This window comes from Rhipicephalus microplus, chromosome 3, assembly GCF_043290135.1.
Source record: "Rhipicephalus microplus isolate Deutch F79 chromosome 3, USDA_Rmic, whole genome shotgun sequence".
NCBI classification, from domain to species: Eukaryota; Metazoa; Arthropoda; class Arachnida; order Ixodida; family Ixodidae; genus Rhipicephalus; species Rhipicephalus microplus.
In genome coordinates, this window is record NC_134702.1 from 127,793,238 (window position 1) to 127,865,326 (window position 72,089).

The 72,089-nt window shown below is 45.2% G+C and overlaps 1 protein-coding gene across 1 annotated transcript; it reads left to right on the forward strand.

Annotated features, from left to right (window-relative positions):
- The first annotated feature begins 10,561 nt into the window (after positions 1 to 10,561).
- On the forward strand, positions 10,562 to 54,719 carry LOC142803916 (uncharacterized). The gene is made up of 4 exons (XM_075890209.1): positions 10,562 to 11,797; positions 30,958 to 31,053; positions 45,446 to 45,730; positions 54,444 to 54,719. Exons 1-4 carry the CDS (start codon positions 11,719 to 11,721, stop codon positions 54,659 to 54,661), a joined length of 678 nt encoding a protein of 225 aa, XP_075746324.1. The 5' UTR covers positions 10,562 to 11,718; the 3' UTR covers positions 54,662 to 54,719.
- Positions 54,720 to 72,089: the final 17,370 nt, after the last annotated feature.

Genomic DNA, 72,089 nt, shown 5'->3' on the forward strand with positions numbered 1-72,089 from the left:
CCGTCGCGCCGTCGCCCACCATCTGTGCCGCGCGCGCTTCTCCTTCGAGAACATTCGGCAGCTGACAGCGCATGCGCCGTCGCCATCTGTGCCGCGCGCGCGCTTCTCCTTCGAGAACATTCAACAGCTGACAGTGCATGCGCCGTCGCGCTGTATATATACTCAAGGTCAGCGCTCGCTCGCTCAGTTGCCGCTCGTCGGTTGGTTTGTACGGCGCGTCGACGTCCAAGGTCGCGGTGAAATGAATTCCAACGAATCCACAAACACAATGATCGACGTCCCTTCGACCAGCGCCGTCCTTTCGCATACGTGTGTACGTGTTCACTCATTTAACACCCCCTCCTACAACCACGTTAACCAATTTAGCCATCGACCCAAGTAAGTCGCACTTTAACACCCCGTTAACCAATTATATACTCCGCATCCTCCTCAGTGTTCCCCCGGGTGGAAGCTGCGGGCAATTTTTTTACTATACAGCAGGTTTATTTTTAAAATACGCGACCATTGATGTGAACGCAGTTGGTGGCGTGCTTGATTAATCCTTCACTATCACCACTCTAACTACACCTGCTACAGTGCATAGTGTGACAAAAGTAATGGTACTTAACATTACTGGCAGCATACACTTTTATGTCTCAAAATAGGTTAAAAAGCCTGGTAAAAATGTGTGTACGTTTTTTTTTTCGCTCCAATTAAATATTCTGGTCTACTCAAAGTAGCTTCCACTCTTTTAAGTTCCTCAAACTTTTAGGTGTTCAAAAGAAGTATCAATGCCATATACTTTCTTTGTCAGCCTACTCACCACTCTAATAATGAGAATTACCCGACAACATTACCCAGTAAAATAAAGGGATGTTATAAAAAGTAATGTCAATTCAATTGTCAAAAAACGTTGCCAAGTTACGTTTTTGTTCACTTTTCTTTTCACAATTTTGTTAAAGTTACTTTTGATAACATCCCCTATAGTTTGTTTGGCATCATTTTCCGCTAGTTCTCATTATAATGTGTTCAACAAAGACAACAAACCCTTAAATTTATAGTTCTTTCCTTTACTCATGAATCTGAAACAGTGAATCTCAGTAACCTTAGCGGTGTGTGACTTTTTTTTTTGATCAGTTGTGCATATGTTCAAGTACATGCATTTAGGTGGGAGGGCGAACTATTGCCTCCTCCTGTGACTAGCAGATTTTCTGAGAACGGACAGATGCATAATGCTGCCAAAGAAGTATAGGGATATTGAAAGTAATCCTTACGTAATTGCAATCGTAATGTAATTGCCAGTAGGCAAAAAAAAGGTGTCCCACACTCGCCATAATGGTAACAGGCAGCGCTGACTGACTCTTCCATGTATAATTGCACATATATACCGTACAAAATGGAAGAGGGATAGCCCCCATGGTAGCTCAGTTGATAGATCATCGGACATGTTATTCGAAGTTTGCAGGCTCGGTCCCTGTACAGGGCAGGTTGTCTTTTTTTTTCTGCCCCGCCACGGTGGTCTAGTGGCTAAGGCTGCTGACCCGCAGATCGCGGGTTCGAATCCCGGCTGTGGCGGCTGCATTTCCGATGGAGGCGGAAATGTTGTAGGCCCGTGTACTCAGATTTGGGTGCACGTTAAAGAACCCCAGGTGTCAAAATTTCCGGAGCCCTCCACTACGGCGTCTCTCATAATCATATGGTGGTTTTGGCACGTTAAACCCCACAAATCAATCAATATCTTTTTTTCCTTCTACTTTTCTTTCTTCACAATTACAACACTTCTATTCTTCTTGAAGATTTTCTGGTGTAAAAAAGGTACCTTATAATCTGAAGAGGCAAACAGAATGTGCCAGAGTGTGAGTTAGCTCTTGTAGTGGTTACAAGTAAGATATGTTTTGAAGAATAAATCATTCTGCCACTTGCCTAAAGAATGGCTACAGGACATGGCACTGGATGCACTTATTTATTTTTGAATCAAGCTATCTTGTATTCTATTTTTATAAATTACATGGGATACACATGACGGTATCACACACTTTAACGCCACAAAGATTATGCAGCGAACAATGTTATAAATGCGAAATTGCATAAGGATAATGTGAAAACTGCACCCTCAACGAGAACGTACAGAAAGCACAGGGTGCAGGCGTTATTCTTTCTGCCCGTGCTTTTCAAGTGCAAGCTGTTTTCACCTCGTTCTGACCAACTAACTAGATTGAGATGTGTTGTTATAGTGCAAGAGGATGCTCCATGGGAAACTAGGTTTGTCTCAAAGTCTGTGTGTGTCTTTCAACCTATATGGTGCCCGGTTCAAGAGTTCATGCAGACCAGATCGTGTAAAACAGGACCGTGTAAAATGGACCGTGTAAATAAAATGGACCATGTAAATAAACAGGATCGTGTAAAATGTCGTTTTCGTGTGCAACTGTAGTTGTGGTTGTGCTGAATGACCTTTCTTTATATACACTACATAACAAACTTGCTTCTTTAGAGTCGAGTGCATCTTCGGATCGATTGTAAATGTTTGCATATACGAGGCCTTAAGTTTTATAAGAAATTCCTCAGTGTGCCACGAGACAATGTGTGTTCAGCGAAAATTTGTATATCATTATATACAACTCTTAAAGCCTCGTCTACAACTTTATGCAGGTTGACCTTGAGCAGAAAACGAGGAGCGGCAGCAGCCCCCAGAAAAGAGCAAGCACCCTCCAAGCTCCCGAAGCTCTCTTCGACAGGAACAGCAAGGTCACTGTGTGGCATTGAAAACCATTGCAAGGAGTGCCTTATCAGTACACTGTGCTGCTCTTTCATCGCAGAAGACGAAGTTGACCACTCCAGAGGAACTTCACGCTGTGTATTTTGAGTGCTTCAGTGGTTTTGTTTTTGTCCAGCCAGCAGTTAAGAAATCATGTGTCAGATTCAGCCAGGATGGCTAGAGGGAGTCGGGCAGGCATGTTTGGACATTTGTCTAGCCAAGTAGTGCCAATTTTCGCACTGGTCCTGTTGGAGTTACTGCCACAATGACAGAAGCTACGTCACCTCTCTAAATGTACAGATGTGTCGGGGAAGATTAGCTGCATTAGGTTTTTCTATAATTGATAGCTGCCAACATTCTTCATTATACAGGAGTTTTGTTCCTCACTTATGGGTGTAAAGCCTTCTACAGAAAAAATGCAACACGTCTACTTCCAGAAGACTCCAAGGCCCTACTTGTAGGTTTTTTCGGCTTGTATCATAAGCACCTCGTTTGGGGTACATGAACGTTTTATAAACATGTACAGCGAAAATTTTGGGTGGCTGGTCGTTTTGTCGTTATCTTGTTCCTCGCAGTATTCTTAAGCATGTTGTGCATTACGTTGTCAATCTGGTTCATGTGCATAGAAGACATTATGAAGTTTAAGGCTACAGTATAAAAAGCCTGGAAGCAAGCTATCAATAATTTTTTAACAGAGTTGCTTAATCTCATACATGATACATCACTAAACTTTCGTGCGTATTCATCAATGTAAGCTCGTCTTAGTGTTATCCAAAATGAAGATGTGAGTCGACAGATGGAAACATCTAGTGGGGTAATCAGGGTGAACAGTAGAAGTGCTTCAGACAGGCTGGTTGATGTTGCGATAGGAGGACCTATTTTTTAGAAGTCACCTTGTCATCCTTGGCGTGTTAGTTTAAATGGGGTCAGTAATGACATCATCTTTTGGTATAGGCGTGTGTGCCTGTTGGAAATGTTTGTCTGAAAAAAAAAAACCTATAACGCAGAAGAGTGCAGCCCTTGCTTATTTTCAAGTTAGGTTGCGCTGATACAAAGTGTTCTCCTGTCGGAGGTTGGGGGTAAAAGAAGCAAAAAAAAAAGATAAATGATAGAAAAGAAGAAAAAAGAAGAAAGAAAAGGGGAATGCAAAGTAAAAGTAGTGCTACACTGCTCCTACTTTGCATCCCCCCTTTTCTTCTTTTTTTCCCTTGTTTTCTTTTTTCACCTTTTTTGTTACATTTTCATTGTCCCATCTAGTGCATGAATCAATGACACATGGCTTTGCTATAGCAAAGATGCCTATGTGGTGTTGGATTGAACAGTGCATTGTACTTCATTTAGTTAATTACAGACTGATCAGTCTTGCAATAAGTGCTTCCTGTCTATCACCACACACGTTCAATTGAAAAGTTTGTGCTTGGCTCTTAGTATGCTGGTATATAGCTTGTGTCTTGGACTACTCAAAATGAATGTTATTTTGCTGCTGTTTATGGTAATGAATTTATCCAACATGAAAATATCTTGCCTTGTGAACTTTGTCGGACCTGCCTTTCTTTTTCTTTCCTATGCAGGCATTGTATGTGAGGGAGGCAGTAACAGAGAGGTGATAGCTTGAGCTTCGGAAAAATAAATGCTGGCAGTGAGGCAATTACGCATCAAACATCCCAGCCATTTTGCCAACCGTCCTAATTGTGTTTTGAAAAAAAAATATTGTGCTCGTTTACTGTATTTTTCTGAAAAGAGCAAAATGCTAAAGTATATCGCAGAGAACAAAATATTAGGCCACGTTGGTGCCTTCTGGACTTCCCGGGATGTCGTCTGGGTGTTGTTTGTAAAAAGTAAAGTGTTTCAAAAATACTGCCTCTTCTACACCAAATTCGGTCTTGGTATTAAGTAAAGGTGATTGTGTGTAATGCATGAAGCTCAGTAATATTAGTGCAATTTTTTCGCCACATCAAAAGCAAGGAAGCAGTTCTCTTTATATGGCAAGTTATATGATTATACTTTGTCTTAAAGTAGAAATGAATTTTTGAAGGTTTCTTATGATGGCTGTTTTCTGCATTTGATGTACGACAGCTTCCGTTCCGAAGTTCCCCATGGCCCTCAATAGGAGACTTCAAAAATCATTTTCCTAATTTAAACAAAAATTGTAATGATAACACTTGCCATGTAACAAGAACTGTTTATTTGCTTTCAACTTACATATAAAAGTAATTTTCAATTAGACAAACACACAGCTCAAATTGCATCTCAATGTGGACAAAAACTATTATATAGTGATATTTGTAATCTGGACCTAACATTATTTTTTTTTCGTAAAATATAACTTCTGTGCAGTGAGTATTTGTGGCTCAAATATTCATACAAAATGCAGTATTGCCATACAAGAAATGCAAACGATAAACAGTTTGGCTGAATTCTTCAAAGCCTATGTAGCAGAAAAATTGCACTAATGTTACTTGACTTCAAATACTTTAAGAAGCATCTTTACTTAATATGTAGATCAAATTTGATATGGCAAGAAAAAGCGGTACTTTGAAATTTTTCTCACAAATAACACCCGCACGACATTCTGCGAAATTCTGGAGGTACCCACGTGACCACTACTCTTTTCTCTTCAAAACATTTCTGCAAATAACTATTTTCAGAAGAGTAAATTACCATCATTTTTTAAACTATACATCTGTGATGGTCGCCAGGCAGTATGGTTTGTATGTTTGGTGTAGAATAGCCCAGTGCAAAACACAACAAATGGCTGAGCATCCTTTGACGCTCGGGCAATTTCGAAAGCATTTGTTTGTTAGCAGCAATTCAGTTAAGCCCTTGTCTTTATTCTTAGGCCCAGAAACAAAACACAAGTAACTAAAGTAGTCCTAAGAGTCATGTTGTCTCACTGTTCCAAGGCTTGTGGAGCCTAATTTAGTGCAAGCTTCACCATTTTTTAAAAATTCAGATTCAACCTACAGATTTTGGAGGCACAGTGCATTTTCAGCTAACTTGTTTCACACCAGTTACTTAGATAAAAAGCGGAAAGTAGAGGTAAAAATACCAATTTAAAGGCATTGTAGGTAATAACAAAAAGGACTGCTTTCTTTTTTTGTGTGGTGCTTTGCCTGAACGCTGTGCTTTTTGTGGTATAGTTCATTGTCTAGTGAACATAGGCATTAAAAACTAACATTAGCCATGTTGAGGTCGATTTCTTGGTTATAGTCATAGTAGCCATATAAATAATTATGACTTCAAACTTGATTGTTCTTTTGAAGATTTTTTCCTTGCATAATGATATTTGAGAGTCTTAGTCAATTTTGTTATAAGAAAACGTGATGTCATAATAGGGTCACTTTTTGTAGAGTCGTTCAGTTCTACCTTACCTTTTACATTCCTAATAGAGCAGTTATTTTCAATATCGGTATTTAAAATGGAATGAGCATGCTGTATGTAGTAAGGTGTACAGATAGCACATGCACCCAACTTTTCTGTTGGCAGTTTATTTCTGTTATTCTTCATTTAGATGTGGGGTCTCACGTCCGAAAACCACTATTTGATTGTGAGAGACGCCGTAGTGGAGGGCACTGAAAACTTCGACCACTTGGGGTTCTTTAACGTACACCCAAATCTGAGCACACGTGCCTACAGCATTTCTGCCTCCATCGGAAATGGAGCCGGGATTTGATAACGCGACCTGCGGGTCAGCAGCCGAATTTCTGTTACTCTTGCTCCCCTATATGCGTGCAGTTCTGTTATAGTTATTTGGCTTGCACAGATTGTTAATGGCACCTGCCTGGTCCTGCTTGCTTTCATGGTGATTTTAACCTTCATAAGTTGCATAGGTTTAACTCTCAATATTGTTCAAGATGCCAATTTTGTGCACAAACTGTATAGTATAATGGCTGCAGATGTACATGCACACACTATTAAATGAACATTGAGAGCTTTCACTTGCAGTTCCTGAAGTTTCACTGTGCAAGAAGCGTTAAAATCAGAATTTCATAAGGACATAATAATCGATTATCTCTACCATTGAAAATCATGACAACCTAGTTATTTTCACTGTGATAAGCATGCTGTTTTTTTTGTGGCAGAACTAATTTATACACTCATTCCTTCTATTATTCACATATGCATAATATGAAGGATTGTGTGCCTTAAATTTTCAGTTTCATTCTGTGTGTTATATTTCTTGTGCATGTAAACTATTGTGCTAACATGTGTCTCTGACATTATTTGTGCCAATTATTTTCATTTCCAGGTGCCTATGAAGGACACATAAGTTCTATCGCAGTGACCTTCGAAATTTACAGTGGTGCCGGAGCCTCAAGCAGCATTTCGCCGATCTCCACATGGCATTCATGAGATAAACACAGCGCCACACTTTCACAGTGCTATGATTATTATTTATGTTTAAACATTTCGTTTTAAAATTGCTGTTACATTGTGCCACCATCCTGTGGCTTAGGTGGAGCTCGTGAAATTGCGGTGCAGTCACCTCATTTGTGTACGATCAACACTGCAATGTCACTATTCACAGCTGGAGCATACAGACAAATAAAAAACATATTGATTGTAACAGGGCTGATGTGTATATTAATGCTTCTCCATTGATAATAATAACTTTATAAGTTCTTTAAGTCTTGCATAGAACACTGCATTAATGTGTTGCAATGTAACCACCATTTATGATCGCTAGCATGTTAATTTAGTAGTTTTGAAATGTATTTTATTTAAAAGGTAATTTTGCTTCCGCATCACGACAATTAGTAAGATGCCGATGATTCAATCCCTCATCATGCACGTTTAAGAAATATTGTGATTTGTACACAGTATTGCATGTACTCAAGATGTGGACGTCTATTCAATTTACACATTATATTGCTTTGCACTAGATTCAGACGTAGCATGCACACATTTCAGTAATTTCCGCATGATACGTCTTTCCATAAGATGCGGAGTCCGCATCATACGTCTTATGCGGAGTCCGCATCATACGTCTTCCATATTCCAATAATTCCGTATGTGAGGTCTCCGCATCTTACGGAACGTTTCAGTAGGGATATGAAGTAAAAATTACAACCGAAGTTTATTGGCACATTCTATTCTGGTTGAAAGCTATGCATGCTTATAATTTTTACTACATGATAAACCTAAGCAATCTGGTTGCCCAGTGAGGTACGTGTCATCAAAATCAGTCACGTATATGCATGTTACACTGCAAACGTCGCCGAAAGACGATAGTCTTGCGTCTAGAGAGAGTGGAAAAATGTTTATTTGATGTTCTGCGTAAGAAAATTAGTGAATGATATTCTGTAAGCGCTGCGTCAGAGTGTCTCGAGCGTGCAGCGGAGGCAAACGAGCGCATCGAGTAGCGTCACACATGAGACATAAGCGCAATCTGGCAGCTATCTTGGAAAACGAAAATCGCGGCGTGCGCTCCCGTCTTGAAGGCCATAATGTGCAGAACGCAAGTCGACGGGAAGGTGACGCCATAGTGTCATCTCAGCAAAGCGTTGTAACTACTTGCCTTTTCCTGGAAGCTCTGCCTTATTGGCGCATCGTGATAAACGCTACTGTCTTTAGAAATACTTATATATTACTTTTCTAGTATAAAGGAACACATACAAAATATTGGCATGTTGCTATCGTGCCTCAGTTATGCGCACCAATCGCTTTTCAATGGACAATTGCACAAAAATTAACGCTAAAGTTGGAGCAATATTGGTGGGCCCGGCGGTTGGGGTCCGTGGTTCGAGGTATTGTCTGCTGTCGTTTGGGGTACCGTTAAAGGTGGACAAACAGACAACAGTACAGACAGACAGACCAAAAGTTTAGCGTCGAAGGTCTTCATGAAAGACCATTGTTCTTAACAAATAGGCTGATATTGTGTTTCACATTAGCCTTGTGAAGTGGTCTCTCATGGTTCTCGCCCTTAGCGTTAGCAAAAAAAAAACAGTTCGCCGTATAGTTAGGACGATGAACGACAGAACAATAAATTGGTATGTCGTACGAAGAGTGGCAAGCAGCTCGAAACTTCCAGCGCTCTGCTTCAGCACAAAAACTACACAAGAATCGCACACCTTCATACTTACAGTGGCTCTCTGAAACACTACTACAGATGTGCGAAAAGAATGCAGAAGAATCCACAGGAATAGCACGAACTAAGAACTATCGCAGCGTCTTTGCGTTTGAACAAGGCGCTGGAAGTCAGGATGATGCACAACTATAATGGTTTTTATTAGATAAAGATAATGTTTTTTCTAAGCTATTCAGAGGTAAAAGCCTCGTTTTGTTTTCCTTTTTCATTCCATTCAATTCTTTTGGTTGCAAGGGACCCTGTCATGGGCCGTATTGTAGCATTATATATAAAATTTTAATACCATCTTGTTTTTTATAGTAGCTTGAATAATTTCATTCAAAGACGATAGAGCTGGTGAGATGGATGATCGACATGAACCTGGACTTCCAGAACACGTCAAAACTTCAGACTGTAGATCCGGCTGAGATGATAGTGCGCGGTTCTCTTGAGTTGGGCGTGGAAGCCATCATCTCTATTCGTTTCCACGAGCGAATATTCGCCGGCTTTTGGAGATTAGTGACGGTGACGCAACGAGTTTTCGCTGGAAATATGCTGACATATGGACGATGCATACGTGTGGGCGTTACATTGCATGCAAGCTGGCAGTGAACTGATGAAGTCTCCCGACGGTTCCTAACTCTTATTATTCACAGCTCTAAATTTGAAGCATGCCCCCAATTTCATTACAGCGCAGTGATAGCAACGTGTCGCAATGAGCATAGTTGTACCTAATCTCTTTGATGCTGTGATGAAAGAGTTCATGTGCGCTTCTGCGATGCTTCATCGCAAACGGTTGAGTGGCCTAAGCGGAGTTTCATAGTCACTTAAAATTTAATCAATTAAATGTTTTGTCCATCTTCACTGCTTCTAACAACCATTATTTTACCTTGAGCTGCCAAACAAATAAACAAAAAGCAAACATTAGTGTGTCATTGTAGAAGCAGTAATCAGAACCACGCATTTCGTCACAGCATCAGAAAACGCGTTGGCATAACTCCAAACTCTGGCTTGAGATAGCTTTACCGGCATATATAACTCACAAATCCAAAGTATGTGTAGCCTCAATTGCTAGGCTTGACTTTTCCTTTTCAATGCCAATGTAACTAATGTAAGGGCCACAACGTCACGGACATTGCGATAAAAAAGTGGAAAGGCTAGCTTGGTGTGTCCGACTGCTGCATCGTTCTAGAGCATTATTGCACCAAAACGAAGTTTCCTGTCATTGATTTGATGGATATGTGAAGTTTAGCATCATAAAAGCACCGTATGAATATGAGAGACGCCGTAGTGAAGGGCTTCAGAAATTTCCACCACTTGGGGTTCTATAACGTGCACCAAAATATGAGCATACGGGAATTCAGCATTCCATTCCATGACCTGTGGGTTCGGAGCAGAGTACGTTAGCCACTAAACAACCACGACGGGTCGTTACGCCAGCTGTTTGTTTACTTGCTATCAAGGTGAAACAGGTTTCACAAAAAAACAGTCCCAATAACGAGGGAGAAAAAAAGAAGCAGACAGACAGTGGCACTGACTTACAACAAGATTTATTTGCTGGAACTGCGCATTATATACTTGAACAGTATCTGACAAAAAAAGAGAAAATACAAATCACAGAAAACAGAATTCAACTAACACCCGAGTAATACGCGATTACTTGGGTGTTAGGTGAATTCAGTTTTCTTTAATTTCTATTTTTTCGTTTTTGTCAGATACTGCTCAAGTATATATTGCGTGATTCGACCAAATAAATCTTGTTGTAAGTCAATGCCACTGCCTGTCTGCTTTTTTTCTTGTGCCTCGTTATTGGCCCTGTTTTTTACGTCAATCATGTCGTACCAACTCGCCCAAGCAACCATGTTAGAAACAGGTTTGTTGCCTATCTACCTATTGGTAAACCTAGGGGAGATAACTGTTTTGAATTATCGCGTACCCTGCTTTGCTGATGGTTCACATGCCCGTTTTGACTTAACTCGCGTGACTATCATAGAGAATACACTGATGTCACTCTGTATCTCGGCTGTGGCGGCTGCATTTGCGATGGAGGCGGAAATGTTGTAGGCCCGTGTGCTCAGATTTGGGTGCACGTTAAAGAACCCCAGGTGGTCGAAATTTCCGGAGCCCTCCACTACGGCGTCTCTCATAATCATATAGTGGTTTTGAAACGTTAAACCCCACATATCAAATCATGATGTCACTCTGTTATCGGCGTTTGCGACTGCTCAAGTGTAGGTTGCAGCGAGCAGCTCATAAGCGCGAAGTCATGACTGACTCAACAGCAGCCGTGTTGTCAAGTGTGTATTGACATTGAACGTGTTTTGCAAAGATGAAGGCGGTTGCAACTAGATAGCGCTTGCAGACAGCGTGTTATAAACGAGAAGGAAACTACTTTCTCGCCTTTGAACTTGGCGTCGTTTAGAGGTCGCTTAAGACGAACGCTGAAGATCACTGGAAGTATCATAGGTGGCGGTGTTTCTCAACTTCCCACCGAAGGGTGGCAAAAAGATCTAGTTTATTTCACACCATACAATTTCATTCTATTCTTTGCTCGATTCCGTTTTTTCATGGCACTGTGAAAATCGATTTTGTTGCATTCTTACCATGACATATATCTTCAGACGTATCATAAATATTTGTTTAAAACGACAGTGTTCCATTCCGGCGTCCACAAAAATATCGAAGTCGTATTTTCATCAGAGATAGGACGTTTACGAAATCTATCATGCATTTACGTCCTTATTTCATGGAATCTCGAAAACTAACAGTGGTGATTTTTTTCTTTTCACCATGAAAACAAACTATCGGTGCATGAAAACAATTGTTTTAATTACAGATAAACTACAGCAAAGAGCAAGAAACCTGGCTTCTACATAGGAGACACAAAAGCACATATGCCAATGAGGATCACTACGGAATGTTTTTTCTCATGGCTGGAGTGCGTCGAGGTGAAGATCTCGTATTCGCTAGAAAGACATTACGCTACGAAAGACGATGTGAGTTTATTTTGTATTTGTTTCTTTACCTACTTGAATACGCAGATGCGAAAGTGCGCCTGCTAGTCGCGAGAAAAATTTTACATCATTAACAGATATCCTCACAGAGGGCGCTTTAACACAGAGAGCGCTTTGGCAACGGGCCAGTTGATGATATTATCATTGAGCCTAATAATTCGATAGCTTAAAAGAGCTCGTTTTGCGGAAAATGCGGCGACAGTGTCGGCATCGTTGGTTGTGAGCAAAAAAAAGAAGCATCTTTGCGTGACGGAAAAATCAAGAAAGATGGATATAAAATAAATGATAAAAGTTTCGAGTCTGAGTGTGGATCGAAATTCGGTCGATTTGCGTGGCAAGTGGGTGTTCTCCCACACAGCCACGCGAGGTATATAGTGGAAATAGTGTCCTCTGCTTGGAAGTAATGTGAGAGTAACTCATGCATTAAAACACCCGCATACATTATACATGCTTCAAAGTAGGACAGGTAATGTTACCATACGAATGCCTGGTAAAACCGTGCATTGCCATCGGATTATCACATTGACATTATCAAAGGGGCTTCACAATTTAAAGCCAGTCCCCCACTACAAGGCGCACAAACGCTACTGCACCGTTAATGCCATGTAGCGGGTGCATAGCAAGCTTGAAAAAATTTTATACCCTATGTATATGAAACACGCACTAGGATCAAGATATTAATACTGCGATCAACTTTTAAGGCGAAGCTCAATTCTTCCCGAATTATTTTTTCAGTTCATTTCGAAATCATAGTCGACGGTGCTGCAGACCCTATTTAAAAACGTCCACCATAGGAATGGCGGCTTTCACCATCCACCATTTTGGTGGATTATGGCGGTGGAAATGTTGGTGGCACATGGTGTATGGTGGCGTATATGGTGTAGCAGAGGGTGGATGGCGCGCTCGAGCCGGCAGTGCTGGAACGCGAAGCAACGTCAGAACCAGCGTGACGAGCTGCCACTAAAGAAATAATAGAAATAATTGTATGAAAAACCATGCAGAAAGCACCCCCCCCCCCAAAAAAAATGAAAGATGCGCCGCGCGGAATCAAATCTGCCACCTTGCAATTTCTGACTCAGCACATTAACCACGGCGTTACGCTGACAGATGGCAGCTGTGGTGTTACGAAAGTAGTCAATTCACAAACTCACTTTCACACTTCATCATCATCATCATCATTTATTATTCTTTAAGGGCCCTGGTTTGGGCATTACATAAGGGGGGGGGGACATCAAAATATGCATACAAGGTCACATTTACAAAGGAAAAAGGCATGTTAGCTCTGTGCACTGCTACGAAACTGAAAATAAAAACAAAAATGACACATGCTACGCGTTTCCGCATGCGCTTGCAAAGTATTTGCATTGCGGTTTGACATGCACAAAACAAAGGGAGAAAAAAAAGAAAACTAATAAGAAACAAATAAACAAACAAACATCATAGTACGTGTTTACAAAATGATAGATGGACTGATTTTGTAAGCAGAATCTACAATAAGGAGTGGTTTCGTTATACATTGTTACGGAGTCGAGGACAGTGGTATTATATAACTTTAGCGCTGTAATATTTACGAAAGAATAAAGAATAAAAAAGGTACAGTACGAAATATTTATATACACTTGGAAGAAGCAGCAGCTTAAAAGTAAGCTTCCACTTTCTTGTGTGAGTCGGTGCAGTACAGGAGTCTGTTGTCGGTCAAATTCATTTTGCTAAATGGGCTGATACTAACTGCCTGAATTTCGAATTGTCACCTTGATGCACTATTGATTCGGGAAGCGAGTTCCATTCCTTTATGGCCAAAGGCAAGAAAGACTTGTTGAATGCGATTGTTTGACTTGTCGTTGCGACTTGTTGAATGCGATTGTGAGTGTTGAATGCGACTTCAGCTTTGTTTGTCGCTTATTCGAGATTCATGGGATCTGCCCCTGCTACTAACATTCGCACATTTGATAAACACGAACAACTGCAACCGGTAACGATTGCCACTGCGATAATGGCAACAGCGCTATGTTTTTGTTACAATATACAACCGCAAGAAAATAAACAACTCAGTTGACTGAGGAGCACCTACAGTTTATCGGCGGTTACTGTCAAGTTTATTGTCAGTTTCTCGCTCCTTGCAAGGGGCGATATCTGTCAGGCTTTATGACGCTTCTATGTTCATTCGACAGATACGCCCACACAAGTGATTGTGATGTTTTTCGCGCAACGCACAGCGCAGTCGTGCCAGCGCACCACTGTTGCTCTGTCGTTTGGAAGAACTACATAACGGCTTGGCCAAAATGAATGCAGTGCGCCAGAAACATTGTTATATTATTCGTTCTGTACGCATAAGAATCGGCTAGTCTGTGTTCTCGCATAAGACCCAGTGAAGTGGCCGTGAGTGCAACCAGCGGCTGTTGGTGAGGGGAGGCGTACATTTGATGGAAGTGCTGCAAACGCGTCGCCTCGTTATTTTTTTTTTCTTTTACGCGGACAGCGTACACCATAAGAAAAACTTAATTTAGGTTAAATGATGCTACAGCTTTGCTGTATTATCATTTTCACTCATCAAAAGTGGGCATTCTGAAACTCAGCAGCACCAATAACACTTCTACGGGCTTGGTAGGTAGGATTACCCTTTGGTGGAAATCATGGTGGTAGAACAGAAGGGTGAAAGTCGAATTCGCTGGGGCTTGTCTCGATGGTCGAAAGTGAACGTTTATGCATATTCGCACGCACTTTGTTAACTTAAAAGTATGGCTAAAGCAATAGAGTGTGGAAGAATCGCCAGGGTTGCGTTTCTAGCGTGGTGATATCAAGTTACCGCTGTGTTCTGCTCTAACGTTCTAACGGGCTATTGCGAACTGGAGCTCATTTATTTCTCGACAACTGTGCGCTGATGTAAAACACTTATTGTCACTGCTCACAGTGACACTTCTAGTCTTCTAAACATCACAACAAAAAAACACATCACGAATGTCAAACTGATGTAAGTACGTGGTGAAATGTAAACATATATTTACGGCCGCATATTCTATGTTCCACAAAAATTGAAGCGTTGTTGACACCACTAGAATGAAAAAATAAACGTGCTAGAAAGCGTGATGGGCAGCGTTGGTTTCTTTTGATTATAAACTTATATTTCTGCGCATACAAGAATGGAACGCTGGAAATAGGCGATTTCACATACTGTCGTAAGCTTTTTCATCGTGCTATCATCACCTCCAAGCTTCCATCATGCCACCGTCATCCACTTTGCTCACCAAGCCATCCACCAAAGACGTTTTGCCTCGCCACCATCAGGTGGCATTTTCCACCATCACCATCATTGGTTCGTAACCACCACCACCATCTGCTACCACTTTTCCCCTCTAGCCGTCATAAGCCGGCGATTATCACCGTCACCACCATTGGCTTGCCGCCATCACCACCATCTGCCATCATTTTTTCCACTCTCGCCGTCATGAGCCATTATGCCCGCTACAGTTTCCACCATATCCACTAATATTTCCGACATTTCCACAATTATTTCCATCATATCCAGCAATGATTCCACCATCCACCAACCGAGGATTTTCAATAGGGGAACTAAATTCTTAAGTTCACATACGAGTTTATTCTACTGGTTACTGTTCTTACCCTGTAATATTACACTCTGTGAGGTACTTGCCCTTATTAAACATGGGGAGAAGAAAGTAGCGTGCGTCTTTTTCGTCTAGTTTCTGTGATTATCTCATGTTTGCACTCTGTTTTCTGCTTAGCTATTAGTTATTAGCTATTAATCATAGAAGTAGAGTTAACACTACTTTTCTGAATTTCTCTCTCTCTCTCTCTCTCTCTCTCTCTATATATATATATATATATATATATATATGTAATCATGCAATCACGCCCGAGCGCCGGCTTTAAGCACCATGCATGTACTGATGTCAAACAGCTCATGCTGATACTAAAAGTTCGACAGTGCACGTTGATTCCCTATAGCAGACAATTTTCTTCAGTACATAGTGTGACCACGTTTGCATTGACCATGAAACAGAGGAGCTGTGGCTAATTGTAGGATGTTTCGCGGGCTTTCGTCAATGATCGCATGCCTCTTTTACTACTACAATGTTCACGTTCACCTTACTCTCTTAACATGCCGTTCATTCCTTATTAGTCATATTTTCATTTCTTCTTCTCTTTTTTTCTCTTTGTTTTTCTTAGTTTTTTTCTTTTCTTCTTGTTCATCTCTCCCACCTGTCCCCTTTCCTCCTGGCTCCACAAGCCAACAAAGATAAGGAAAATCCGTAATTATATTATGCGTTGAAAAAGACTGGGCTCCCGTCAAAATGTGGGGTAACTTGACTGTTATGGGAAAGCGCATTTATCTTCATTCACACTTGTACTTTGCGGCAACCAAAATTATTCTTCAGCGTGTATATATATATATATATATATATATATATATATATATATATATATAGCGTAGTTTTCCCTTCATTGAGAACTGTACCTTGCACAAGTGTCACAGTTGTACACGACGTATTATTTACTCGCGGACATCTCAGTCAGCGGAGCATTGGGCAAATGGCACCAGAAAACGTAATATTCAGTGAAAGGGCACCGTGAATACGCACGTGTATTCACCAGTATGAGTGAGGCCTGCTTTAAACTTCAACCGGCGTTAATGGTCAAACCCGTTGTGGTACACCAATGCTTCGGCAAAACTAATTATGTTGTCATACTAGGCTGCATTGAGGCAGCTGCTTCCACCCTGAGGTTCTGTCTCCTAATGTAGGACTGCCACCGCCATGGCGTGTCCGCACCAGTGTGGGCAGACGACTCCTCATAGAGGTGGGTTTTCCGCCCACCAATGTTCACACCTAACAGGGCCTTCTGAAAGAGCGAAAAAACAGTATTATCAAATCTCCGCCACGCGCAATATGCATCCCTCGTGAACAATGATGACAACAAAGTAGTTTCATACCGGCACAGGTACTCCATCATTCCAAAAATACCGAAACAGTATTCTGACAATCGATTTGTGTCGGTCACATATATCCGCGTAAGCATGAGTTACGGTAGCAATAATAACAAAACATGTATCGTAAGAAAGAAGAGAAGCCCAGCTGGTAACACCAGCTAGACAGAAATGTGGCGAACGGTCATGTAATCCTGCGTCCACAGCTTGCGTGTAGCAATGTGATGCTAGAGCAACAAATTGTTGCTACTTCCTCTCAACACGTTGTAAATGCTCACATGAATGGATTTTTTCACAGCGGCTTGTTGCCGGTGCTCATGACAAGCTCAACGAACCAAATTTATCACACCTCCAAATTCAGGTCTAAAATGAAACTCCGTTCAATAAATGTGCTCAAACTCTCGTTTCATTGCGTCTTATGATCGAGCTCAATCCGGCATGCGGCACGATCTCCCTTACTGCGCATGAGCGCCCCTATCCTCTCTCTAACTTTTCTCTCTCTCATCTCGCAACGCCGATGCACGCAGCGTCTCTTGGCCTACGCTCTTTCCCCTCTTTCTCCTCACGGCACCCCTCTAAGAGACATATACAACCACACTGCGCATGCGCATTCCCTGTTCCTCATTTCGCACGCTTCCCACACTCTTGCCTCACAATGCTGACGGCTGCAGCGTCTGCTAACCTACGCTCACTCCACCCTCTCTAGAAATCCATCCTAGTGACTATTGCGCCCCCACTTCGAATGCGTGTCCCCTCGTCATCTCTCTCTGCTACGCTTAAGCCCGCAACATATGCAGCGTTTTCCCGGTGCTTTCCCGGTGTTTCGTTCGGTGGCGTCATTCGGCGTCAAAGCTGCCGGTCACAGTGGTCGAAATGTCAAATTCTGGACATTTCAGATATCTGCTGCGCCGGCACCGATGCAGTGAGCAATCAATGAATGGAGAACCAATCAGCGCATGGCTGCTAGCAACTTCCGCTACGTAGCAGCATCGTTTGCTGCTGTCTACATAGCTGCCGCCCGACTCAGATCTGTTAAGACGTCACCGTGCGCTGTGTGGCCCGAAAATTCTGAACTGATGCTTGTATTTCACTTAGCTTGTTCAACAGGAAGTGCTCGGGATTTCTTCGAACTGTTCTCGAGCGACAAACTCAAGTACACTTCTAGTACACTCAAATTCAAGTCTATCGGTAGGGTAAGCAGGCCTGAGTGTATTGGCTAAATACGTGGCCTCTAAGATGTATAATAACTCTCAAGCTTGGGGGCCGTGTGTTGCGAGTTTCTGGTTCTTTCTATTCCACACAGCTGGCGCTAGAAGTAAAAACAAAATCTTTTCAGTAGCCCTGCGATCTGTTTTTCTTACCTCAGAACTGTAAATAAGACATGAAACCGGTTTTCAGGAATATTTCTTGTTGCAGAATTGATGGACACTACACACTGCTTTGCGAGGTCTCGCGTTCATTTTCTTCCACCCACTTTGCGACTTTCTCTGCGATGTGGAGGTGACACTGGCCTTGGCACTCCTCATTAAGTTTGCCACCCTCTTTCGGCGTTCACGCGATGACGCCGAGGTAAGCGGCGCCGGAAAAACGCTGGAAGAAACGCTGCATATGTTTCGGGCTTTACCCTGTCTTTAATCACTGCGCCGTGGCGCCTTATGGCAGACAAAAATCAGGTGTTCGTCTTCCTCTCTAAGAAGCACTATCTGCCCATATCGCGCCTCAAAACTTGGGCGCAAGCAACGTCTGCTAGCGAGTTTCTTACTGAAGAAACAGACTTTCTCGCGCTGCACAACCATTCACTGGTGTTAGGAAAAAGAGGTGTCGGGACATGCCACCACATCCGTGACTGTGGCGACCTTGGGTAGCGTGGTCCTGGCTGCAGCCATCCGAGTCTCAGCGGAAGATGAGTTGAGAAGCCGGAGTAGAAAAAAATGGCAGATGCCGTGTACAGTGGGAATCAGTGATATGCGAAGCATGAAAGAGAAATGTTGATATGTCACTTTTAAACTAACACAATGTTACGAGGTGGAACTAAGTGATGCCCAACATGACTTCCGTGTCATAATTATCATGTTTGAATGTGTCGTTTACCTTCGTCATCTGTTCACGTCACGTGATACCAAATTTAGTATATGTGGAGTTAGCGAAACAGCCGCGAGCATGCTATGAGCGTTGTATGTTGTCATGCTCTTACATGACACGCGTGCAGGGTTATCATGTTTGCACCAGTCATATATTTTGTCACTCATTGACGTTAGGTAACACCAAATTTGCTATATGTAGAGCTAGCAAAACAGCCGCGAGCGCATCATAAGGGGCCCAATTAATTTCCTCCTCCTCGAGTAGCTTCTACACTTGCTAAGGAGGGAAGATGCTTAAGGTTCGAAATGGGTCCCCTCGATGACACAAGTGCAAGGTGGCCGCGTGAAGGAAGAGCCGTAGTCTGGTGAAGAGACGCTTTTCTGCAGCCTCAGGCGTCTTCCGAGTCCAAGCCCGAACCTATGCTCATATTTAGCATTCAAACATCCTCTTTTCAACCCTCGGTTGAACAAAGGGTCTCCACACAAGCCAATCACACGTGTGGGCTCGCATCGCCACAACCAATCATGAAAATACTTTTATAACAGGCACTCCTTTGGTGGCCCCGCCGCGGTGGTCTAGTGGCTAAGGTACTCGGCTGCGGACCCGCAGGTCGCGGGTTCGATTCCCGGCTGTGGCGGCTGCATTTCCGATGGAGGCGGAAATGTTGTAGGCCCGTGTACTCAGATTTGGGTGCACGTTAAAGAACCCCAGGTGGTCTAAATTTCCGGAGCCCTCCACTACGGCGTCTCTCATAATCAAATGGTGGTTTTGGGACGTTCAACCCCACAAATCAATCACTGCTTTGGTGAATATCACGTTATGGAGTACAAAAAGAGAGGGAATATGTTTTCCGCCTGTCACACTCTCTCACATACCAAGCCGACCTCTGTCGGCAGTCATTCTCACGCTCGAGCCCCGTCAGCTCTCTCTTCACACGTCACTTCACAGAAGCCTCTTTAAGCACGGAGAGTACACGTGAGGCCCTGTGCGCTGACCAGATGTGGACGCGACTGCAAGGCACCCCGACATCTTAACAACACTTCGTAATGACGTACAGCGGGGAAGATATGCTCGTCTCCTTGCCGCCACTATATCTCGGTCAGCTCAGTGGTCACGTTCCGGCTTCATTCTCAATAGCACGCGTGCGTGCCAACAATGGCTTAAACTCGGACGGTGGCGCATGGCTTGCTTCTTGCCAGACGCTCTTCCGAGTAAGCCTTTTTCTAGTTCCGAACGGGGGCGACCTTGATAGCACCACTCGTGAACTGTGTGAACGAAGGAGCCTCCTTTATTTCCCATGCGCAGATCCCCTACGTTCGCCTTCGTTGAACTGATCCGCTTCATTAGTTGACGGGTCGGGAACTGGCTCCGCGCTCTGCATCTGCCGCATTGATTGCACTACACATCAAGCGCTGATAATGGTTACCTCATACTAACACCTCCCCCCTCAAAAGTGTTACTGGATACTTGATGTCCAGTAACGCGACAAAACAAACAAAAAATCACTAAATATAAATTCTCTTTTGGTTCGCGCACATGCGTGAACTTATTTTAACTTCACTCTAAAGAGGAGAACTTTCACGTCCTTCAGCGAAATAGACACATTGACACATATACATAATGCTCTCAAATGGTCGTTCGAAAAAAAAAAAACACTCTCGCAATGCACAAGAATTAAGAATGCACTCGGAATGAAGTCAACAGTGCCAGTCCGCATTAGCTTGACACAGAGCACAACCACAGCGCATAGTCCAGCGGCTCTTGTTTTTTAAATTTACACACCATGAGGTCATCGTTCCAACACGTGAGCCCCACTCCATGCGCCCTCAATGCCCCGCATAACACACTCGAAGAGAGTGACGGACCCAGCACTACAGGTATACTTTAGTCTCAACGGATCGCACCAAGAAAAAAAATATAAACTTACTTCACAAACGCTACCATATTTACCTACGAAGTTATTCCTACACAACACCTGTACTACACCAAAAAGCAGTTCTACCACTTAGAGGCAAGCTTGCCTCTCAACAACAACACAACAAAAAAATTGGCAGCATATCCACGGAGTGAATGATGGAGAGGGGAGCGAAGCATTCGTCCGTCCATTCGTTCTTGCTTCCGTCCGTCCATGCGTCCGTCTGTGTGACCATCCATGCGTCCATCCGCCCGTCCGTGCGTGCAACTGTTCGTGCGTCCGTCCCTGCGTTCGTTCATGCGTCCTTCCGTGCATCTGTCTGTGTGTCCATTCGTCCATCTAATAAACACTCCAAGTACCACCATCTCTCATCGTTTCATCATATATCCCCATATAGAAGCACCGCCATCCAGCGGATATTCCAAGGACTAAACGAGAGGTGGCACACGCACACTTACGGCTTGCGCTTCGGGTCTACTTCCCACCTTTAGGCACCTCGAGTTCATGGTACATACTAGTTCACTGTATTCATGGCACTGCGGTCCAACGCTCACTAAACATTTCTAAAACCAATGAGGTTACGCCAGAGAGAATAACGCAGCAACCTTTTCCTGTAAGATAGTGCTCAATGTACATGCCAATGGCTGCTAGGGGGAAATGAGAGACAGGAGAATTTGGCTTTTACTTTCTTACGGCTTGCGCTTCGTATCTACTTACAACCTTAATCTCCTCGAGTTCATGGTATATACCAGTTCATTGTATTCATGGCACTGCGGTTCAACGCTCACTAAACCTTTCTAAAACTTAGGAGGTTACACCCAGAGAGTATAACGTAGCAATCCTTTCTTGTCAGATAGTGCTCATTGTACATGCCATTGGCTTCTAATGGGGATTGCAGCGTGCGCGTTAACTAAAAGCCAAATGCTCCTGTCTCTCATTCCCCATTAGAAGCCATTGGCATGTACATTGTGCACTTTTTTATTGTTCAACAACGCACAGAAGAAATCTCTCACCGGCACCACCTTGGAGGTCAAATCGTTATACGTGTTACGTACTACAACGGCTACAAGGGATGAATGGGTGCCATTGTAAGAAGCTTCGCCCCTAAAAATGCCTAGTACAACAAACAATCATTTGGCATCACGCCGGAAATATTAGTCTGTTCGGCCCACTTTCACATAACGCATAACAATAAACGTGCGATGCAAACTACTGTACCGTCATTCAATTCACAGTAACTGCTTCAGTGGCTACATATTAACAACAACAACAATGAGGAAAAAAGCTCAGTTATATGAAACATACAAAACATCACCTTGCCACTTAACAGTTACGATCAGTGAATCCAATGATCGTCCGAGACGCGAAAGAGGATCGCAGCCGTGCGCAATGCGCCTTTGTTTTGAACGATTTTTTTTCACATTCACCTCTCATTCAAATGTGGACGCCTCTCGTTGCAACTGGTTCAGCCTCTCACTGAAGAATGCCACTGATGGTGCACATTCAATATCGTTTGGAAAGGCATCCTCTAATTGCCGTTTCCGATGCGCTCATAGCCAAATAAAAATCTTCGCTGCGGGTGGTTGCCGACCACGCAGAAATCAATGCGAAGGCCTCTACCTCAATTAAACGCTAGCTGTCCCTTTACGTGTCTTGGCAGTGTGTTCGACACCCTCGTACAGCCTTAACCAATAAATAAGTGACTTTTCACTAAAAGCCTTTCACAATGTCGCCACTCTTCGATAACACGCCATACCTCAACACTCAAAAAAGAAAACGCAAAACTAGTTACTACAATGACTTCTGTCCATGGTAATTACATAAAAAACTGCTCCGGAACTAACCAAAAGACAACCCAAAAGAAAAATTCCTTCAAGAAACTGGTACTTAAATTCTCTTAAGACCTTATGACTCAACTTCATCTTTGAGTCGCACACGCGATTGTCCTGGTCTGACGACTTTTCCTTTAGAACGGGGAATACGCAAGACGTGTAACCCCCTCGTTATACCACTGAACCCCAATGCTAGCCGCTTTTTAATCCGCTTTGTTGTTTTCTTTTCTGGGAAGTTACCAACGCAAGAGTTGTCATGCGCTGACACTTCGTCTCACGTCGATTCTCACGCCACTGAGTTGTGGGACTGCTTCCTGTCTAATTGCTCTCTACGATAGAGCACGTCAGTTACATTGACGTGCGACCCTTCTTTCACCTGATGCCACACATCGGCTAGTGACTCATCGTGTTCCTGTTCCCCGTCGCAATAATCTCCACAAAATAGACCAAGCCGCTCGCTGTACACATTACATTCAGAAGCAGAATTGGAACTTTTCAACTGCGTCTGCTCTACAAGTGACGCGTACTTAATTGTTTGCGACTCCCTTGCTTGGCCGTCCAGTTTCTCCTCTGTGCGCTGCACGGCGTTAGCGCTAGAGCTAGAACATCGAGGTAAATGCTCTGGCTCCCTCATCGATGAATACCGCTTCGGTATAATATCCTCTCTTACACAGTTCACCCTTGCGTCACACTCCATTAGATAACTCATCAGATTTTGCCGACGACGATGGAGAAACTCGTAATTTGCTGGAGTATAAGCAATACCGACACACTTTTATTCAACTGATCGGTCAATGCGCATCGCAATTTTACAGGCTGAGCAGCGATTCCCAGCGAGGATGGAAGAGCTAAAGGTGCATACAGTAACACCATACAGTAACACCATGACCAAAAGCGTCTGTTAGTCCTATTGTGCCCCTACTCTGGTACAAAATTTCAGTGGACACTTCATTAGCTCGTACCACCGTGACATCAGCACCTGAGTCATTGCGTGAAAAAGAAGGTTTGTTTTTCACAACAATATCAATATGAGGATCCTTCATCAGTGTTTTTTTTTCTAATGGTAGACTGCCGAGAAGGTGTAGCTCGGCTCTCAAATGACCTCTTATTCTGGGGAGCTACACATTAAACTTCTGCTGTATTAGCAGCAGTGTCACGTGAAAGCTCGCAATCTCTCTGAAAGTGACACATTGTTTCGCATCTAAAACACGCTCCTAATTTGGGGCTCAATTTCGTTCTAGTAAATGGTTTGTTTGGATTGCTGCCCATGATTCGAATTTTCTGGCCCTGCATTGCGGTAGCTGCCCTGGCTGCCGCAGCCGAGGCTTTCTTCAGAATTGGCGGCTACTTCGGCAATATCCCTGGGCCTCAACCAACCCTTTATTTCCTGCTGAGTTACCAAGGAGTGGAGATTATCTGGCATTAACTGTTTCAGCCTGTCAGCTATCAGCGATTCCTGAAGACTTTTAAACGACTCCACTTCTCTACTTCTAAGGTAGTAAGCGAACATGGTCGCCAGGCGTGCCGTCACTTGGCTCCACGATTCATCTGCCTCTCGTTTGATTTCCTGAAACATTCGCTGGTACTCTGTCGGAGTCATCTTCAGCTCCTTTAGCACACTTGACTTTATATCTAAATACGGCATTACCCCTGCTTCTGCCTGATTGGCAACAAACATATGCATCTTATCGGTTAAGAATGCCAACAAAATCGAGCCCTGTATTTCCTCAGGAATTTTCAATGCCGCAAAAAGAACATCCACATTGATAAACCAAGCTGCAAGAATCGGCTCATTAGTGGGCATGGGTGCTAGGACTGCCTTTAGCCCTTTCTTTTGCCGTGCAATACTAGAATGCTTGTTCCAGTTATTTGGCTCCTGTGACAAGGCACACGACGACTCATTTTCTCTAGCTCAAGCTTGAACTTTACCACTTCTATCTCGAGCGCCATTTCGCGGGGCGATCAAATTCATTCATACCCTCACCTTCCGTCACATGTCTCTCTGAATCCACCATCTCCGAAAGTGTGCCTGAACGCAAGCGCATTCACTAAGAAAAAAAATTAAGGCCTCAAAAGTGCACAAATCAGGCCTCACCTTGCAGCGATGCGTCTCCCGATGACCACGTTGGTTGGAACTCTGCCCATCCCGTCGCCAACCTTGGTTGCAACGAAGCCTTTGATGCCGCGGTTGCTCGATCAGACCACCCCTCTCGTTGTCTGAAGTCAGCCGCGCCGATTGTCCCTGCTGCTCGGCTTTCATTTACCGACGCGCAGCGCTCTTGCGCTGCACAACTTCTGGCTCCAACATTGACCAGCAGGCTCGTGCTGAATTACAATGCTACTTCTCGTAGCACCCCACATGTCCCAAAGCAGCGAGTGTCTTGACGCTACTTCTTGCAGAGCACCAGCAGGTCCGAAAAGTGGTGAGCGTCTTGTCAGCTTCCCGGTCATCAGCGCCTTCCTCGCAGCGGACTCTCTACTACACGTCGGCTGCGCCAGTTAATTTTCTTCTCCTCGACTAGCTTCTAACTAGCTAAGGCGGGAAGATGTTTGAGGTTCGGAATGGGTACCCTCGATTACTCGAGGGCACGGTGGCAGCGCGAAGGCAGAGCCGTAGTCCGGTGAAGAGACGCTTTATTGCAGCCTCAGGCGTCTGCCCGAGTCCAAGCCCGAACCTCCGCTCCTATTTCGCATTCAAGTATCCTCTTTTCAACCCTTGGTTGAACAAAGGGTCTCGACACAAGCCAATCACACGTGTGGGCTCGCATCGCCACAACCAATCATGAAAATACTTTTATAACAGGCAGCTGCTTTGGTGAATATCACGTTATGGTGTACAAGAAGGGAGGGGAGAGGTTTTCTGCGTGTCACACTGTCTCTCATACCAGGCCAACCCCCGTCAGCAGCCATTCTCACGCTCGAGCCCCGTGAGCTCTCTCATTACACGTCGCTTCATAGAAGCCTCTTTAAGCACGGAGAGTACACCGTGAGGCCCTGTACGCTGACTAGGTGTGGACGCGACTGTAAGGCGCCCCGATATCCTAACAACACTTCGTGATGACGTACAGCGCGGAAGATATGCTCGTCTCCTTGCCGCTACTATGTATCGGTCAGCCCAGTGGTCGCGTCCCGGCTTCATTCTCAATAGCACGCGTGTGTGCCAACAATGGCTTAATCTCAGACGGTGGCGCATGGCCTGCTTCTTGTCAGAAGCTCTTCCGAGTAAGTCTTACCCTTCTAGTACCAAACGGGGGCGACCTTGACGGCGCCGCTCGTGAACCGTGTGAACGAAGGAGCCTCCTTTATTTTCCATGCGCAGGTCCCCCGCATTCGCCTTACCGGATCCGATCAGCTTCGTTAGTTGACTGTATGGAAACTGGCTCCGCACTGTGCATCGACCGCATTAATTGCGCTTCACAAAACACGCCGATAATGATTACCCCATTCTAACTGGCCCACTATACTCCAATGTAGCGTTGGCGCGCGCGCACGCTGGGCACAGTGACGCTAGTGTAGCAAAACGCGAGCACACTATAGTGCGACGCCAAGCGTGACACCATCAGTCGGCACGGCCAGACGGCAACCGGCGCGAAATTCGACACGCTGCATTTCGCAGCAATGTGTTAGGCAGACAACAATGCGTCTCCTTCTTTTCGTGACAGAGGGACACCGGATGCGCTGAAACGCGCATGCGTCAAAGCAACGCAGCGCTGCGCGCGTCTGCATGTATATGGCAGGTGCAGTGCCTGGCCTGGTGACGCCGACGTGACAACGCCAGTGTGACGCAACGATATGAACGCTGGCGAGCAGGCGCACCACATCACTTCAAAATGTATTAGCGCCTTGACTGTGGCAGTAGTCATGTTCTCACATGACACGCATGCCATGATTATCATGTTTTGCACCAGTCACATACATTCGTCATTCATTGGCGTCACGTCTTATAATATTTGGCAAATGTGAAAGTAGCGAAACGACCACGAGCGCATCTTGAGTGTGGCATGTGGTCATGTTGTTACATGGCACGCATGTCATGATTATTATGTTTGGATGTGTGTTTACCTGTGCTGTTCGTTCGCGTCGCGTAATAATGAGTTAGGTACATGTGAAACTAGCGCAATGGCCGGGAGCGTATCATGAGCGTAATATGCAGTCATGTTGTCACATGACACCCGTCTCATGTTTGCATCAGCGTCATACCCTCATCATCTATACACGTCCCTTAATGCCAAATTATGTAAGAGTGCAGATAGCGAAATGACCACCAGCGCATCTTGAACGTAGCATGTAGCCATGTCGTTACATGACACACATCTCTTGTATATCAAGATGCACCAGTCGCATGCCTTCATAATCCATTCACGTACCGTAATACCAAACTTGGTATATGTGACGCTAGTGAAACGGCAGCGAGCGCATCATGAGCGTGGCATGTAGTCATGTTGTTACATCACGCGCATGTCATGACTTTCATGTTAGGATCTGTCGCTTGTGTTGGTCATGCAATCATATCATAACATGCCAGTTTTGCAACATGCCATGTGAACGAAACCACCGCATAGGCTGCAGGACCATGAATTGTAAATCATGACATTCATGCTAATCATGTCATGATTTCCATGTAATAAGTAGACAAATATGTTCTTCATGCATATTCTCCGTCTTCTCAAGCATTCTCTCATGCATACTCTTCGTTTTCTCAAGGTTCCTTGCGAGGAAACACAATTGACTTCAGGTCCTTCCGGTAGGATTGTCCCCCTCCACTCCGCCCCCGAACAGGCAGTCAAACCTTCTTCTAGGAAAGTGCAAGGGCATGCACACCTTGTTGCACAAGGAGGAGCGATACAGTGCAACCGGCTCAGTTGTATGACTTCGAACACCTCGCGTAGAGGAGACTCCCACGGGTGGCAAGATTCCAGGTTGACTCATCCAGCGCTGCTAGCTCCTCGCAGGCCCCGGAGATAACAATGCACCAAGACATGGCCGCTGGCTCAGGAATCTAGAAAGTGTTCCTTCTGATCAAGTCCAGATGTGAGACCCATCGTCCGCTGTACAACACAGAGGAGGTGGCAGCTCTGGCTGTATTCGTCCCTTCGGGTAGTCGGGTGTGTATAAGCGGATTTTGGTCCGGTAGCTGATAGACCAACAGAAGTCACTGTTTCACCACTGTAGTGGAAGCTGCTGTGGAATGTCGCTCCACACAGGACGAGATTTCCGGTAGAGACTGGTAAGGCCACGGCACAACACTGGCCACCCCCTACATATAAAAACTGGATCTCGATTTCCAAGGTAGTGCCACTGGGAGTTTTTTTCCTCTGCGTTGTGGAGCAACAGATTATCAGCATGCGCATTAACTCAAAGTGGATCATGGATGTCAGTGTCCAATCAGCCTTCTCTCATTGGCCATTAGCTGTGAATGACACGTTGCATTAATAAACACTGTGTCATCGCTGCGTGTTTTCGACCTCCCCATGTTTCTCTCCGTAAAGACAGCGCGATGAGGTCAAGGATTAACACTACCACCAGTGTAAGCGCTGGCCCCCACTGCTTCACCCCTACACATAGTTCCTTTAGCGGCAAATAGTGTAATTTGTATATACTCTTGTCATGGCTAATTCTTTTCCGTATGCCTGCTGCAGCCGGGAGTTGTTTTCAATCTTGAGGCGTCCCGCCTAAAAGGCCTGCATTCGGCGGGACTTGGAGCGTAGCTTTCGATGTTCACCTTTTCATGATAACACTAAACGCCTGTCACAAATGAGCGCTCCGAAAAAGCGCGCGCCGCCAAATTTAGCGACAGTAACGATACCATACGCAGAAAGGCGCCTCAAGGTCAACTATAAAGAAGAAAACAAGCATTCAAAGACTCCCCGGGCGTGCCGGCTCTCTCCCCTCGGAAGCGTAGTTTGCCGACTAACCTCTCCACATTGGTGGCCGAGCAAGCCCTGGAAGGTTCTCGAGGGAAAGGGGCGTGGTGATGCAGAGTTGCGTTTTGTGTCACGGACGGCCCTCGAACCGTCTCGCGCTTTCCCCAGCCTTCGCTGCGCATCGCGCCGACGGAAACGATGAGAATTTTCTCGAATCTAGCGCGGAAGGTATTTAACCTAGCAGTGGAGAAGGGAGATCAGGAGAAGAAGGAATTTCACGCCAGAGTGCGTAGGGTGTTTCCGCCGTGACTGTCGGCGAAGCCTCTTGTTCTCAGTGACGGAAGAAAAGAGGGAATTTTGCGCCTGTGTGCGTAGGGTGGTCCGCCTTGTCGGCGAAGCCTTTTGTCCTCAGTGACAGAGGAGAAGAAGGAATGTTGCGCTAGTGTGCGTAGGGTCTTTCCGCCGTGTGGGTGAAGCCTTTTGTCCTCAGTGACAAAGGAGGTAATGAAGAGGATTTCTAGCGGAGGGGTGAAGACTCGTGCTACAAGCAGAAGAGTGAGACTTCCGCCAGAGAGCGAAGACGCGTCCTGCAATCTTAACGCGTGGGAAGCCGACGTGTTACCGGCGAAGTTTGGTGCTTGAAGAGCAGCCAAGTGAAGACGCGAGGTTTCCTGGAAGAGAAACTTCGGGGGCAGCGGAACGACAACAACGCTGGACTTTGAGTGAGTGATTCTCGGAAGAGTATCATTCTGACTTTTGTTCCAAGGACTTTGGACTGAATAAGTTCTCGAACTCTTTAGTCTTTAAGTGTCTTGGTTGTTCAATGCATGCGACTTCATTGTAGTGCGCATTGTTGTATGTGTCCGTTGTTTCGAGTGTGGCTGATTGTACTGTGTAGTACGTTGTTTGAAGAATGACATATCGTATTCAACTATTGTCGAGTGTGCATAATTGTGTATTGTTTTGATGTGCCATTATTGAGAATATAATTTTGTTTTGTTTATCAAATCTCGGCTCTGACTTGTTCTTTGGGCCACAGCTTGACCAGGAAATATTCCACTCGGTGCCTTCTTGCTTTGAGCTGTTTTTTTATATATCCTATGTACTACATGTACTTATTTGTAGTATAGTGGACTCTGCGGAGACCAGAAAGCATCGCGAAAACATATTTCAACAGATCGCATGCTCGGTAAGGATCAGTTGCATGTGAATAAATAATCAAAACCTTCGTTAGGACTTTCTCTATTCCTTAAAGCCATGTATTGCAAGACCAGTAAATTATAGCCTGATGTAGAGCCAGTAAGCTCATTCAAGCCCAAGAAGCATTGTTCAGCAGCGCAATCCAGCGGGAACAAGCCACACCAAGTATAAACGGTAGACTATTATGACTGCACACGAAATCAATATTACGCGCTGATTAGTGTCGATGAACCAACATTTTGTCTTCCTAGCGACTATCAGGTCACACCACTCCATGTAATTAGCAGTAAAATTTAGCCAGTGATGACCAACACGTGAAACGCTGAACTATATACGTATACATCTAACAGTTGATGTCAACCCTGTACCGCTGGTCAATACTACAACATGAGCAACATTCTGCCAACACATCTCGCCAAAAGCAGTAAATATTAGCAGGAACTGCTTCAGTTAGGCAAAATGATTCACTTTATAGCAGAATTAGCCGATACTATAGACCCGATAGATGAAATTAGTTCCTAGTAGCCAGCACTAGCCTTAAATTGGCCAGTTATGGTCAATTCTGAACAGCAGTTAGCAGGTACTAGGCTGTATTACACAATATGAGCTGATGGCTGTGAAAGCAGTGTTAATTTTACGCAAGTAGATGCTGCGAATCTCCTCTACTGTTAGGCTAATTGAGACATCCCAACTATATGCTGACTACAATGACGCATTGTCAATTATGCTAGTCATGTCATGCTACAGATGAAATGCCTAGCATGCTGTCTAGGTGAAATACGATGATTCATGACACCACATGGCATTGGTTCTTTTCCTGGATGCGTTGTCATTTTGGCACACTCACACTGCCAGAAATTCCGCCTACCGTTTGGGCTTCTAGGTGAGCATATATGAGGTGCTTGTCTTGAATTAGTCAAATAATTACGTTCTGTTATGCACTAGTGGTCACGTGCTTTGCGTAAATGCAATAGGTTCAGCTGAACAAATGTTTGCCGGATGGCAGAAGCCGTTGTCCTAAAATGGGCATAGTCAGGATGATGATGATGACGATCATGATGAAATATTCTGCGATGGATAGCATGTTGCTGTTGTAAAATGGTTGCAGCGCTTGACTGGGGACAAAGAAGCCATGTGTTTTATCCTGACCGGAACAGTTTCATATTGACAGAGGCTACTTAGAAGCCTTGTACTTTAATGTATGCGCACGATAACTAACTATAGTTTTCTTGGTTCTTGTACGCAAAAACCGCCGATAGTTATTGCTGTGAAGATCACTAATTCTTCTTTTCTTCTTACTGTAGTGCGATGGATAGAGAGAAACACAGTCGACTGGAACAAGGGGTATAAAATGTCGATTTCGAATTTGGGACGACTCACAACACCGTACGTCACAGCAGGTATGTGGAACATGTAGACTAAATTTGGTATAATTCCTAACCAGAGAAAGTTTCTTTTTCGGCTAGCCATTCCAACGACATATGGGATTGTCTTCTTTTTACACGATTATTCACTTTATATGTTGTATATGTCGCGCACCTATAACTATAGATGACGTTGAGAATTACAGTATTTTGATGTTTGGCACAATGTCTCCGGCGTCATTTTAGTAGCTGAACACTCCCTCGTCTTGGATAGAGAAAAAATATTTACAGCTGACACGCGTGCGCGCAACTGCGTTGCAAGGCTGAAGTGTAATCAATATTTTGTAGAAAGGGTCTTCTTCAGTGTTCACACCTCTGCTGAACAAATCGGCCGAATACACGTAATTGCTGTTATTCAAGGACATTTATTGAAGTACAGAATATATCACGTGGCCGCGCGAGCTAATATTGCATTCCACAAATTCATCCATTCACGTGCCGAAAACAGTTTGAAGGGGGTTACTACGTTCTATAAAGTGCCCTGTGAAATAGGTGCACCGCAACACCTCAATTTTAAGGCGCCTTGTGAATTTAACTTGAAAAACTCGTACGCCCCTTGAGCAGAGGCCCGAATGAAAAGTTCACAAGTGACTCTAGTGTTATTTGGGTGCCCCGCAGTGGTACTCTCTATAGCACACATGTTCCTAAATGCAAAAAAACATCGTCGGCATTGAGTTTTCAATGTGCGCTAACTTTCCGCTACAGTTCAGCGCATGGCGGCACTGTCAGCAGAATAACTTCTGGCATACGCACGCTGTTGCGAGTTTTACGGACTCTTCGCGTTTGTATGGAACAAGAGGTGTGAGACGGCTCTGGTAAAGCGAAGATTACTTGTTGAATAAAACAGACATCAAACCGGAAAACTCATGCAAACAACTGCAATGAACACCAAAATGCTCCTGGTTGACAATGACTTATGAACGTATAATATTATGATAAATAGTTATAATAATAATAATAATAAAATAGTTATAACAATAAAATATAATATGTGTAGGGCCGCGAAGTTTCTCAACCACTACGTGATTATGAGGAATGCTGTAATGGAGGGCTCCAGCAATTTAAAATATCTATTTCTATTGAGCATGCGCTGACGTTGCGAAGTACACGAGCGTTTACGACCTAGGCTCGTAAAACTTAGGGAAGTTCATGATGCATGATGAGCCACTGCACCCCATCAAAACGAGGACGACCGGAAGAAAGACTCACAAAAGAATTTTCGAGGCCTCAATCAGATAATTGTCGTCTCGGTGTTGCACTTTGGTTCACTGTCCAGCATCTCGTCTGCATGAAAGTGCGACCGCCGACTAGTGAACCCCTAACCTGGCCGCAGAGACACACGAAGACGATAGGTGCTCTTATGTCACTGCAACGGATCTCTTAGTTCTCCTAATAAATATTGCGAAGTAGTCCTTAGCGTATTGCAAGCTCTTTGGACATCTATCTATCTATCTATCTATCTATCTATCTATCTATCTATCTATCTATCTATCTATCTATCTATCTATCTATCTATTTATCTATCTATCTATCTATCTATCTATCTATCTATCTATGTCGCCTAGGTCTGGGTGCTCTTATGATCACCCGCTTAACTTGGTGTAAACCAAAATTGGTATGGGCGGGTAAGATTGTCCGACCAATACCACACGCTGATTATTACATGAATATTGTCAAAATCTCTTTGCTTACGTCGTCAATCTTTTCCCAATAAACTATAGCACGTCCCCGAGGGCGTGTATGTGCCACTGGTATGTCGATATGTTCCAAAGGTGATAGGCATTTCATGTCTACCCAGGAACGGTGATAACAAACATGGGCAATTGTAACGCTTGAAAGTTAAGAAAAAGCTGACTTAGGGAGCCTTGACCAGATGAATGCAAAAAGTAAGTGTCAGTGTCTCAGCAGGAATTTAACCCCAGCATTCTGCGCGGCAATCAAGTATTCTATCACAGAGCCACGCCAAGTCTCGGAAATAATGTGCAAATAGACCCTAACGTTCGTGAAACGTTCATTGGAGTTGCAATACTGGCCATCAAATTTTATAAACATTACATGTTCACTCCTACGAAACAGCCAATATGTCGGGTATCGTAAATTGTAGTTAGGTGTCATGCGCTGAAGTTCATTTATGTAGTAGTGTCCAGGACTACACCTTCACGAGCATGAACCCTTCAAATCAGCTTATTACTTCTGGTGTTGCTAGTACTCATGGTAATGTGGGCACCGTTTCGCAACTGCAAACATTTCTTAATAAACAAGTAAAACATATGAGGCAGTTTAACGTATGTGTGCGCGCGTATTTGCCCACATATTTATGGCCACTTTGTAACATATCATTCAATAAAAATAAAACACATTCACCTTGTATGTGCTTCCTTCGCATAACATAGATTCCCAGGGTAAGTTGAATCTTGCTAATTATTTCCATAATCAATCTTATTACCACCATCATGCGTTAAGTCAAGTACCCTCTTTTTGTGGCAGTCTAGCACCCTGCATTGACGCATTTTGTTTGTAGAGGTGGCAGTAAGAGATCACAAAAAGGGTTGCATGCGCCGTAATTGTCCACTGCCATTAGCGCCGGTGTATGCAACCAATACCGCGTGAAATACAAGATACACTATGTAAATGAAAGCATTATTGACACCATGGGCTTTAAATACGGGTTTACTGCGTGCCAGCCCTGTATTCTAACACAGAACCACGCCGGTTCTTGAAACTGGTCTTAGGCAGGCTTGATGCGTGAAAAGAACCGTGTTCATGTTCACCAATCTACTGTGGCACACACTCACTTCAAGCATAATCTTTCATCTTCATTACCACAGCACCAAGAATAGCACTGAAATGTCTTGCAAGTATTTAGCAAGTACCACGCATCTCCGAAGAAAGACGAAAGATGGCAGAGTGAATGCCTCCTAACTACACAAATTATATCTTGATTTAGGATGTAGAGGGTTTCCTGCGACTGTTCTCCGTGTTCTGTGTGGGCCTAGTGTTTTTTTCCTCACAGTCTAGCCCCATACATTGAAATAACTATCCGTGCTCTAGCCCGATTTTTTTACATAACTTTCATGGCAGTCTAGCCTCGTTTATTGACAATATTTCTTGCAGTCTTGCCCTATACACTGAGATAATGTTTTGTTAGTCAAGCCACGTTCATTGAAAAACGCAGCCACATAGATTCATGTTGTTTCGGGCTTGTCACTGGCATTCTCAGTGCATAGTGCAACACATTCCTAATAGGAATCTAGAAGGAAGTTAAAGAAGTTGACGTTCCCATTTGAGCTGTAGTGTGGCTTGGGACTGAATTAGAATTATTGCCACGTAACATCTTGGGTAGAGGTGTTGGGTACTTTTTTGATGACAGAGCTCAGCATTGCACGTCTCCTGCAGTTCAATACCAAGGCCCCGCGTTAAGATACACCTTTGCGAACCACCTCGACAACATCACCGACAACGAGCGGCTACTTCGCTATAATGTAGCCCTACGACCCCGGTTCCTTTCTTGAGGAGAGCAACGTCAATTTGGATATAATGCTCAACATCAACGAGCGCGTAAGGAACCAATATGTCTTAGACCCAACTGTCATTTTGGCAAATTTCCTATTCTATTTTGACGAACCCCTCGTGTCCGTTTTGAGACCCTCGAGCACGGGGTTACGAGCTGGGAGATGTGCTATTGCAAAAACCTGCACTTCTGGCTACCAGCGTTCAGCGCCCTGCCTCATAAAAAGTTTAGCGCCATGACTGATACCCAGAATTGCGCTGGTACTGGGACGCTGGAGCGGCAGCGTCCCAGTACCAGCGCAATTCTGGGTGCTGGGTACTGGTGCTGGGTACTCGGCACAAAATGGTTCACAAGGTTAAAATGGGGGGGGGGGTGCCCTTTTGTCATAAATAAATAAATAAATAAATAAATAAATAAATACAGAAGTAAAAGAAGCCATAAAGCCCAAAATCATAACACAAATAAACAAATGAAAAATGAATAAAATACCTCACAAAACGATTTGACCTCACGACCATTGAATCACGACCCCAGAACTCTATTCAATAAGTCACGAAAAAACATGTTGGTTGGGTTAGATATCACCATTAACCTTAAAAACACGCCTTTCGACTTCATGTTGACAAGCCGCACAGTCAACAGTAACGCGATATTTCTTTGCAAATAACAATTGCGTCTTCATTCGACAGTGGCGAACGGGTTCCGGGAGCCGAATGACGTGCGGATATTGGCTAGTGCGCAAAGTTTTTCGAAGAATCTAATCTTAACTCTAAAAAATTTCAAATGGACTGGAGGAGCTGGGGCAGATTGTTGCTGCCCATATATTTTTTTTCTTTGAGAGTCACTTTTCGCACTTTCTACTGGTTAACATGTACAGATGATTTAGGACGACTTGTTGGGTACATATGCGCGCACACGACTGAATATTGAGTATTTTCTCGCGCAAGGAACGATATAGCAGAATACACCTGGCGTGCCAGAGCACAGATTTGCAGTTATATCGATACCTGCTACTAAAAAACCGCTGAAGAAAATACTAATGCAATTCAGCGGAAAAGTATGCCATTGTGTTAGTTGACTAAGGCGTGCCAAATTACCAACTCAAAATTGCGTGTTATCACATACAAGTCAGAAAAGTACCGGCTACGACGTTCGGAATGAAGCTTTCGGTGACAGCCTGCGTTGCTCAAAGCACGACACATTGATCGTCATCGCTCCTCGTGCGGGCACCGCACAAGCGTAGAAATAGTTGATTTATGCTCAGGAATGTATAAACTGTATTTTAAGGTCATTCTTACACTTTATAATTGTGCCAACTAAAAGCAAAAAGCGCCGGTAGCATGTACACCAACGCGGCCGCCACAATAAGCCTAATGCTCGCTGGGACAGTGCAAAAGGCCGCTCTCAACGCAGCTGAGTTGCGATGCTTGAAGTTTCTGCCCTTGAGCTTCGCAACATTTCTAACTGTTACCTCATTTGTACCTGAAGTAAGTAGAAGGTCAGTCATTTCCATACATGCTTTTCCGCGGCGGCGATCCCGAGCGATAGCTGTTTTTCTGGCCACGGCTGGCAGTATACAGCGGATGTGCCAGTCTGCAGATTTGCAGTTATATCAATCCCAACCACTAAGAAAACGTCCAAATAAATACTAATGCGATCCGCTGAAAACGCATGCCAGGGAGTCAGTTCACCAAGGCGTACCAAATTACCAACTGGAAATTACGTGTTCTTACATATCAGGCAGAGAAGTACCACCTAAGTGCGGCCGGCAGCTCTTTATGACAGCCTGCGCAGCTGAAAGCATGGCGCATTGATCTTCAGGGCTCCTTGTGCGAACATCGACACAAGATAAAATAGTTGATTTAGGTTCATGAATGTCTAAACTATACTTTACAGTTATTCTCACACTTTAAAGTTGTGTGTACGCGAAGCAACAAGGGCCGCTAACATATACACTCACGTGGCCCGCACGATAGGCCTAATGCTCGTTGGGCCGGGACTGGGTAAGACCGCTCTCAATGCGGTGAGTTGAGATGGTTGAATTTCCTGCATTTGAGCTTCGGAACATTTATAACTGTTACCTGGAGTAAGTAGAAGGATAATCACGGCCAGGCATCTATTTAGGCGGTGTGGCGGAATCGAACGACAGATATTTTTTTCGCCTCCACTAGAAAATCTTGGGAAGCGATTGAGAGAGCTCATTTGCGTTTCGTCAAACGTGTGACATAAACAATTTTTGTTTCTTTTAGGAGTGGCGTCCAGCTCCAGGCCTGTAAACCCTGCAACATGAAATCGTTCCAGCGATACACAGCTGATACGAATATGGCCGGTATACGCGGGGGCATGCGGAAAAGGTGCAATAGTTGCTTTGATACGTACGTGCACACCAAAAATTACGTATGCTCGGTATCTGTTAGGGTAGCATCTATACATGCCGTCGAATCGAGCGTTTTATATTAAACGACACCGAAACATACCATGGCGCACGCTACATAGTTCTGCACTCTGCTCTCGTAGAAACAGTGCGTGCTCCATTATTCTCCTGCGCTTGCCAGTAATATACCCAACACTTCCAGCGCTTCTCAGTGTGCACTAGCATCACAGCGGTTAGTCCAGCGCCCCTACCAGTGCAACACTGAAAAATTGTTTTGCTGCACAATCTTCAAGGAAAACAAGGAAGACAGGAAAGAGCGCAGACTACCAACTGTTTATTATCGCTTCTTGAAGCCAATATATAAGCATACTACGCTGCGCTTCCACGATGCGCACAAAACCAAAGATGCCGCAAACAAGGCCGTCCCAAAACAAATCATTTCAAGTGTGACTGCTACCACAATGACATATGCGAAAAATGGCAAAATACAGAAGTGATACCCACCACATTCGAAACTGCGTATTCCCAATTGATTGATTGATATGTGGGGTTTAACGTCCCAAAACCACCATTCGATTATGAGAGACGCCGTAGTGGAGGGCTTCGAAAATTTTCACAACCTGGGGTTCTTTAACGTGCACCCAAATCTGAGTACACGGGCCTACAACATTCCCGCCTCCATCGGAAATTCAGCCGCCACAGCCGGGATTTGATCCCACGACCTGCGGGTCAGGAGATGCGTATTCCCAAGGTGTGCGGTCTTATTTATATAAAAATTATCCTTTAACATATTTTGTATTTTTATTGCACCAAGATCAAAGGCGTAAAAATATGAAAACGTACTCTAGAGACTTTTGTTTAAAAACATTTATTATAGCGCTTAGCACCAAAAAACAATAAATTACCAATCTTATAGTTACTCCAAGCAGCCCCAAGTGAGCGAACCCGAAAAAGCAGTGCGCCGAGAGAGTACAAAAATATAATAACAAGCATAACCTTACAACACATTACGTATCGTCGCATGGGAAATAAAAAGGAACACTCATGAACAAAACAAAATAAGAGAAATGCAAGAGACCACAATGCAAGGCATTACCCACAACTCTACACATGACCATGTAGGAAGATCATTCCCCAGTCCGAAATTGACAATGAAGGCATGCTTATGCACTTGTCAATAAATTGCCTGATAAAGTACTCTTCCATAATCTCTCTTTCGGTTTTATCACGTGCCTTAGCCATGACTGACGCACTCTCAAACCAAGGGGGTGCATCCGCATGTCCAACTGTAGAAATCTAAATGACCACCCTTTTTTCCTTTGACGGCCAGACTGTGCTCACGCAAGCATTCATTGAGGCAACAGCCCCTCTGCCCATGTACACCCTCCCACACGACGAAGGGATCAGATATACAACAGCAAATACGCACCTAATGAACACGTTCGCTTGCTTTTTGGTGCATTTTGCCTTCTTCTGTTTAGTCATTAACGAACAGATCTGACCTAACTTTGTAGGTGCTCAAAACAGTACATCAACACCATACCTATGAGCCACCTTTTTACATCGTGGGAAACACTATGTAAGTACGGCATAACATAAATAGGCCTCCTCTCCCTTCCTCCGACGCTTGGACCCCCGCCCTTGTAATTATTAGGAAGGCTTTCGAAAGCACTAACTAAAATCTGTGCCTGGTATCCAGCCGCGCCCGGACGAGCTACCTGATTCTCGAAGCTTTCAAACATCAGATGAAGGCAAGACTTGTCGAGGGCTGCCGCACAAGCTGACAACACAATGCCCCTCTTAATCAACTTCGAGTGCGTGCTTTCAAAAGGCAACAAGCCATTCTTCAATCGCAGATGGTATTTAGAGCAGATGTGCTCCTTGGCAAACCTCAGCCGTAGGTCCACAAACGACCTGATTTTCGACCGGCATTTTTGCGTGAACTTCAGGCCACTGGAGTGTCTGTTAAAAACCTCAAGGACACCTTTCACAACACCCTGTTCACGTTCACATGGTACGTTTCCAAGCACAATGAGGTAGTCGCCCACATACCTGAAGGTGCGAACGACATCCAAATGGGACAGCTTATCCTTCAGGCATTGGTCGAAGGCTGCCAAGAATATGTCACTGAGGACCGGCGCAACTGCAGAGCCGATACAAATTCCAGCTTTTCGGACGTAGGTACCCTCCTGATGGCTGATTGCAGTGGACTCAAGGTAGAATTTCAAAAGTTCCAAATAGTTATTCACGAAGATACCATGCTTGTTTTTGATCCCCGAAATCATCGATTGCACTCCTGACAGCATCAAAAAGCGCGGCATATGGGATTCAGTAAAAAAGCTCTTCAACATCAATTGAAAAAGCCGTGGACGCCACTGCTAAGCCTTCCTTCAAAGTAGAAACGATTTCTGATGAACTTCACACTAAGAAAAAGTCACCGCTGTTAAGAGAACCAAGTATGTCTTGTAGGTACTGTGACACTACCCTTTGCCAGCTGCCCTTCTCGGACACAATGAGGCGTAGCGTGTAGTCACACTTGTGCGTCTTGCAGGTGAAAAATGACTGTAGCGGCACATTGCTTGCTTTTACCACTTCTCTGCAGAGTGCATCAAGGTTCATTTCTTTGAACAGTTTTTGTAGCATGATATTCCTATTATTTGGACAGAAATGCACCTTCTTGAAGTTTTTGCACAGTTCATCTAGTGCCTTGTCCTCATACATTCGTTCAGGAAGAACCACGAATCCTCCCTCTTTGTCTGAGGTTAGAACCATCAAAGTCCTATCTTTGAGTTCCTCGACGACGAAACTTAGAGGAGGCCTAGGAACCCGTTGATCACTCACGGTTTCCACCAGGCAGTCTATTCCATCCCCGATGGCCCTCTGCTGGTCCTGCTCTTGCACACGTTGGCCAAATCAATGCACAATGGACAACATTTCAGGACGCGTTGAACGAGGTTGGAAACTGCATTTGGGACCCTTTTTGAGGACTTGCTCCACTGTTGCAGGAATCCTTACGTCTCCCAGGTAAGTGACACTACTGCCTGTTGCAGACAGTCGTGGTTTGGAAGTAAAGGTTGACCTGACGTTCTGCCACAAGAACTCCGCCATTCTATTCGCCTTCCTTTTGTGCTTTGCGAACTGTTGCTGGCCTGTATCACAACCACAGTCCTCTTGGAGTACCACCCTCTCTTTTTCCTGTCTCCCTCGTTTTCCGTCAAGTTTTTGCAGTGAATCAATTTTTCAAGTATGAAGCAACGAGTCTGAAAAAAAAAGTATTGCTGCAACACTATTTCTCAGTGCACCCTGTTTAGTAACAGTTTATGCCAGCGCGTACCAGTGACCCCAGCGTGTACCAATACCAATGAGCGTACTGGAATCACGCTGGGGATGCCGTTCTTTGCAATAGGGGCAAGAAACTGCTATGCGATCTTTTAGGCAACCTCTTTGGACAACAGATTGCTGTCTAAAAACAATTGACTGTGCGTAGTCAGACGCCAACCAAGCCCCATTAGGTATACATTCAATAAATGTCAACCTTGTGCCAGAAGACCGACCACAACATGTCCGAGACTTGACCGAGGTTTCCGACATTGTAGGTCTATGACAGGCTACCAGGATTTTCCACAACGGGGATCTGTGGCGAGCCTCTCTACTCCATTGCCTGGAGTTGATGTGGTCCGTTATATATCACTCTGACAGGGGGCCGCTCATGAACCGATTACCACTAGCGAGCATTCAAGGAAGAGTTCCACAATTATCCTGCTGGCTTAGGTTACCAACTGGGGTTACCAACTGTGCTAGTTTGGCTGGAAGGGTTGGTAAGCACCTATACTGCAACTTTTGGGAGGACTTGGCATATAATGGCTGTATTTGTGAGAGGTTACGAGGTACGTACCGCTAAGATCCCGGGAACTTCCAAGCCGCTGTAATCCAGCCAATTAAGAGGCCGTAATGTGGGGTTTGGATATCATTGCTGCTTCGCGACTGACCCGAATCCATTCGTGATTCAGAGGTGTCATAAATGTTTGGGTTGTTGCGTCCCCCTGTAATCCAGTCAAGTTGGAGTCGTGGCTTTTATATTAAAAGAACACCCTGTACCACGTAAAAATGCAGGCTGTTCTTGCGCGGGTTGCAAGCTACCCTCTGCATGTGGTGCGGAGATGTGCCCCACAGGCCTATTAGCCGGAGTCGGCTAAGCAGTGCGTTGGCTTCTTTCTGCCAGTGGTGATGCTGGACGGTCCTGACTACTCTTCCTGCGCCGCTCTTCGGGGCGAGTAGAAGGGAGAGCACTCCTGTCGGAATGGGCTCAGCTGAGCTCGAACAATCGGATAGGTCGGTTGCACCCATGGCAGACTGAACCTGCCTTGCTTTACTCGAGGGGCTTACTTTTCGTCTACGCCCCCCGCCCCGATATGCTATACCCTCATGTGGGCGAATTGCGTTACAAAAGTGCTGCGCACAGTGAACTCGAGAAGGGGTGAACTCAGCATCATGATGACGCTGGCTGATGGTAATACGACAAAGAATACAACACCCTTTCCTTTCACCGTTGTACTAGGGCAAAATTGACTCACTATCCCAGGCCTTATGCCTTGGGGAAAATATCGTCAAAAGCGACACTTTTTTCCCATAAGTCAGCAATATTCAAAAGCTTCGCCCAGTGGCGGAGTTTTGTAATATCGTTTTTGCTAATAGTTCTATATATTTTACAACGTCATATCCGTGACATACGTCAGCGGAGGAGTAGTTAACCTCCGCGTCAAAAGCTTTCGTGTATAAACAACGTTGGCTGTTGGCGTACTAGTGATCTTGCCAAAACACCACTAAGTCCTAGATCAGAACATGTGCAGAAAATGTCTTAAAATAAATCAGTTGGCTCAAGAACCACCGAGTGGCCACCGAATCAGCAAGGCTTGCCACCACTAGGACTCATTTTATGGCTCACGTGGAGAGAAAGAAATGAGACAAAAAGCAAGTGCGCTAGGCTGAACTTCCCCACCTGCACCTAGTCTCCCTGTTAGGGTGGAATCACCACGTTTCGAGCGTTCTGCTCAGAAGCAGAAAAAAGAGGAAGGCTATGATCGGTATCAGAGTGAACTCGTAAGATGAAGGTCTTGTCTTTCAACGAGGAGCTCCCCCCAGAGAGCCTCAGGTCGCCTTATTTATGTTGTAGTTTATTATACGGCCAATTTTACCATTTTATCAGCAATAGGCTGTCGTATATTTTACTCATTTATTTATTTACATATACTGCCAATCCCAATTAGGGATTATTGAAGGAAGGGCACATACATTGTGAAAGGGCAAGATTTATACAGAGGGTACTCACTGAATTATTATAATAACGAGTGAGACAAAGCAGACAGAAATACATTTGATGAGTACCTCTGTACCACTAAAATACATTCAGTAGCATAGGACATCAATTCCAACTAGTACTGAAAAAAAGAAAAGTGAGCACTTCAAACAGTGGACAAGAAAAAAACAGAGTTCGTCAGTTCTGAAGACAATAAATAACATTCGAGCAGAGATGAAAAATTTTCCAATGATTGACTGTTTGTTATACTGATTGGCAAGTTATTCAACTCGCGAATTGCTAGTGGAAAAAAAGAATACTTCAGACAGTCCGTCCGGCACTGATATTCATTCAGTGTCTGAGAATGCTTTTGTGGTGTTGGCCTTGTTTCTTTAAATGACATGTACTTTGAACTGTCTATGTTTAGCTGATGGTGAACTAACTGATATAGGAATTTCGGACGTGCCAGTTTAGCGCGGTTTTTTATTGTTAAGAGACCTGCGTACTTGTAAAATAGTTTGCTTTGGACATTTTTATTTGGGATTTCATCTTAGTAATAGCTTGACTCAACTTGTTCCGAGTTTGTGGAGTAGGTTTTGCCTTCAAAGTTTTTCTGAGGCGCTTTACTTCACGCTTGCAATGAATAATTTCACGCGTTATCCAGGAATTATGCTTTCGTGTTTTCTTTGTTTTAGATGGCACATAGTTAAGAACGCAATGTGTTACGACTGATTTGAAGCTTTCCCATAGTATTTCCACATTTGTGTTTGAATCAATCGCAAGTAGTTCAAATGAAGCAAGTTCATAGAAAAGATGATCAAGTATACTGGTGTCATCGGCATGGTTAAAGTCAAGATAGGCAGAAAAGGAGTTGGACGGTATAGGGATGTCAACTATTGAAACGGAGCCCTGAATAACTTTGTGGTCTGATATGCCCTCAATAATTTCAACCTGTGCATTATCGGCAGGAAAATGATCGCTTAAGAACACCAAGTCGAGTATATTAGAACAGCACCCTTGGATACGGGTAGGCTGTTTTGCGATTTGGGACAGATTAAATGTCAACATGATGTCAATGAGCGCACCCGTGCATGCGCTGTTGTGTTGCATTGTTCGCCAGTTTATATCGGGTAAGGTAAAATCGCCGAGCAAAATTAGCCTGGCTCCGAGAACATACCGATGCATATACGTGTGCAATGCCTGCAAGCTATCCTTGTCTGAAGATGGGCTACGATAAACGCAGCCAACAAATACTGGGTGAGAAGTGAAGAGAAGCTTGCAAAATATTGCCTCGACTCCGTTAACCTCAGGAAGTATTTCAAAGGAAAGCTCTTTATTAAGTAGGATGGCCACACCTCCCCCGCGTGTCTGCCTATCTTTACGAATGATGACGCAGTTGGTGGGTGTTACCTCAAAATCCTTTATCTCATTTGTCAGCCATGTTTTTGTCAAAGCTACGAAGTCGGGTTCAATTCCAAGAAGTAAGGATTCAAGCGGTACTATTTTTTGAAGCATGCTGTGGGTGTTTAAGGTAAGAAATGTTATTTCTTTCGTTGGCTACGTCGTTGTGGCTCGACTGATGCTTTCACTTCGTCGTTTTTTTCATGGTTAATGGTGTGACGGCGAGCGCTTACGAGCACAATATCATTTGTATCATCATACCATCGGTACAGATCTTCATTCACTTTTAACTTGTCATAGAGTAGAAATACTTTGTCTCCAGCTTCTTTTTTGGTTTTTGCATTTTGCCAAAGCACTTTTCTGATGTATCTTATTCTATTTGAGAAGTCCTCTCCAACAGAGAAAGTGGTGCTCTTTAGTTTCGTGCAGTTTATAAGAATGGTTACTTTGTCTCGGAAGTCGAGGAGTCTCAGCATCACTGGTCTAGGTTTTTGAGCGTTTTGTTTTCCTATCCTGTAGATTCTTTCTATTGGAACGGGTTTGATCTTTGGTATGTTCTTAAGTATCTGCTCAGTTGTGGTTTGTTCGAGGGTTTCGGGGTGTTCGTCTGCCTTCTCCGGTACGCCATACACAAGTACGTTTGACCTTCTAGACCGGTTTTCTAAGTCGTCTATTTTTAATTCCAAGTAATGAACGGTTTTTTGAAGATTGTTTTCTTGGGAGACACAGGACGTGAACTTGTTTTCCAGTAACGTTACTTGTTCAAGTTTTGCTTCAATAGGTTTTAAACGTTCTTCTTCTAGTTCTTTTATGTCATCTGCAATTACTTGAAGCTGTTTCATTATCTTGTTCATATCGGGTCCTGGGTTTGTTTCAATGTCGCCACTGAGAAACAGTAATTCCTTGATACAGGTACACATGTCACTCCATAGGGCACAAATCTGCCTAGGGCACGGCAGCACTATCAGGCATAGGTAGTTTGAACGAATACATTTGTGATAACGCCTGCTCACCTGCGGTAGGTAAACAAACGGGTTGAGGTGTTGCATCCTGGCAGTGCCGCCATGCCCTATGGCTTGAGTCGAGGGGTGTCCAGTCTTTATACCACTCCAGTCTGCCAGCAGCGCCATCTTCACGTTGTGGCGATCCGCGTCGGCGCATGAAGTCACCGAGGCAGGCCTGTTTCCAGGCAAATAGCCGAGCGTAGATTTCATGTGCGCAATGCGCACATGATGCGCTTGATGGCTTGGAAGTGGTGCGCCGTCGTATCCAGATAGCAGAGCCGGTTCTTCGCCTCCTGCTTGTGCGAGCAGCAGGACGCCAAATATCTGCGGTAGATAAACAAACGGGTTGAGGTGTTGCATCCTGGCAGTGCCGCCGTGCCTTATCAAGTGGGTATATGTAGTGGGTGGCACCGGTAAATCATCAGCCTAAAACCCAGGTAGCTTTGCTTTGATAAATGTCTGGAATTTAACGTTCCAGAAACCACCATGTGATTAAGAGGGACGCCGTAGCGGAGTGCTGCGGAATTTTTGGCTAGCTGGGGTTCTTTACGTGCACGCAAATCTGAGCACGCGGGCCTACTGCATTTTCACATCCATCGAAAATGCGGCCGTCGCAGCATTGATTTGACTTCTCGACCTGCATGTCAGTAGTGGAGTACCTTAAGCACTGGCGCTGCCGAGGTAGCATATGTGACGTATGCAAAGGTATTAGCAATAACGAAGAAAATATTATAATGACGTAACTCTACTATCTTTGACAAAATTTACTTTTTCCACACCAGAGCAGTGGGGCAACTACTTTTCCAAGTACACCGAAGGCTATTACGGGGATGATGCCATAATTTACAACTACGTACACGGTACCACGATGATCAAGAAGCTGTTCGAGGACGATGTCATTGGCAAAGCTGGATTGCAATACCTGGTCGCCTGGAGCATATATAGGCAGCTGGCCGAGTTCACTGAGCCATACTTGTTCCGCGGTGACCGGACAGCAGAAGAATCTTGTTTCGTGCACGTCAAGAATGTAATGAGACTGGCAGTTCTGAGCAACTACTTCAACACGGGTGCGTATAATCTCTGTGACACATTACGGCTCCGCAAGGTTTTTAAGGAGATGTGCTTCCTGCGAACAGGACATTCGCAGCATTGCGGCACACGTTTCATACGCTCAATGTAGTTGGCGTCAGCCAACACGGTGACAACATGAATGAAATGACATTAACGCAAAAGCAACATTGTGGTGGTTGAAGTGGTCTCGAAGCTCTTTCCAAGTAATCATCAAATGGTTTTATTGTATAAAAAAGGCGTTGCCTCGAGCTAGTTGGTTATTCTCAAGTAAAAGCTAATGAGTGCGGAACTTTTGAACAGAAGCCAGAGGCTCGGAATAATTAATGTCGAACCTAGCATCGAAACCATTAATATCGAAGTTCGGAAATAAATAAGGTAGAGAGTAAGAATGTACGCTGCTCTCAATCCCGTTGTCTGAAAAAAGTCATAGCTTTGCCGAAAAGGTGAAGCAATGCATGCAATAGCAACAATGTGAAAGTTCACGCCCAGAATGGAAAGCAGATCGAAACGTGGCCCGTGTTTCTTGCGCACAAATTACGCAGAAAAAGTATTCACAGGTACGAATGCACGCGAATAAGCGTCTTAATTGTTACTTCCCTGAGTCTGAAAAGCACGCGCTTTTCGCTAACGGAGACTGCAATAATTGCAGTGACGTTTGTGCGCCCGGTAACTATATACAGCAGAATCGTTCCACGTAAAGCCCTAGGCCAGCAAAGGCGTACGATCCTCCCCTGGTCGCCACCCCGAGATAAGGATGCATGAGAAGCGTAGCTCCCCTTCTCTAAGCCGGCCAAACTACGCATAGGATATTAGAGTGCGCCGCTGCGCAATGTGGCGACATGCGCTCATTGCGCTGTCTTTGTGGTAATGCTCAAAACACAGCAGCGGTAAGTGGTATATACAAATCACCTGCCGTTTGAACGATGAAGAACGTTATCCGGGGTGGCTCAGTGGTCAACGCCTCCTTTTCACGACGCAGAGGTCCCACGTTCCATTATGCACGCCGAAGTGTTTTAAAGACTCTTTTAAAGACGATAGTTTCTCTTGCGGACCTTCGACGAAAAAAGTTTGGTCTATCTGTTTGTTTGTACATTTGTCTGTTTGTCCGCCCTTCAAGCAACCTCAGGACGACTCCTTCCACAGCGCCCACCAATATACTTTTGCAAATGTCATACATACTTTTGCGAATGTCAAATAAAAATCCGACATTTCGCATATATGAGGTACTATAACAAAACGTCGATGCTTTGAAAGTGTGCCTTTATACTCGAGAAGGCACACAGAACTAATTATAAGGACCGTATCGTTAAACAAGCTGCGCTGACAGTGCAGCGCGATGCTCAAAAAAGGCAAGTGTTACCAACGCTTTGCTAAAACGACACGGTGGTGACACCTGTCAGTCGCTTTACGATCTACGCTTTATCGCCTCAGAGAAGGGACGTATCTTTCCCCGCAGGCGCGCACGACTTCCTTTGTTTTCGAAGATAACTGCGAGTTCGCACTCGTGTCTAACGTGCCTTAGCTTCACTGTATAGGCTACCTTTAGGTAGCATATACAGTGAATCTAAAGAACGTTAGACTGCGCCTTATCACCTCAGAGACGCCACGCATCTTTCCTCACAGTCGCGCACGCCCTCCTTTGTTTTGAAAGATAACTGCCAGATGGCGCTCGTGTCTAACGTACCTTAGATTCACTGTACATGCTATCTTTAGGTAGCAGAGTTGCGCCACTGTTTTCCGGGCACCACTCGCTCCACCCAACCCACAAGAGTTCAGCGCCCCTATTCACCGAGCGCCATCAAGTGGTCACAGGTGGTTCATTTGCACTGCGGAGAAGCCAATGCTATGCAGATTCTGGGCAGATCACGCAGGGTTGACAACAGCTGTTGTCATTCTCGCCGTGCTTCTTCATTATTATAGCTTATGCTGCCTGTCGGTCACGAGAAATGCGGCAGCAAAAGCATTCTCTGTTGAATTGTACTTTGTACAGTCCATGCGATTAGCCGCAGGTGCAGCAGCTGTTGCTATTGAAAGGTTATAGTTCAGTCGGAAGGAATAAACGCTTGGCCATTCTCGTCAGGAGGATTTTCTCTTAGTGGTGCAAATCATTGTTGCATTGCGGTTTAGGGAGACCGAGAGGACAGGTTTAGCTTGGATGAGGTCAAGTACTGTTGTGGCTTGAGGGGGACAAGGGCCCCTTTTCCGCTTCTCTGCTGACGCCCATGCGCTTGGTTTTTTCAATCTGTCCACGACACAGAAAAAAATTGCTCTATTTGTATTAACCAGCGATGCAATAGTGAATGCGTTATATATGCAAATTCGTGCATCGTGTGTCAGCTGCACACGCCCAAAATCTGTCCGGCTGTTAAAAGGCTAAACAAAAAAGAAGAATTTAAGCTAGAACTATTTGAATCGGCAAGGTGTTGCTGGTAGTGCGTGATAGGAATGCAGCTTTGAAACCTTAAGTGAACAGAAAGTCGGACACGACAAGGTAGTCGAACGATGATTCGCATCAATTGTTGTGAGCCGCGATTTTAATACGAGCGTAATACGGGATGCACGCTTAACGCGGGCGTCGCATGGCCACTCTCGATCGCTAACCAACTCGATTCATTTGAAGACTAAATAGCTTTAGCTTGCTAACTCCCACAGTTAACGCATGAGCCCAACGCGATGAAAACATTTCAACTCTAGCCCGATAGTGATATATCTAAATGGAAAAAAACACTGCAAAAATGCTGAAGCTAATGTGTGGCCTACTATCAATATACATATGTACTACTGCTTCAATGAGCTGACGCGCGTTTTTTTTCAACTATACTTACCTAAACGTAAACATTAAATCAAGGCTTTCAGGCATCACCAGAGAAACTGAGCTTGTCGCGTACCTTCACAAAAAAATAGAAAGAGAACAAAGAAAATAAATTAATAAAGCAACGCTATAAGCGCGAGCGCGGCTGCTACGCGGGGGGTGAGTGGCTTTCCCGCAAGACATTTTAACCCAAGATGGCGTACCTTGGCGCTACCTCTGCTACCTAAAGGTAGCGTATACAGTAACTCTAACGTGCCTCGATGCTCTCGTTCACCTCCGCTGCACGCTCGAGGCACTTTAACGCAGCGCCTTCAGAATACCATTCACCAATTTTATTCCGCAGAAAATGAAATAAATATTTTGTTCACTCTCTTCGGATGCAAGATTATCGTCTTTCGACGACATTTGCAGTTTACAAAGCAGATCTGGGGCCAATTTTTTTCTGATTTGTTTCTTTCTTGCATTTTCACATATATAGAAACGTATACATGCACGGTGCATGACATCGACGCCGACGCCGGTGGCGAAATTCAACTGAGAGTGTCTTTATAATTGCTATTGCAAAAAAAAAAATGTGTGTGTGACATTGTAATTTCAACAGCTGACATCAAGAAACCCTATTTCTCTCGGGGATAGCTGAAGTGACTATGGGTTGACACACTCGTAATAACGCAAGATATCTTCAACCACTTTCGAAAGCAACGTACGGCCTGTGTGTATGCGATGCTGTGTGTATGCGATCACCTGTGTGTATGCGATGCTGGACAAAGGACGTCTGCCCTAGAGGTCGGTTGCCAAAATTAAAAATATTCTGGTAGGCCTTGAGAAAGTACTGTAGGGCGTCAACTGGCGGAAGTGGAGGATCATTAGTGATCATGTCTACAATTTGACGGCTGCCCGAATGTGCTGCAAGTGGTGAGTACTGAGTTAAAACAAGGGTGTAAGGCAAGCACTTCAGTTTGTGAATCGAGCAACGGACACAGGTGGGCCACAGAAATGCCTTGTGGAAGCACTTGATTTATGTAGCCGAAATTTACAAGTGGTAGACAAGTTCTGTTATCGGTGACGCTGAGCAGCGTGTAGGGAACTGCGCTAATATGTGCAAGGAGTACGTCAGTGAGAGTCCTAGCATAATAGTTCCCTTTGGGCACAGCTGGTGAGCACAGAAAATTGATTGACGTCACAGTTTTGGAGGGCAGGTGAACAAAGTCGCTATATTGTAATCGACGTGTAGGTTGGTACGGGGCGTCACTAATTTGTGGCCGTTGAAGGTGGAGCACACCAGTGGAGCAATCAATCAGAGCACAATTGGCGGCACGAAAATCGAGGCCGAGTATGAGGTCGTGGCAACATGTTGCAAGCACGGTAAAAAGGACAACCACTTGATGACCGGCTACGGTAAGTTGAGCTGTGCACATACCGACAACAGGGACTCTTGCGCCATCTGCAACTTAGACGACACTGGTCAAATGGGGCGTGAGGACCTTTTTTATGCGACGACGAAAATGCGAACTCATAATAGAGACGTGAGCGCCCATACCAATCAAAGCTTCAACAGCTGTGCCATCCACATATATTTCAATGGTGTTCCGGTTCAAACGTAAGGGCAACAGAGGATTTTTGGGTAAGGTAGACAGGGCAGCTTCACCTCCAGAAGCTGCGTAGCCTAGTTTTCCGGGAACATGCGGCGGTTAAACGATGGCGAGGTAGAGCGGCGACCCGTTTGAACGGGAAGGACAGCTGTGAGGCGGCGGTGACAACGAGACAAGGTGGCCACTGTCCTCTGGGGCAGTAAGTGCTGTAGACTCAGTGCGGGTCGGATAACGGTGGCTCGGGGTATGGAATGAGGTATTGTAAGTTGGATACAAGCCATAAGGCATAGATTGCCACTGGCTGCGGCAGTAACGAATGATGTGCCCCGCGCGACCACAGCGGAAGCAGATTGGCTTATCATAAGCTCTACGCCATTCAGATGAATTTCTGGTTCGAAGAGAGTACGGATGGCGACGTCTCATGTCAATAGAAGCTACAAAGGCATCAGTATTATCCAGGGAAAGGGCAGTGGACAGGATACCCAGGTTGGTGAATTCCTGGCGGACAGCAGCCTGGATAAAAGAGACAGCTGGCGTTGAGGCACCGGGCAACGTCGGTTTGTTGGCAGCCGGGTAAGCGGCCTCGAGTTCACGTCGGACGACATGCGTAATGTCTTCGGTTGTAGACGGCTGACAAGAAGTGGCTTCGCAAGAAGACGTTGCAGCGGTGTTAGGTAGGCGCTGGAACTGGTGTAAAATGCGTCGACTCTTCGCCTGCTCGAGACGGCGGCACTCTTTGATCACGGCGACGATGGTCGTTACGTTCGTAAATACAAGCAGGTGGAACGCATCGTCAGGGATTCCTTTTAAAACGTGCGATATTTTCTCAGCTTCAGTCATGTTGGGATGGGACCTTTGACACAATGCTAACACGACTTGAATATAAATCAAGTAGGGCTCGTGGACGTATCTGTACGTACGGCCAATTGCTTTCGGGCATTAAGCTGTTGACCACACTGGTTGCCAAAAACGTTGCGGAACTGTTTAAACATTTCCCAGCTTGTGATTCCGTGCTCGTGGGTCTCAAACCAGATGCGAGGGGTCTTGTCAAGATAGAAGATGACATTCGCAAGCATAACGGCTTGGTCCCAGCCACATTGCTTGCTGACGCGCTCTCACATACTAAGTCACTTGTTCACATTCGCATTGGCCTGTCAAGTAAAGGTACCGGAATCACGGGGCTGCGTTACGGCAACGTACCGAGTTGCTGTCGTTACCGAGGTTGGTGGCGAAGGCGTATCCTCACCCGGAGTTATGGTAGCAGATTTAAGGAGACGCCCACTGCGTAGCTCCGTTGTTCAAAGAGCACCCAGCACTTCGGCCAAAATGTTACGTGGAAAATAACAGCAGTCAGTCCGCAGCCGCAACATAGCTCACCTACAACGTCCACTACTTCCCTCTCAGTCTGAGGCACCCTTTTTTGCGTATGTCTCACAATGCCCTATTACAGTCAGCCGAAATCACGTAACAATATAATAGCCCCAGTATTGAGTGACGTTTTTCGACCATGCTCATGAAGTGTTGCAGGGCCCGTTTAATTTGTTTACGGAATCAAAGAAAAGTAGCTCTTGGAGGCAATATATCGCGAAATCACCTTAGCAGCCGGTTACTCAAGAACTGTAGAGATCACAATAAAGGCTCGATATGAAGGAATACATATCAGCAGAAAATGATTTACTGTGTGGCCGTTAAGGCGAAACTTAATTTCTTTCGACATGCTTTAGCATTGGCGAGTATGTGCTTGCAGGGAGCGTCACTGTCGAGAGAGGATTGCAGAGAGAAGGATTGGTGCGATTGAAGGAGAGAATTCGTAGAGAAATGATGCGGCGGCACAGGCTGTAAAGGTCGGAGCCGAGCAAGAGCAGGTGCCGTAACGTGGGCGACTGCGCCACCGGGCCTCGGTAAACGATGCACGAACGTGACCGCAGTAGTAGTGGCGGCGCGAGTCAGTTTTGGCACTTTTGGGCAGTGGAGATGAGGCCTCTGTGGGAGTCGTGGCTCTTTCCTGCATTTCTCACCATGTCAGAAGTCGGTACGGAGTCGGAATCATTCGAGTGATATGGTACGGCTGTGTGAATGATGTGGGACGCGGGCAGACCGCACTATACCTAATAAAGGGAGAGTAGTGCTCTCAGTAGCGGAGTTCGGTTCCGTAACAAAGGGGAGAAAGACGTTGCCATTTGTAGGCTCGGCCGTGAGGTATACTGAAGGCATTTCGCCGAAATCGCGATTGAAGCGCGCATTCGCCGACATGCAGTCGTGCAAGAGTGAAGCATGGTGGTCGTGCAGTGAACTACGTGACACAAGTGTAGGAATAGCTTCAACAACTTCGGGAAGAAGGAGATTGTTGCTCTCATTCAGGTACTCCCGTCGAAGCCGTTGATGAAGGTAAACCGACAAAGAGAGGCGGAAGTGCGCCACGCCACGTGTAGTTGCCACAAGCGCATCAGTTGCATTACCCAGGGAATTTTAACTGCTGTTGTTGCAGTGGGCTGTACAGATCGATGACGATGAACCCACGGAGACTACTAGAGAGAGGTAAGGCTGTGGACCAGCGCGCTATGGACAGTGTGAAAACTGCCGGCGCTGCCAATGAGATCATGTCATTTGGAACAAGAGTTCATGAACTTCTTGACGTATCGGTACACCACCTCCACTAGTACCACTTTTAGAATTAGTACTAATCATTCGAAATACCAAGGTTGCCACACTACGTATTAGCATGGAAAGCAGCGCTCACTTTTAAATGCAGAGTGTAAGGTACTGACAAACTAGTTTTTATCGGTTCTCCGATCATGCCGGCGAAGTACGTTGTCGCAAAGGGCCAAATGTTGTGCTTGTCCGAGCTATGCGGGAGTGGTTGGTTGTGTCGATGAATCACGGAGCAAGCATTTTATCGTGAGAATCTAGGAGTTTCGCACTGCTGAGAGATTAACTTGTAAATGTTTACGTAAGCAACAAAAGGCTGAGATGTCTAGCACCGGGCCTTGTCGTCACTCATGAAGAAGAACGCGAAGGTGTCCGTGTCCAACACTAGTTGCCCACCGCTCTAGAACACAGCCCTACGAGGAAATTTTCCAACATGTCAGGCAGTCGCAATGATCATTAAACGGCGACAGCCAACTAAATCCATGTGGAAGCGCGCTATCAATAATGTGACTGCGTAAATATGATCGAAACTTGATGAGAGCCGAGAATTTCACGAGAATTTTTTAAATTTTAATGTGTAATCAGCCCAGCCATTGTTTAGCACTCCAGTTGGTGCTCTGCCCTGCGCTTCACTAAAACAGGGCCAACAAGTATGATATTATGCCACACATAAACACCGTTTTTTGCAACCCTGAACAAATAGGATGAAAGCATGGCGCTTACCTCTTGGTTACGGAATGCCTGGAGCTTGCACATTTTTGTGCCCTTACAAGGCAACAAGCAAGGAAAACAGCGTGCGGAAAGAAATACGTGTCATTTCATCCCTGTGCTAGGAAAGAGCTCCAGAAAATTCAACGCAGTTAAAGAAAAGCTTCCGCCCCGCCGTGGTAGTCTAGTGGATAAGGTACTCGGCTGCTGACCCGCAGGTCACGCGATCAAATTCTGGCTGTGACGGCTGCATTTCCGATGGAGGCGCAAATGCTGTAGGCCCGTATGCTCAGATTTTGGTACGCGTTAAGGCACCCAGGCGGTCAAAATTTCCGGAGATTTTCAATATGGCATCTCTCATATTGATATAGTAGTTTAGGGGCGTTAAACCCCACAAATCAATCAATCAATCAATCAATCAATCAAGAAAAGCTTCCATCAGAAAACCAGGCCGATGTCTCAACGATGTCTCAACGAGGTTTTGCGGCGACTCAGAAAAACGATAAATTTATTGCAATTGAGTGTCCCTTCCGTCGTGTGTTCTTTCGCTAACGAAACCCACACTCCCATAATCAAAATGTCTACCACTACCTCATCTAATGCTCAGAGCAGGGACCTCTACCGTGGGCGGCGTTTACGAGCAATTCAAAGTGGGAACAAAACAAGTAAATAGCGTTGAGAAGAATACCTGACATAGGGTTCTTATTCATTACAAGACAAACTGCAGTGATCTCAAGAAACAATAGGTCTCATATATATTTTACTCTTGTAGATAAACCAAATGAAAGGACAACTATCTTATAAATAATGGAATATTGCCTGTGTAGTTTTCGCGTTTTTAACTTTGTGAGTCTTATTGTTAATTATATAAATTTCATTCACAATTGTAAGAATATTTTCAATACGACAAGCTAACACAATGTTCCTGCAATTTTTTCTACTCAACAGTGGCTCCACCTTACACGGTAGAGTACTTGAAGCGCATGGCATTCCGAATCAAGAGTTCCTTCCGGGAGGCCCTGGAAAACTCCACCTGGCTCACCAAAGAAGCTCGTAGTCATTTGATGAATAAGTTGGTTCAAATCACTATTCAAGCAGGGAGTCCAGGGGATCGAATATACCCCGAGTTCGTGGAAACGTTTTATGGTCAGTATCGCCTTGTTTAGTGGGTGACATTTCTGACGTTTCACCATAAAAAGTAAAGCTATTACTTGTAAGCCTGTACACTTGGAACGCAAGACTTTATTTACATTTACGTAGTGTTTAAATGCAGTTGCAAGTGCAAAACTGTGCTTCGCACTAAATGCTGAAGCGGAAAGGTATTCGTGGGAAATCGGGACGTAAAATTCATACCACTGTGTTTGAAGGAATCATTGATAAAATATGAATACTGTATTCTAGTTCATGATGATACCAGTATTAATTGCCGGATGTAAAAATATACCGATTCTTAAAGCATTCTTCAAAGGCCTGATTTCGTTCCGAGCCGGCAGTTTCATGAGTCACTCGTTTTTTTTTCCTTCATATAAGCATGACTGGTTTTGTTTAAATCACCCGTAAAGAAGCATCTATGTCCTTGGTTGCCAGAAGTTAGTTAGCATCAGCGATAGGTGTAGACGTGAACCTCCGTAATTTTTCAGGTTTAGGTGCAAGGGTGATTGTGCGTATTGTCGAATCAGTATAGTTCGAGATTTCATTTATTACTGAATACTGTGCGGGCCGTCATGATCTTATAAGGGTAGGTACAGAATTTGCACATAAAACAAAGGCAAAGCAATTATACTGTAGTATAAATAAAACTAAATGGTAGATTTGTACACAACACTAGAAACCCTCAAGTCTACCATTGGTATTCAACGCACTCTTTATTGCGTACAATAATCAAATTCACTAGAAAAACTGGCAAATGGTTCCACTTACTTATTCGTAAAGAAAGAGTGCATGGACACATCAAGTTTGATTATTGGAACCAAAAACACATACTGATTACTTGACTGGTTGGCCGAGGAACAATAAGTTGTCTTTAAGGGCTACTTGGTACATGACACTGAGGGGAACAGCGCAAAAAAGGACGAACAAAGAATGAACACACGACATATGCACTGCGAACAGCTGTGTGTAAATTTATTACATCAAGATATATAGCTGTAGACAGCAACGCTTGTGTTGTGCGCTTGATCTTTCTCGGTCCCGTTTTCGCACTGTTCCCCTCAGTAGCAAGTTAAGGTTTACTTCAAATAACAAAGGGCCTCTTAACAATCTCTAATAATACCGAAAATTAGTGCCGTACTCTCTATCGGCATTTGCAGTTTTTTGCGGGTCAGTTCGTGACGCCCCCAGTTTTTTCCCATGACGTCAGGATGAAATAAGCTCCGAATTGGTCAATATGTGGGACTGGTATGCGTTGAATAGTCTCCAATCCACCTTTGTCTTGCAGCCGCATGCCCGTTCCTTCTTGTGAGGCCCGATTGTCATGTGCGATAAACCGAAGTTACTTTGTTTTTGGTGTTTGTGTATGTGAAAGTGTACACAGAAAAGCGTGAAATCATGTCTGTCTGAACGCCTATTGTAGACATTCAGCGTGTTTTAAGAAGAAATAAGTGGAGAACAACAGGGTGAGTTTGTACACAAAATGTAGCGAAAGCGATAAGGAAGCTGCTGCATCGCCTTCGAACTTGGTGTGGTTTGGGACCCTTTAAGGTGTCCTTTTGATAGCGAAAAAAATGAGTATTTAATCCTACTAACTTTCCTGTCTTATGCCAGCACAGGATATTCAAGCAACTGAAGCATGTCAGACGAAAAATATGTTCTAGAGTAAAAGGATAAAATTTGCAAGCAACTCAGAGCTTGTTATTGCTAGTATTAGTTTAAAGAAAAAGCATCATGAATGAGCGCCTATTGTGGACATTCAGCGTGTTTTAAGAAGAAATAAGTGGAGAACAACAGGGTGAGTTTGTACAGAAAATGTAGCGAAAGCGATAAGGAAGCTGCTGCATCGCCTTCGAACTTGGTGTGGTTTGGAAGCCTTTAAGGTGTCCTTTTGATAGCGAAAAAAATGAATATTTATTCCTACTAACTTTCCTGTCTTAAGCCAGCACAGGATATTCAAGCAACTGAAGCATGTCAGACGAAAAATATGTGCTAGAGTAAAAGGATAGAATTTGCAAGCAACTCAGAGCTTGTTATTGCTAGTATTAGTTTACAGAAAAAGCACCATGACTTTTTTTTCTGCAGCTGCACATATAGCGTTCACGTGTGCTTTCAAAGTGTGTGGATTGGTAAACCCAGATATTTCACCGAGTAGCCTCCAATAAGAGGGGTAGACTTCATTTCTTAATTAGATTTCATAACGTGCTCGTTTCAACTCCTAACATGACAGACATGATTTCAACAGTTTTCATATTTTATTCAGCAGCCGATAGCTTTTGCGCAGCAATAAAAGAGCTTAGTGTAATAGTGCATTGTTGATCGCACGGTGCAGCACCTCTTCCGGACGTTTCACTGAACCGCCTGTTTCCCTCATGGATAAAAAGCCGTCGCATTCACACTCGCTACTGCTGGCAAAACATGAGAACTAGGCTGTTCGACGAGGAGCAAGTCAATGCACTTTACATCTCGCCGACTACCGTAATAATACCAATAGGCATAGTGCATCCTCCATTCATGTATGAATACGGGCCAGCCGCAATCTACTATGGTGCTCTTGGAATGGTAAGCCCAAGTTTGAGTATAAGATATTGCACATCCTGTTCTTCATGCGAGTACATCTTACTGTACTCGAGCCTGTCTGCAGCTTTCACAAGCTTCCACTCGCACATAGAACATACCATCCGCAAGGTGATGTCATCCGTGAAACTTCATATAGAATATGAGGGTGATGGTATAGTTCACAATAAGTGTTCCCCTATTTGCAGTCACAATGAAAAAAAAACTTTATTGCATGACACCTTTAAGCATGCACCGTATATGTATTCATATGCTGAGTGGGTGATTCATTTCGGGTGCATGTGCCTTTTTCTTTAGAAAATACGGTGTCACTAGTCTCACGCGAGAGATCGCGAATTTAGAGCACAAATACTTCCGGCACAACAACCAACATTTCAGACCAATTACATTCCTATAGAGAATATCTATTCCAGTGAGACCTTTAGAGAAAGTTGAACGAACTGCGGAGCGTAATAACTCAGTTGCGCTATCCTTGTGTTTGTTTCTTCTGTTTCTTCCGTGCGGTTAAGAAATATTTTATATTGTTCCTGTTCTGCTCACGAAAGTTTCTGAATTCTCAGAAAGTTATAGTGTACCAACTGCCCCCTTGGTGCTCCTTCAAGAAAGTGACAAAATACTAATAAAGAAGGGTGTCAGACAAAGGGATAGAATAGCCTCAGTGCTTTTCACCGCCTGCGTACAGGAAGGTTGCGGATGCCTAGATTTGGAAAAGTTGTAGGCATACAGTTGTTGGGGAGCATCTTATTACCCTCCACTTCATCGATGTCATTGCATTGCTGAGTAGCTCAGTGCACGTATTACAATTCATGATTACTGAATTAGGGAAAAGAAAGGCTCTATAGATTCTGTGAAATGTGGCAAGAGCGAAAGGCACCGAGGCCTCATGGAGGTTCTTGCTCCGTTCACACAATTGGCTGCAGTGAAGACAATGTTGTCGCGGGTTATAAAGTACAGAGGACTTATTTAAAACACGGACAGTAGAACTCGTAGAGACACCCTCAAAAGAAGGCCGCTAAGATTGTCGCCTTCTTCACTTGCCGGCGCTCCGCCTCTTGAGCAAATACACAATCTTCGTTGTCGATGCTAGCTCGCAGCTAGACGCAGCTATGCACGCGGCATTACCCTCTCGCCAGAGTGAGCGTCGTCCCGATGCTCACCAGGTAGAGATGCGGCCAGCGTGTGTTTACATCACTCAGAGTGGTAATGTTTCAGCAATGTCTTGGGCAGATGCTGGCGACGTTTCGAAGAGGAGAAGGCGCCGGGCGCGACTTCGTATGTCACTTCGCTAAGACGGCGCGAAACCTTGCAGGGTCCCAAGTATTGGCGTAGGAGTTTCTCCGAGAGGCCTCGCCGTCGTACAGGAAACCAAACGCAGGCTCTATTTCCTGGTTGATAACCGAAGAATAGATGATGAAGATTGTAGCGTTGGACGTCAACTTGCTGCTGGTTGATTATTCTGACGCAGGCAAGCTGCCTTGCTTACTTGGCGGGCTCAGTGAAGCCTGCGGCCACTGTCTCGGAATCATTGCAATCGTAAGGCAGATGACGTCAAGCATTGTAACTTCTCTGCCACGAATTTGTGTGAATGGCGTCATTTTTGTCGTTTCCTGACGCACCGTATTATAAGCGATTGTGAAGTACGGCAATATTCGGTCCCAATTCTTGTGTTCCACATCGACGTACACGCAAAGCATGCCAGCGATTGTCCCTTCAGGTCTTTCTGTAAGCCCATTCGTTTGTGGGTGGTAAGATGTCAGTTTCCTATGTTCTGTGCCAATGAGCGTAAGCACAGTGCGCAAAAGCTCGGCTGTAATAGCGGTACCTTTTACTGTTACGACGGCAGCTGGAGTACCATGTCCCAGGACAATGCTCTCAATGAAGAACTGAGCCGCTTCAGCTGCAATGCCACTCGCAATCGCCTTGGTCTCCACACATCAGTTCGTCGCCATTTGTTGCCACTGTCCAATGTTGGGAATGGGCCCAGCAGATCCATTCCGATTTGAGAAAATGAAGTTTCTGGCACGGCCACAGAATATAATAGCCTAGTGGGTTTGACAGGTGGTCTTTGCGCCGCTGAAGTCAATGCATGTTCGGACGTAATGTTTCACCTCTGCTGCGATTCTTGGCCAGTAATATTTTGTTTTAACACGTGTAAGTGTTCTTGTGAAATTGAGGTGGCCAGCAGTGCCTTCGTCCTGGCAGGCTTGTAAAATTTCGCTGCGGAGAGCTTCAGGAACTATCAGCAGATAGCATCTACCTCTTGATGAGCAATTCTTTTTGTACAGAATTTCGTCCCGTCAACAGATTGAAGATAAGTTCTTCGGAAACACTCTTGGTGTATTAGGGGCTTGTCCGTTCAGGAATTCTATTATTGAGTTGAGCTCCCGATGATCTTGCTGTTGCCGAGAAATGATAGCCGCATCAACAACTCCTAAAACAACCTTTGAATTCTTCATCCTCTGACCCCCGTGATTAAATCGGTGACCTTGACAAACAGTCGGCGTCTAAGTGTTGCCTTCCGGACTTGTAAACTACGGCCGTGTCGTACTCTTGGAGCCATAAGCTCCATCGTGCTAAACGTCCAGATGAGTATTTTATGTTGTTCAACCAACAAAGAGAGTGGTGGTCGCTTACGACTTGGAAAGCACGGCCATATAAGTAGGGGCGGAACTTCGCAACTGCCCAAACAACAGCCAGACACTCCTTCTGCATTGTTGAGTAGTTAGACTCGGCGCGTTTCAACGTTCTGCTAGCGTAGGCAACTACACTCTCCACACCATCGTGGCATTGGACAAGAACAGCACCTAGGCTCACATTGCTGGCGTCTGTATGAATGGCTGTTGATGAATTCTCGTAGAAGTGAGCGACGATGGGTGGAGTTTGTAGACGCCGTCGCAGCTCGTTGAATGAAGCTTCTTGCTCTTCACCCCATACATACTCAACGTCTTCCCTTGTAAGGCGGGTGAGTGGAGAGGCGATGTGTGCAAAATCTGCTATAAATCACCGGTAGTAAAGGCAGAGACCCAGAAAACACCTGGCCGCTTTCTTATCAACAGCCCTTGTGAACTTTGAGACGGCTGCATTTTTATCTCGGTAAGGCCTCACACCTTCGCGACTGACCACGTGTTCAACGAACTGGAGTTCTTCGAAGCTGAAGGGGCAGTTTCTCGGCTTTAGTGTGTGTCCGGCGGACACTAGCCACTTTAGGTGTTCTTCAAACGTGACCGAAAAAAACAATCACGTTCTAGAGGTACAGAAGGCATGTATTACATTTCAGGCCGGACAGAATGGTATTCACTAGTCTCTGAAACGTGGCTAGGGCTGAGCATAGACCAAAAGGGAGGACTTTGAATTGATAAAGCCCATGTGGCGTAACGAACGCAGTCTTTTCTCGGTCGAGCTCATCTACTTCAATTTGCCAGTATCCACCTTTAAGGTACATTGACGAGAAGTAGCGCGCATGTCATAGCCTGTCCAAAGAGTCATCGATCTGTGGTAACGGATAAACGTCTTTTTTCGTAACGTGGTTCAGCTTACAATAATCGATGCAGAAACGCAAGCTGCCATCTTTCATTTTCACGAGTACCACTGGCGATGCCCAAGGACTCTTTGGCGGTTGAATTACATCATCCTCTAGCATCTTCTTGACTTGCGGCTTGATTACCTCACGTTCTTTCTGAGTGACGCGATATGGGTTCTGTCGTATCGGTCTTGCTGTGTGTTCCGTAATGATGCGATGCTCATTCGGAGGCGTTCGAACCACTTGTGATATCGATTAGAAGCAGTCCTTGAACTGGTTGAGTAGCTCCATAAGACGAAATCTTTCCGTTGGTGTTAGACTCGAGCGATATCGACTGGTGGTGCATGTGGAGGTGATTGGGCTGTGGCTTCCCTTTGCATAAGAAGGCAGTCGTGAGAGTAGTCGAGCTCCTCCAGGTACGCCCCAGCCGTGCCTTTAACGATGTGCGGCGTTCATTCGTGAAATTGATCAGAAGCACCACTGCACGCCCATCCTCTAAGCTGACGATGTCGCGAGTGATGGCAAAGCCTTGGCGAAAAAGAAGGGCAGTGATGCGTTCGGCTATGGCGTCTTCATTACAGTACACGCCGCAACACACGGAAACAAGCCTGCATGACAGCGGTGGCACGCAGACGTCGTCGTCGACCACACGTAACACCCTGGGTTCTCGGTCGGGATCATGGGTCACAGGCTTGTCAGCGATGAATGTATTCACACCATCACGTATGTTGAAATGTGGCAACAAAAGCCACGTTCTCAATCGTAAGTCATGCTGTACATTTTCCCGTGGGTGTCATCATCTGGCCTCCAGCATTTCGGATATAAGGGCCTGTTCATTCCGTCTTGACTTTCTTGAGTTTGTCTGCCAATCGTTCACTCATTATAGAAAAGTCTGCACCGTGTCGACTAAGGCCGTCACTTGAACGCCATCATTCGTCACAGCGAGGTCGGCAGTCACAGTTTTGTCACCACAGTCTTCATCGTCATCTCTCGCGTGTTTCAGCAGCAGTGGGAAATTTTGGCAAATCGACGGCTTGCCACCTTCCCCCCAGAGGTAGCTGCTTTCATTTTCCCCGCAGTGGTCTGGGAGACCGACCTCTGACGGCGTCGGCAAAGCTACGGCGGTTGTAGCAATCAAAACGAGCCGGGTATAGTGAGCACGTCCGGAAGATAGCAAAGCCTTCCCGCCGTCCAGCCTGGTCGTCATCGATGGGGGCACGGTTTTCGTTGAACTCTCAGCGCGTAGTGGTAGGTGCACTCCTATGGTACTCAGCTCGGCGATGTGGGCAAAACGGTAAATGTGCCCTGGCTCTCCACAGTTGTAGCAGAGTGGTCGGCGATCCACAGTGCACCATATGTCGGTCTTCCGCATATAGGGGCACCTGATAGAATCCTGCTGAGCCCAGGCTGTGACAGAATACGATTCGACCTACTGTGGCAAAGGCATGCGTATGTTTTGACGAACAGCGTCTGCATAGCTGTATCCGTTAGGCCGGTCGGATACTTCTGGAGCCAATGGCTGAAGCATAGCGTCTGCGTAGGTATAAAAGTTTGGATGGTATGGCGTAGCGAAATATTGATGAGGAGAGGCAAACACTTGTCGTGGCGAACGACCTCAGCGATGGAGGCTACCGTGCACTCCTGCTGCGGGACGCATGTGTCTGCAATGTGTACTTTGCGTTCTCCTTGGCAATCTCCTCACTCACGATCTGTCGAATCAGGTGGCGTAGAAAGAACTCGTCGTTTGCGGTAAGTGTGGCGGCGCCTCCAGCTGCGCCGATGTCCGGGCCCTCCGACTGTCGCTACCGTTACAGCAGTGCATGCTCTATTGCGGTGGCCTCCCTGGTGAACTCGTCCACTGTTGTTGGCGGATTGTGCACAAGACCAACAAACAGTTGCTCTTTGACACCCCTCATGAGATGGCTTAGCTTTTGAGCCTTGGGCACGTTGGGGTCCGCGTGGTGGCACAGACGCACCATATTCTCAGCAAACATGGCCACACTTTCATGCAGCTGTTGGGTGCGTCTTTCAAGAAGGCGTTGTGCGTTTTCACATTGGTCCGCGTTACCGAAGGTGTCAAGAAACTGACGACAAAACTCCTCTCATGTCGTCAACGTTGCCTCGTGGTTGATAGACCACGTCTTCGCGCCGTCTTCAAGGCCGAAATATACGTGCAAGAGCTTTTAATCAAGACTCCACCAGTTCGTTTTAGCTAACCGTTCAAACGGCTCAAGCCAGTCTTGCGCATCTTCATACGGCTGGCCATAAAATGGTTCAGCAATGCGCATCTTCTGCACCATCACCTGTGCAGGACTCTTCAAAAAATGCCATCTCTTGAGTATGGGTGGCTGTCGGAAGTGTTGTTCCTTCTAAAAGGCCAAATTCCGGTTCAAGACCTTGAAGGCGACAGTTTGAGCGGTTCAGAGGCGTCTCCACGCGTGGGTGCTCGTAGAGCTTGACTCAGGGCTTCTCACAGGGGTGCCGACCATGAGGTGGTAGTACCCTGCACCTCCACCAGTGTCGCGGGTTATAAAATACAGAGGGTTTATTTAAAAACACGAACAGTGGAACTCGTAGAGACGCTCTCAAAAGAAGGCCGCTAAGATTGTCGTCTTCTTCCCTTGCCGGCGCTGCGCTTCTCGAGCGAATTCGCAATTTTCGTTGTCGATGCTACCTCGCAGCTAGACGCATCTATGCACTCGGCACTATTACATTTGGGATGACTGCCAGGCGGGCACGTTGGTACACCAATTTGGTGATGAAACAAGTGCAAAAAAGTTTCAACACTCAGAAAGTGTTCGTCATGTGTCTTACTTAGTGTTCGTAATGTTTGGCGCTTGTTTAAATATAAAGAAGTAATTTGCACAATAACGACATGTAGTACATTACCACATTACAATATATTACATTAGAACAGCATATAAAACGAAACATTAGCACATGCAAAAATTGAGCACATTGTACGATTCAATTTATTTGTCATTAACATCAGTTGCACTCTTGCAAAGCACACTTTCCTAGACGAGGGGAATTGAAATAAAGTTGGACAAATTAAGTTTTGTTTTGAAATAACAATGATATAAAGAAACTCTTAATCAACAATTTGAATTAGGTAAATTCTGGACAATTCGGCAATGCCGGGATTTGATAACTAATGCGCTGTCTACCCCGCAGGAGCGTCTGCGTGAGCAGGCGTTTGGTATGTAGCGACACCACTGAGCTTAGGGGGGGGGGGGGGGTAGTTCAGACTCTCTGCCATGCCTAGCCGTGCATCGCTGAGCCGTGTCCGGGAAAGGGGGATCTTGGGGGTTGAACTCACGCTGAATGCTTGGACCTTGAAGGCCCTCTCGGCTGAGGCTACACAAACCTTTTGACCACAGCTTCACGTAGACGGCACCTCTGGGCTGACCCACACAGGGTAAATCGGCAGTCGCCTTTTCCTATCTCTCTCTCCCTACATCTTCATTTTCATATTTCGATTTTTATCTGTCCTCTTATCTTCTCTTTTTCGTTTACTTCCAAACTTTCTGGTGCCGAGGGTTAACCTTGTGTAGTTACCCAACCTTTGGTAGTTATAATTGGTTACAGCGGCGATGCAGGGCTGGCGTCACCAAGTAATTACTATTCGACGTTGTAGCGTCTGCTTGTTGGGCTCGGCGATGGGTAGCCACCATTGCCGCTGAAATGTACAAAGTCTGTATGGCGCACGTTTTCCTCGCTCTCCCTGATCACCTTTCGAAAAGGTGGCGCACCGAAGAACCATTCCTTTTTTCTAAACTAAAGCATTCTTTTTCCAAGTTTTATGTCGTGCATAGCCGGAAACAGAACAAAACAGTCGGAGCAATCTGACATTTTTCATGTCTCGAAAACACTGACCCAAGCAATGGGTACAGAATATTGTGTAGCAAAGTTGGGAAGTGGCGACCTCCTTTTGGATGTTCGCGACAAGCTCCAATACGACAACTTCCCTACACTGGTCACGTTTGGGATGTCCCAGTTTCAGTAGACCCTCACAGATCCTTGAAAAAGTACGTGGGGCCATCTCTTGACCACCTTCTTGGACTAATAGAGAGTGATATATTGCAAGACTGGTAAGACCAGAATGTAGTGAAGGTTCAAATATTATTGATACGACGAGACAAAAAAAGGAACACCAAGAAAACATATAATTATCACCTTCGGGACTTGAGTGATTTAAACGATTCAAACGAAACCGGCTACTGAAAGCTTCGAGTCAGGCTCTACATACAAAATCCTCGTAGGTGTTTCAAATGTCTGGGCTTTGGAGATGGATCACAAAGCTTCAGAGGGCGCGAGACTTGCGCAAACTGTAGCTCCAACAAGCACTCCAACAGACACCCATCAGACAACTGTACTGCTGCAACCCACTATGTGTATTGCGAAGTAGACCATTCCGTCGACTCGCGATGATGCCCGTATTGAAAAAAAAATCTTTAGCTTAAACCTAAAGTCACTTTGTCTCTTCAAGAGGCGCGCCGGCACTTCTTCCTTTCATATTTGCTAAGACACGGTGCCGGGCTAGTTGGTTGGAGTTCATTTATATGGGTATAGCGCACCGCGACAAAAACGCAAAAAAGAAACACACACACACGCGCGCGCGCGCACAGCGGTCTGCGTGTGTGTGTGCCTTTGCAGTGGTGCGCTTTATCCATATAATTGATGAACGTCTTCCATGACAAGCACTCTTTTTGCATATGTGACGCGCCAGGGCACCACGCCACATTTTTGAGCGTCCGCGAGTGTCACAGAAAGTGTGACCGCAGTCGCGCCATCTGCACCCAAAGCTGGAGTAGGCAGTGCTGCCTCGCCTACTGCCAAACAGTTTCAGCACACTTCAGAGTCTACCAGACCCCGGACCACTGCACTCACAGTGAGGTCCGAAACTTCTGCGAATGTGCCTGCTCATTAGGCACCATCTGCCACCTCGCAGAAGGTGATGGATACAAGTTTCACTCCTCCAGTGCCTCAGACGCCGAAATACAGGTGCAACTTTTTAGAGTGTGCCCAGAAAGACAAATGTCGAATTACTGGGCTCCCGAAAGGCCCTGTAACCGGAAATAACCCTTTTTGTACATTCAGCAACACACATCTTCAATATGACACATATAATACATTGGAACGTCAGAGGACTGCTGAGGAACCTCGACAATATCCAAGAACTTTTACACAAACATACAACAAAAAAAAACAGCACCTAAAATCGAAACACGCCCCGCCGCGGTGGTCTAGTGGCTAAGGTACTCGGCTGCTGACCCGCAGGGCGAGGGTTCGAATCCCGGCTGCGGCGGCTGCATTTCCGACGGAGGCGGAAATGTTGTAGACCCATGTGCTCAGATTTCGGTGCACGTTAAAGAACCCCAGGTGGTCTAAATTTCCGGAGCCCTCCACAACGGCGTCTCTCATAATCATATAGTGGTTTTGGGACGTTAAACCCCACATATCAATCAATCAATCAAAATCGAAACACACCAGCTTCCTACGCAATATTGTTGTTTTTCTAAACGACAGAGATAATTTGGTCACGTGAACCGGTGGTGTTGCCATAATAGCTAATCAACGAACATGCTGTACGCATTTACCCTTTCAGACATCCCTGGAGGCAGTAGCTGTCCGAGCTGTCATCTTCAACAAATTGCTAACACTTTGCAGTATTTGCATACCTTTACACGATCAACTGAGTAAACACAAATTTTAGTCGCTAATCGATGAACTTCAAGAACCGTGTCTCTTTCTAGGGGACTTGAATGCTCATGGTAGCCTAGGTGATTATCGCTGCGATGTGCGAGGCCACCTTATATAACAGTTCCTTTTCTCTTCTGGTGCGTGTTTTCTCTATCGAAAAGAGTCAACATACTGTAGCGATGCTGAGGCAGACAGGCTAAAAAAAGAAGCGTCTTTATTAGGGTGAACTTGGGCCCACAAGTCTAGTGACTATGGTCGTCGAACTCCGAGTCGTCGAGTTGCACAGATCCAACTGTCTTCCTGTTCCTCGTAGCCCGAGTGCACGACGGCGTGGAGCATGCCAGCCGGATCTTGCCTAGTGCTCGTGCGACGATGATAGCGGCGGGCTACTTGAACGGGGCCAATCAGTCGCGGCATTATTTCCTCCTCAGAGGCATCTTCCTGATGCTTGAGACAGTGAAAAGATACATGCGCACTCTCACTCGTTTTCCGATGATCTGTCATGATAGGGCTTCATGCGGACTACGTGTACCACTTCCGTGGTATAGCGGCCTCTTGAGCTCTCTTGTCCAGCAGATCTGACTTCATAAGTGACGTCGCTGATACGGTGGAGTACATCATAAGGGCCGAAGTGTCGGCAAAGAAGCTTTTCAGATAGTTCGCGGTGGCGCACTGCGATCTATATCCACCCTTTGTCACCAAGATGATAAAGTGCGTCACTGCGTCGCTTGTTGTACCGACTTGAATCGATGCACTGTTAGCAGCGTATTCAGTATTTTGCCATTTGTCGTGCTTCTTTGGCTCTTTGCAAGAAGTCATATAATTCAGGTGGATAGCTGCTTTCGCGTCATACTGGTAACATGGCAACCAGTGGGGTGGTAACTTTTTGGCCGAATACTAGTTCGACAAGGGCAACACGGGTTGTTTCTTGAACGGCTGTATTACATGCGAGTGTGATGTACGGTAATATTTCATCTTACTGTTAATGTTCAACAACGACATACATGTAGAGCATATCGGTCAGAGTTCTGTTGAGGCGTTGAGTTAAGCCATTTGACTGAAAGTGATACGCCGTTGTTCTTCTGTGATCAGTATTTGTCATGCGCATCAGGTATTGCATTACGTCTACAGTAAATGCGGTGCCCGGATCCGTAATAACGATGATGGGCGCACCATGCCTGAGCACTATGCCGTTCCGAAAAAACTTGGCGACTTCGGCAGCTGTCGCACTGTACAGAGAGTCAGTCTCAGCATAATTGGTCAGATAGTCTGTGGCTACGACTATCCATTTCTGGCCTGCACACGATGTCGGCGAAGGTCCTAGGAAGTCCATGCTGATTTGTTAGAATGGGGCATTCGGAGGGTCTATTGGCTGGAGAAGGCCGGCTGATTTTACGGGTGTAGTTTTGCGCCGTTGACATTGACAAGTTTTCACGTAGCACTGCACTGATGCAAGCAACTTAGGCCAATAGCACTTTGTGCGAATCCTGGCGAATGTTCAGCTCACACCCAAGAGTCCAGATGTTGGCTCGTCGTGGTATGGATGCGGAATTTCCTCTCGCACAGATGTAGGTACGACTAGTAAATACGTTTCGCCAATAGACTCGAAGTTCCTGCTCTAAAGGACACTTCCTCGAAGGTAGAAAGCGGAGAGCCCTCTGGAAAATATGCCAGAGACTTGAACGTTGAGACCTTGCAGGTACTGTATTATCATCATCAGCCTAGCTACGTCCACTGCAGGACAAAGGCCTCTCCTATGTTTCGCCAGTTAACCCGGATACCCGCAAACTTCTCAATCTCATCTGCCCACCTAATCTTCTGTCTCCCCCTAACCCGCTTGCCTTCTCTGGGAATCCAGTTAGTTACCCTTAATGACGAGCGGTTATCCTGTCTACGCGCTACATGCCTGGCCCATGTCCATTTCCTCTTCTTGATTTCAAATATGATATCCTTAACCCTCGTTTGTTTCCTGATCCACTCTGCTCTCTTCTTGTATTTTAAGGTTACACCTACCATATTTTTTCCATTGCTCGCTGCGTCGTCCTCAATTTAAGCTGAACCCTCTTTGTAAGTCTCCAGGTTTCTGCTCCGTAGCTAAGTACCGGCAAGATACAGCTGTTATATACCTTCCTCTTGAGGGATAGTGGCAATCTACCTGTCATAATTTGAGAGTGCTTGCCGAATGTGCTCCACCCCATTCTTATTCTTCTAGTTACTTCAATCTCGTGGTTCGGCTCTGCGGTGATTACCTGCCCTAAGTAGACATAGTCTTTTACCACTTCAAGTGCACTATTACATATCTCGAAGCGCTGTTCTTTGCCGAGGTTGTTGTACATTACTTTCGTTTTCTGCAGATTAATTTTAAGACCCACTTTTCTGCTCTCCTTGTCTAACTCCGTAATCATGAGTTGCAATTCGTCCCCCGAGTTACTCAGCAATGCAATGTCATCGGCGAAGCGCAGGTTACTAAGGTACTCTCCATTACCTCTTCTCCCTAACTGTTCCCATTCTAGGCTTCTGAAAACCTCCTGTAAGCATACGGTATATAGCATTGGGGAGATTGTGTCCCCTGCCTTACACCCTTCTTGATTGGTAATCTGTTGCTTTCTTTATGAGGCATTATGATAGCAATTGATCCCCTGTAGATTTCTTCCAGGATGTTTATATACACTTCATCGACGCCCTGATTCCGCAGTGTCTGCATGACGGCTGATAATTCTACTGAATCAAATGCCTTCTCGTAATCTCTGAAGGCTATGTATAGTGGTTGGTTATACTCTGAGCATTTCTCTATTACCTGATTGATAGTATGAATGTGGTCGATTGTTGAGTAGCCTGTTCAAAATCCTGCTTTTTCCTTTGGTTATTTGAATTTCAATGTTTTCTTTACTCTGTTAGCAATTACCTTTGTAAATAGCTTTTATACTATAGAGAGCAAGCTGATCGGCCTGTAATTCTTCAAGTTCTTGTCATCTCCTTTCTTATGTATTAAGATGATGTTAGCGTTCTTCCGAGGGGTTGTATTAGTACCACGAAATCACGGTCATCTTGTTGTTGTTGGGCGATTTTGGATGCGTCGACAACGCCTAGAAACGGGAACTCTTCCTCTTCAGGTACACTTGGATCGACGGGAGAGCATGACAGGCAGTCGGCATCGCTGTGTTTTCTTCCAGATATGTACACGACAGTAATGTCATACTCCTGGAGCCTAAGGCTCAATCTTGCTAGTCGACCTGACGGATCCTTGAGATTAGCCAGCCAGCATAGAGCACGGTGGTCACTGACAGCTCTGAACGGTCCACCATAAAGGTAGGGCCGAAACTTGTTTATTGCCCAGATGACTGCGAGGCAATCTTTTTCAGTTGCAGAGTAGTTTGCCTCAGCTTTTGATAGTTTGCGGCTGGCGTGGCTAACACTTTCTCTTAACCATTTTGCCACTGGACAAGGATGACGCCGAGGCCGACATTGCTGGCATCTTTATGGACTTCAGTGTCGGCTGTCTCATCAAAATGGGCAAGTATTGGTGAACCCTGTAGTCATTTTCTTAATTCGTCAAAAGCTTCCTGTTGTTCACATTCCCATGTGAAGGGCACGTCGTCTTTTGTTAGTTTTGTAAGAGGTTCCGCAATCTTTGAGAAGTTTTCCACAAATGGCCCATAGTAGGCACATAAACTCAAAAATTGATGCACTGACTTTTTTTCTCTGGGTGTAGGGAACCTTCGAACAGCGGCTGTCTTTTCAGGATTAGGACGAACACCCTCGGAACAAATGACATGTCCAAAGATTCGCAGCTCTTCGAAGCCGAAGTGGGGTTTTTCGGGTTCGATTATCAAGTGTGCTGACCGGATGGCTTCCAATGCTGTTCATAGTCGCTCTATATGTTGGTCAAACGTTGAAGAGAATAACATCACGTCATCCAAATACACTAGGCATGACTGCCATTTTAATCCCGCGAGGACTGTGTCCATCATTCGCTGGAACGTCACTGGCGCGGAACAGAGGCCGAATGGAAGCGCTTTGAATTCGTAGATGCCATCTGGTGTTACGAATGCTGTTTTTTCATGGTCCCGCTCGTCGACTTCTATTGCCAATATCCGCTTTTCAGATCGAAGGAAGAGAAAAACTTTGTGGTTCGCAGCCGATCTAGTGTTTCGTCAATACGTGGCAAGGGGTAGACATCTCGTTTAGTTACCCGGTTCAGTTTTCGGTAGTCGACACAGAATCTAAGTTTGTTGTCTTTATTCTTACTGAGCACTACGGGGGACGCCCATGGACTATTCGAAGGCTGGATGACGTCATCCAAAAGCATCTCCTCCACTTGCTTCTTTATAATTTCCCGTTCTTTTTACGACACTCGATACGGATGCTGGCATATAGGCCTTGTGTTGTCTAGCGTCATAATTTTGTGTTTCGTAATTGACGTGCACTGGACCTTTGAGGCAGTCGAGAAGCAACTAGAGAATTCTTTCACGAAGGCATTAATCTGTTTCTTTTGACTGTCTGCAATGCTGTGATTGATGGTCACGAATGTATCGATGTTGCAGGCTACTGGTCGAGTGGTTGATGTCATTAAGCTGCATAGCTCGGTCGCCATACAGAAGTCGTGTAAATAGGCAATAGCCGTGCCCTGAATGACGTGTTGAAATTCTTTGTAGAAATTTTTGTTTAGAATAAGTGAGTAACAATTCAGAGTACTAGGTACTCTACTATGGGAGAGCTCTACCGAAGATGACGAGGCAACGCGAGCACAGAGGCCCGTTCGGCAAAAAGTGTGAGTAGTACATCTGCACGGCCATTCAAGTGAACAAGACCCTGAGTTACACAGACACCTTTGTTAAAAACAGCCCTACATTTGTATCCGCTATGCCTTCGTGGTTTTACAATGCTTCATTCTCTACGAGCACCATTATACTGCAGAGTGGCGGCATAGTTACGTCATCATGAACAGCGCGTAGAGTAGTTAGGCGTCGTTTCTCGGATTCCTCCGCAGGTGTAGCTCTTTTAGTCGAAAACGACACGCTAGACCTATGCAGGTCAATTACGGCGCCATTAGCTCGCAAAAAACCATTCCTATAATGTGGTCTTTTGAAAATTCTGGTAGTACAACGAAATCGGCAACGTAAATAAAGCCCCGTATTTCAAGTGTTGCAGTGCATCTGCCAAGGGGTGTAATAATGTGACCACCTGCCGTGCGTATGTGCCATCCACTCCACTGTGTCACAACCTTGTTTAGCTTCTTCACCATCTTGTGACTTATCACTGAATTATCAGCAGTAGTGTCGATCGATGCATTCAGCCCCCATCCTTCCTTTCTCAACTGCAAATCTGAAATAACGCTTTTGTTGCTGCACCCATTTACCGGAAATACACCGTCGTCGCCCTCAAACCATATTGGAGAACCTTCGCAACTGACGCTATCAGCAGCCTCACCTCCACAAGTCGCTTGCTTCAGTTTTTCGGGAGTGGACTTGGAGAACGATGACCAGACTGCCTTGAATGTGCACGTGGGCTAGATGACCAGTAGCGCATAGGTGATGGTGACCATGACTGATGTTGGCGTAGACGTGGCGAGTTGTGGCACGTGGACAAGTACTCCTCAAACTCCGCTGGTCGTTCACCATTTCGGAGGCATGGTGCAAACGACG

Bases quoted from the DNA above. Each gene is read 5' to 3' on its own strand.
- LOC142803916 (XM_075890209.1), top strand. From the start codon at position 11,719: ATGTTTTTTCTCATGGCTGGAGTGCGTCGAGGTGAAGATCTCGTATTC. The intron at 11,798-30,957 runs GTGAGTTTATTT...TTCTTACTGTAG, and splicing joins ATTACGCTACGAAAGACGAT to TGCGATGGATAGAGAGAAAC. The intron at 31,054-45,445 runs GTATGTGGAACA...TTTCCACACCAG, and splicing joins AACACCGTACGTCACAGCAG to AGCAGTGGGGCAACTACTTT.